The sequence below is a fragment of the Chiloscyllium punctatum genome, chromosome 46 (assembly GCF_047496795.1).
Source record: "Chiloscyllium punctatum isolate Juve2018m chromosome 46, sChiPun1.3, whole genome shotgun sequence".
Taxonomy (NCBI): Eukaryota; Metazoa; Chordata; class Chondrichthyes; order Orectolobiformes; family Hemiscylliidae; genus Chiloscyllium; species Chiloscyllium punctatum.
Genome location: NC_092784.1, coordinates 39205984 through 39277127, shown reverse-complemented (window position 1 = coordinate 39277127; position 71144 = coordinate 39205984). Strand labels below are relative to the sequence as shown.

General features: G+C 49.3%; 2 protein-coding genes across 2 annotated transcripts; both read right to left on the bottom strand.

Annotated features, from left to right (window-relative positions):
• Nucleotides 1-19758: 19758 nt before the first annotated feature.
• Nucleotides 19759-40903, bottom strand: LOC140468088 (zona pellucida sperm-binding protein 3-like). Its single transcript, XM_072564272.1, has 11 exons — nucleotides 40756-40903; nucleotides 33157-33334; nucleotides 33004-33073; nucleotides 22267-22537; nucleotides 21805-22151; nucleotides 20873-20988; nucleotides 20681-20784; nucleotides 20414-20591; nucleotides 20204-20330; nucleotides 20035-20123; nucleotides 19759-19948 (listed from the first exon to the last, which is right to left on the bottom strand). Exons 1-11 carry the CDS (start codon nucleotides 40901-40903, stop codon nucleotides 19759-19761), a joined length of 1818 nt encoding a protein of 605 aa, XP_072420373.1.
• Nucleotides 40904-41162: 259 nt separating this feature from the next.
• Nucleotides 41163-63259, bottom strand: LOC140468087 (zona pellucida sperm-binding protein 3-like). The gene is made up of 9 exons (XM_072564271.1): nucleotides 63214-63259; nucleotides 54848-54960; nucleotides 43107-43298; nucleotides 42396-42464; nucleotides 42006-42112; nucleotides 41815-41918; nucleotides 41546-41723; nucleotides 41336-41462; nucleotides 41163-41255 (listed from the first exon to the last, which is right to left on the bottom strand). The coding sequence occupies exons 1-9, from the start codon at nucleotides 63257-63259 to the stop codon at nucleotides 41163-41165; spliced, it is 1029 nt and encodes a 342-aa protein (XP_072420372.1).
• Between the last annotated feature and the right edge of the window lie 7885 nt (nucleotides 63260-71144).

Here is a 71144-nt window from a genome sequence, read left to right as displayed (position 1 = left end):
ATTTCCAAAAGGCCTTCAACAAGGTGCCACACAAGAGGCTGATGCATAAGATAAAGATGCATGGCATTATGGGTAAAGTATTAATATGGATACAGGATTGGTTGACTAATAGGATTCAAAGCGTGGGAATGAGTGTGTGCGACTCTGGTTAGCAAACAATAACTAGCGCTGTGCCTTAGGGATCGTTGTTGGGGCTGCAATTATTAACAATTTACACAGATGATTTGGAATTGGGATCGAGGTGCAGTGTGTCAACGTTTGCAAATGACACAAAGATGCAAAGTGTGTGGAGGACTGTGAACTTTACAGAGGATCCTAGATACTTTCAGTGAGGGGCAAAGGTCAGGCAAATGGAATATAATGTTAATAAGTGTGAAGTCATCCATTTTGAGAGGAGTAACAGTAAAATGGACGAATACTTGAATGGTAAAAAGTTGCAGCATGCTGCCATTACAGAGGGACCTGGGTGTCCTTGAGCATGAATCCAAGTTGGTCTGTAGGTACAGCAGGTCATTAAGAAGGCAAATGGAAAATTGTCCTTTTATTGCTAAAGGGATTGAGTTTAAAAGCCGGGAGATTATATTGTGGCAGCACAGGGTGCTGGTGGGGCCATACCTGGAGTATCGCATGCAGTTTTGGTCTTCCTTGAGAAAGGATGTACCGACACGAGAGAGGACGCAGAGGTGGTTCACTGGGTGGGTTCCAGCGTTGAGAGAGATGGGTTATGAGGAGAGATTGAGTAGACTGCGATTATGTTCATTGGAATTCAGAAGAATGAGGGATGATCATAGAGAAACATATAAAATGTTTCATATAACATATAACATATAGGAATAGATGTGATCGACATAGTGAGGATGTTTCCACTTGCAGGTGAAACTAGGACTGGTGGATATAGCTCAATTAGAAGGAACAGATTTCAGACTGAATTGAGAAGGAACATCTTCACACAGAGGGTTGTGAATCTATAGAATTCCCTGCCCCAATGAAGTTAGTTGATGTTACTTCAGTAAATGGTTCGAAGGCTAAGGTATGTTTTTTTTAATCAATAACAGAATTAATGGTTACAGTGAGAGGGCGGGTAAGTGGGGCTAAGGCCACAAAAAGATCAGCCAGATGGCCGCCTCTTGCTCCTTGTTCTTATTCTGTCCCTGAGAAATGTGAAGGGATGCACTTTCGAGGGAACAAAGAAGGAAAGGAAGTACTCAATGAGGCAGGACACTAGGAAGCTCAGGAACAGAGGGATCTTGGGATACTATTCCACAGACCCCTGAAGAGGGCTGGATAGGTTTATAGAGGAGTTAAAATGACATGTTGATGCTTGCCCTGTGTCAGTTCAAGTATAAACTGTAAGAACAGGGAGGTCATGTTGAAGCTGGACAGATCTTTGATTAGAGGACACAGCTGTAGTACTGTGTGCAGTTGTGGTCACCCCACTACAGGAAGGGTGTGGTTATACTGGAGAGGGTACAGAGGAGATTCACCCGAATGTTGTCTGGGATGGAACATAGCAGCTACGAGGAGACCTTGGATAAGCTCAGAAGGTTGCTCTCTTGGAGCAGAGAGATTGAGAGGAGATTTGGTGGACGTGTATAAGATTAGGGACCAGGTGAATAGAAAGCTGCTGTTCTGCTTAGTTGAAGGATCAATGTCCAAGGGAGAGAATTTTCTAGGGTAATGCAGGAGTTTGTGAGGGATTGTGATGAGAAATGTTTTCACCCAGGTGTCAAGAATACATTGTATGAGAGGGTAATCCAGGTGGGAAACATTCAACCTTTAAAATCAGTCTCTGAAGCTGAGGGGCACCAGTATCCTTTGGGGGAGGTTTGCTAGTGCTCTGGGTGGGGGTGGGGGGGGGGGGGGGGTTAAACTAACTCTGCAGGAGCATGGGAACCTAGACTGTAGCTTTAGGGTGCAGGATCTGGAGAGTAGGGAGGTTAGGAACATGGCATCAATCTCAAAGGAGGGTGCCTGTAAACAGGAAAGTGGCTTGAAGTGTGTATACTTCAATGCACGAAGTGTACGAAATAAGGTAGGTGAACTTGCAGCGTGGGTTGTTTCCTGGGATTTCGATGTTGTAGCTATTACGGAGACATGGGTAGAACAGGGACAGGATTGGCTGTTGCAGGTTCCAGGGTTTAAATGTTTTAGTAGGGTCAGAGGTTGGGGTAAAAGAGGGGGAGGTGTGGCATTGCTTGTCAAAGATCGTATTACAGCAGTAGAAAGGGTGATGGAGGAAGACTCGCCATCTGTGGTAGTTTGGGCTGAGGTTAGGAATAGGAAAGGTGAGGTCACCCTGTTAGGAGTTTTCTACAGGCCTCCTAATAGTCCGAGAGACGTAGAAGAAAGGATTGCGAGGATGATTCAGGAGAAGAGTGAAAGTAATAGGGTGGTTGTTATGGGGGACTTTAACTTTCCTGATATTGACTGGGAAAGCTATAGCTCGAGTACGTTAGATGGGTTGGTGTTTGTCCAATGTGTGCAGGAGGGTTTCCTGACACAATATGTAGACAGGCCAACAAGAGGTGAGGCCATACTGGATTTGGTTTTGGGTAACGAACCAGGCCAGGTGTAGAATTGGAGGTGGGTGAGCACTTTGGCGACAGTGACCACAATTCGGTGACTTTTACTCTAGTGATGGAGAGGGATAAGTGTGCATTGCAGGGCAAGAGTTATAGCTGGGGGCAGGGAAATTATGATGCGGTGAGGCATGACTTCGGATGTGTGGCTTGGAAAAGTAGGCTTCAAGGGAAGGGCGCAATCGATATGTGGAGCGTGTTCAAGGAGCAACTATTGAGTGTCCTTGATAAGTATGTACCTGTCAGGCAGGGAGGAAAGGGTCGTGTGAGGGAGCTGTGGTTTAATAAGGAATTGGAATCCCTCCTTAAAGGGAAGAGGGCGGCCTATGTAAAGATGAGGCGTGAAGGATCAGTTGGGATGATTGAGAGTTATAAGGTAGCCAGGAAGGATCTGAAGAGAGAGCTAAGAGCAGCAAGGAGGGGACATGAAAAGTCCTTAGTTGGTAGGATTAGGGAAAACCCAAAGGCTTTCTATAGGTATGTCAGGAATAAAAGAATGACTAGGGTAGGAATAGGTCCAGTCAAGGATAGTAGTGGGAAGTTGCGTGTGGAGGCTGAAGAGATTGGGGAGACACTGAATGAATACTTTTCGTCAGTATTCACAGGACATTGTTGCCGAGGTGAATGGTGAGTCACAATTCATTAGAATGGACGGCTTTGAGGTATGTAGGGAAGAGGTGTTGGAGATTCTGGAAAGGGTGAAAATAGATAAATCCCCTGGTCCTGATGGCATTTATTCTAGGATTCTCTGGGAAGCAAGGAAGGAGATTGCAGAGCCATTGGCCTTGATTTTTATGTCCTCGTTGTCTACAGGAATAGTGCCAGAAGACTGGAGGATAGCAAATGTGGTTCCCTTGTTCAAGAAGGGGAGTAGGGATAACCCTAGTAACTATAGGCCGGTGAGTCTCACTTCTGTTGTGGGCAAAGTCTTAGAGAGAATTGTAAGGGATAGGATTTATGAACATCTGGATAGGAATAATATGATCAAGGCGAGTCAGCGTGGTTTTGTGAAGGGCAGGTCGTGCCTCACAAACCTTATTGAATTCTTTGAGAAGGTGACCAAGGAGGTGGACGAGGGTAAAGCGGTAGATATGGTGTATATGGATTTTAGTAAGGCGTTTGATAAGGTTCCCCATGGTAGGCTACTGCAAAAAATACGGAGGTATGGCATTGAGGGTGAGTTGGAGGTTTGGATTAGGAATTGGCTGGCTGGAAGGAGACAGATGGTTGTAGTTGATGGTAAAGATTCATCTTGGAGTGCAGTTACTAGCGGTGTTCCGCAAGGATCTGTTTTGGGACCATTGCTGTTTGTCATTTTTATAAATGACCTGGAGGAGGGGCTAGAAGGATGGGTGAGCAAGTTTGCGGATGACACGAAAGTCGGTGGAGTTGTTGACAGTGAGGAAGGATGTATCAGGTTACAGCGGGATATAGATAAGCTGCAGATCTGGGCAGAAAGATGGCAAATGGAGTTCAATGTAGCTAAGTGTGAGGTGATTCACTTTGGTAAGAGTAATAAGAAGATGGGGTACTGGGCTAATGGTAGACTACTTGGTAGTGTGGATGAGCAGAGGGATCTTGGTGTCCATGTACAGATCTCTGAAAGTTGCCACCCAGGTAAATAGTGCTGTGAAGAAGGCATATGGTGGACTGGCTTTTATTGGTAGAGGAATTGAGTTCCGGAGTCCTGAGGTCATGTTGCAGTTGTATAAGACTCAGGTGCGGCCGCATCTGGAGTATTGTGTGCAGTTTTGGTCGCCATACTATAGGAAGGATGTGGAGGCACTGGAACGGGTGCAGAGGAGGTTTACCAGGATGTTGCCTGGTATGGTAGGAAGATCATATGAGGAAAGGCTGAGGCACTTGGGGCTGTTTTCATTGGAGAAAAGAAGGATTAGGGGTGACTTGATAGAGGTGTACAAGATGATTAGGGGTTTAGATAGGGTTGACCATGAGAACCTTTTTCCACGTATGGAGTCAGCTATTACGAGGGGGCATAGATTTAAATTAAGGGGTGGTAGGTATAGGACAGATGTTAGGGGTAGATTCTTTACTCAGCGAGTCGTGATTACATGGAAAGCCCTGCCAGTAGCAGTGGTGGACTCTCCCTCTTTATGGGCATTGGATAGGCATATGGAGGATAGTGGGCTAGTGTAGGTTAGGTGGGCTTGGATCGGCGCCACATCGAGGGCCAAAAGGCCTGTAGTGCGCTGTATATTTTTCTATGTTTTATCACGCAGTGTCAATAACATTCAAGTGTGGGCCCAGAGAGGTAAAGTGGGACAAGTGGTGGTCCATGGGTTTTGTGGTGTATAATCAATGGGCCTCTTCTGTCTTCGGATTCAATGAGCTGTTTGAAATCTATTCCTATTTAGCATGAGGGAGATTACTGTCCACATGGAGGAGCACTGATTCACCAGCAGGCACTTGCCATACCGATGTTTGACCTGGTACCATGGGTTCCAGAGTCAATAGACAATGGGTGCAGGAGTAGGCCATTCTACCCTTCGAGCCTGCACCACCATTCAATATGATCATGGCTGATCATCCTTAATCTGTATCCTGTTCCTGCCTTCTCTCCATAACCCTTGATTCCACAATCCTTGAGAGCTCTATCCAACTCTTTCTTAAATGAATCCAGAGACTGGGCCTCCACTGCTCTTTGGGGAAGAGCATTCCACACAGCCACCACTCTCTGGGTCAAGACGTTTCTCCTCATCTCTGTCCTAAATGGTCTACCCCGTATTTTTAAGCTGTTTCCTCTGGTTTGGCACTCACCCATCAGCGGAAACATGTTTCCTGCCTCCAGAGTGTCCAATCCTTTAATAATCTTATCCGTCTCAATCAGATCCCCTCTCAGTCTTCTGAACTCGAGGGTATACAAGCCCAGTTGCTCCAGTCTTTCAGTGTAAGGTAATCCCGCCATTCCAGGAATTGACCTCGTGAACCTACGCTGTACTCCCTCAATAGCTAGAATGTCTTTCCTCAAATTTGGAGAGCAGAACTGCACACAGTACTCCAGGTGTGGTCTCACCAGGGCCCTGTACAGCTGCAGAAGAACCTATTTGCTTCTATACTCAATCCCTCTTGTTTTAGATTTAGACTTACTTGGCCCTTCAGCCCAACAAGTCCACACCGACCCACCGAAGGGCATCCCACCCATACCCCTACACTTACCCCTTACCTAACACTACGGGCAATTTAGCATGGCCAATTCACCTGACCCTGCACATCTTTGGACTGTGGGAGGAAACCGGAGCACCCGGAGGAAACCCACGCAGACACGGGGAGAATGTGCAAACTCCACACAGTCAGTCACCTGAGGCGGGAACTGAACCCGGGTCTCAGGTCCTGTGAGGCAGCAGTGCTAACCACTGTGCCACCGTGCCGCCCACCGTGTTATGAAGGCAAGCATGCTATTAGCCGCCTTCACTACCTGCTGTACCTGCATGCTTACCTTCATTGACTGGTGTACAAGAACACCCAGATCTCTCTGTACTGCCCCTTTACCTAAATTGTTTCCATTTAGTTGGTAATCTGCCTTCCTGTTCTTGCCACCAAAGTGGATGACCATACACTTATCCACATTAAAGTGCATCTGCCATGCATCTGACCACTCGCCTAACTTGCCCAGGTCACCCTGTAATCTGCTAACATCCTCATCACATTTCACCCTGCCACCAAGCTTAGTATCATCAGCAAATTTGCTAATGTCATTGCTTATACCATCTTCTATATCATTAACAGATTGTAAAAATCTGCAATCCCAGTCCTGATCCCTGCGGTACCCCACTGGTCACTGCCTGCCATACCGAAATGATGCCGTTAATCACTACTCTTTGTTTCCTAACAGCCAACCAACGTTCAATCCAAGTTAGTACAATGTAGACAACTCCTTCCTAACTGTAGCACACTGTGTGCTGCCATCTTTGTATGTTCTGTCTGTGGGACAGGACACACCCAGGGATGGTGATTGTGGTCTTTGGGGCATCCTGTGTCATGTACAATGCTGTAATTATGGCAGGGTCAGCCTGGGCTTGTCTGATAGCACTGGCCCTGAGATGGTGCACAGGAGACCCTTGCAGGGCTGCCTGTACTGTTAGTTTCTGGTTACTGGGGTAAGGCCACGATTCCCAGCCAGTTTTATTCTGGCTTTAAGCTGTTAGATACACCTCAGCTGCAAGCTCACTCATTTCAAGCGGGTTAAATACATCCCCATTGCTGTAGGCCTGGAGTCACATGTAGGCCAGACTCAGCAAGAATGGCAGATTCTGGATTAATGGTGCTGGAAGAGCACAGCAGTTCAGGCAGCATCCAAGGAGCTTTGAAATCGACGTTTCGGGCAAAAGCCCTTCATCAGGAATAAAGGCAGTGAGCCTGAAGCGTGGAGAGATAAGCTGGAGGAGGGTGGGGGTGGGGAGAAAGTAGCATCGAGTACAATGGGTGAGTGGGGGAGGAGATGAAGGTGATAGGTCAGGGAGGAGAGGGTGGAGTGGATAGGTGGAAAAGGAGTTAGACAGGTTGGACATGTCCAGACAAGTCATGGGGACAGTGCTGAGCTGGAAGCTTAGAACTCGGGTGAGGTGGGGGAAGGGGAAATGAGGACTCTGTTGAAGTTCACATTGATACCCTGGGGTTGAAGTGTTCCAAGGCGGAAGATGAGGCGTTCTTCCTCCAGGCGTCTGGTGGTGTGGGAGCAGCGGTGAAGGAGGCCCAGGACCTCCATGTCCTCGGCAGAGTAGGAGGGGGAGTTGAAATGTTGGGCCACGGGGCGGTTTGGTTGATTGGTGCGGGTGTCCCAGAGATGTTCCCTAAAGTGCTCTGCTAGGAGGCGGCCAGTATCCCCAAGGTAGAGGAGACTGCATCGGGAGCAACGGATACAATAAATGGTATTAGTGGATGTGCAGGTAAAACTTTGATGGATGTGGAAGGCTCCTTTTAGGCCCTTGGATAGAGGTGAGGGAGGAGGTGTGGGCACAGGTTTTATAGTTCCTGCAGTGGCAGTGGAAAGTGCCAGGATGGGAGGGTGGACTCCCTCCCATTATGGAGAAGCCAATCAGCAGCTTCCTCTTACCAAGGAATGCTCATCTCCATAGAAACAGGGCATCCAGGTCAAACCTGAGCTTGTCTGGCTCCCGGCAACACAAAGGTTGAAAAGGAGTCCTCAGCTTTGCTGTCCAGGAGGCAACTGTAGATGGACAAAGGGCCGTGAAGTGAATGGAGGGAAGCCATTGAGATGGGAGCAGCTGGAGAGAGCAGAGAGCTCCTTACCCATTGTAGTCAATGATCCTGTATCTCAGGGTGGAGACCTTGTCTGAGCTCAGTGTAGCTACACAGCGATCAATGTACAGCTTCAGGGGCACGTGATTGGCCATTTAAATAGACGCCTCAATGTGAATGAGGTGTCCCAGGGCATAGACAGTGGAAGGGCACTCTGTGAGCCAGTCACCTGAAGTATAGGAGGACAAGAGTTGGAGACAGTGAATGTATCTGCTAGTGAGTGACACCAGGAGATCCCTCCCCAGTCCCCAATTACATCCTATTCATTAGGTGCAGGGAGCTTGCACATTTTCCCTGTGTATGTGTAGGTCCTCTCTGGGTGCTCTGCTTTTCTCCCACAGTCCAAAGATGTGCAAGTCAGGTGCATTGGCCATGCTAAATTTCTTATAATGCTCAGAAATATGGAGGCTAGGTGGGTTAATGATAGGAAATGCTGTGTTACATGGAGAGGGTAGGTTAGCGGGTCACTCTCCCCAGGGTTGGTGTGTACTCAATGAGCCAAAGGGTATGCTTCCAACTATCGGGATTCTATGGTTCTCAGTCAGTTGTCATTGGAATACCTGCTGCTAGAGCCTGGGAATGCTCAGTTCATCAAATATATTGAGGTTTTTTCTGTAAACACAACAGAACAGAATAGGGCCCCTAACAGATCAATAAGGCTGTCCATATGTGAAATCACAGGAGGTGAGTCAGATCCGAAAGCAATATTTTGCTACTGTATTGACTGGGGAGAGACACGTGGAAGAGAGGCAACTTGGTGGTAAACAGGGATGTCTCGGAAACTGTCAACATTGCAGCAGTGATGTCAGAAGTCTCAAAATACAAAGCTAGTCAAATCCATGCGGCCTGATTAGAAGAATGTCAGGACATTATGGGAAGCGAGGGAAGACATTGCAGGGCCTGTAGCACAGATATTTGTATCGTCGATAGCTGTGGGTCACATGCTGGAAAACTGGAGGGTGGCTAATGTTGCAGCATGGAAAAGCCACAACACTACAGGTTGACGTCAGGAATGGGTTTGTTGTTGGAGGAAACTCTGAGAGACAGGATCCAGATGCATTTCCAAAGGCAGGGATTGATTAGGGATAGTCAGCGTGGTTTTGTGCATGGGAAGTCATGTCTGTCAAAATTGTTTGACTGTTTTTTGGAAGAGGTGACCAAAGAGAGAGATGAAGGCTAAGTGATGAAAGTTGTTTGCATGGATTTTAACAAAGCCTTTGACAAGGTTCCACATGGTAGACTAATTTGTAAAGTTAGGTCACATGGGTTTCAGGGTGAGCCTGCCAATTGAATACAAAATTGGCCTCACGACAGGAGACAGTCATGGTAGAGGGTTGCTATTTGGATTGGAGGCCTGTGACCAGCGGTGTTCAGCAGGATTGGTGCTGGGTCCACTGCTGTTTGTCATTCATATAACTGACTTAGCAGAGAATGTAGGAGGCAGGATTAGTAAGGTTGCCGATGACACCAAATTGGTGGTACAGTGGACAGTGAAGAAGGTTATTGAAGAGAAGCAAGTTGGGTGAAGGAATGGCAGATGGAGTTTAATGTCAAGATTAGAATGGTGCTGGAAAAGCACAGCAGGCCAGGCAGCATCCAAGGAGCAAGAAAATCGGCGTTTTGGGTAAAAGCCCTTCATTAGGAATTAAAGATGGCGTTTAATGCAGATAAATGTAAGGTGTTGCATTTTGGGAAGATAAAACAGGGCAGGTCTTACACAGTTAATGGTAGGGCCCTGAGACGTGTAGGTGAACACAGGGAGACCAAAGGGTTCAGGTATCCTGTTCATTGACAGTGGTATCACAGGCAGACAGGGTGGTGAAGGTGGCATTTGACACATTTGCCTTCATTGATCATAACATTCAGTACAGGAGCTTGGGTGTCATGTTGCAACACGACAGGACATTGATAAGGCCACGTTTGGAATACTGTGTACCGTTCTGGTTACCCAATGGGAAGGATGTTGTTAAATTGGAAAGGATGTATAAACGATTTATAAGGATGAGACTAGGACTGGAGGATTTGAGGCATAGGGAGAGGCTGGGACTTGCTTGATCCTGCAGCATAGTAGGTTGAGTGTTGACCTTATCGAGGTCCTTTTCCCCGGGATGGGTCAGGGGAGTCGTAAGCTAGAGGGCTGATCTGGGGGTGTGGGCTTCAAGAGGCAGTTGTGGGGTAGCTGTTTCAGACAGACTGTGGTGCAAATATGGAATAAACTGCCAGCAGAAGTGGTAGTGACAGGTGTGACTGTATGACTTGGACTGAGATGCTCATCAGGAAACATTCAGGGCAGAGGAACATTGAGGTACATGGTGATGGTTTTCATTAACAGGAGAAATGAGGCTGCAAGTAGTTTTTGGCCTCATCATACGAGTGGGAGCAGCGGCCGAGGAAAAGCGAACCCGGGAGACTACAGCTAAGGTAAGACAGTTTGTTTCAAAATTACTTACCTGTCGCGGGCAGCGGAAGTGAGGTTGGAGCGCATAGCTGGGCGGGAAGGCAAGTGATTAGTATTTGAGTGGGTGTGTTCTAGACCCCAGGTCCTACTTTCGTAGGGCCTCCCTCCCACCCTCCTCCTCTAACCTAACTTTAAAGTCCACATGTTATTGACTCAGTGTTCTTGTTTTTGGAGACAGTGTACAGTCATGGCAGCGCAGGCGGTGGAATGTTCCTCCTGCAGGATGTTTGAGGTAGGGGTGACCACCGATACTCCTGCCGACTTCGTCTGCAGGAAATGCAGTCAGATCCTGATCCTCACCGAACGAGTTAGGGAACTGGAACTGGAGCTGGATGAGCGGAGGATTATTTGAGAGGCTGAGAGGGTGATCGATAGAAGCTACAGGGACATAGTTACGCCGGAGAACAGAGGTAGCTGGGTAACAGTTAGAGGTGGGAAAGGGAAGAAGCAGGCAGTGCAGGGTTCCCCTGTGGTCGTTCCCCTAAAAAATAAGTATACAGCTTTGGAAACTGTTGGGGGGGGCAGCCTTGCAGGTGTAAGCTGCAGTGAAGGGGTCTGTGGCTCTGAGACTCAGAAGGGAAAGGGGGAGAAGAGGAGAGCGCTAGTTATCGGGGACTCTCTAGTTAGAGGGACGGACAGGCGGTTCTGTGGACATGGGCGAGACTCTCGGATGGTTTGTTGCCTCCCGGGTGCCAGGGTCCGAGACGTCTCGGACCGTGTCTTCAGAATCCTTAAGGGGGAGGGTGTGCAGCCAGAAGTCGTGGTACACATTGGCACCAACGACATAGGTAGGAAGAGGGGTGGGGAGGTCATTCAAGAGCTCAAGGAGTTAGGCTGGAAGCTAAAAGCTAGGACAGACAGAGTCGTCAGCTCTGGGTTGTTGCCGGTGCCACGCGACAGAGAGGCAAAGAATAGGAAGAGAGTACAGTTGAACACGTGGCTGCAAGGATGGTGTAGGAGGGAGGGCTTCAGATATTTGGACAATTGGACTGCATTCTGGGGAAGGTGGGACCTGTATAAACAGGACGGGTTTCACCTGAACCAGAAGGGCACCAATATCCTGGGGGGTAGGTTTGCTAGTACTCTTCGGGGGGGTTTAAACTAATTTGGCAGGGGGATGGGATCCGGACTTGTAGTCCAGCAAGTAAGCTAGCTGTGTGTCAGGATGCCCAAGACTGTCGGGAGGCTGTGCAGAAGGTAGCACTGACAGGGACTACTTGCGGACACAGAGATGGGCTCAAGTGCGTATACTTCAACGCAAGGAGTATCAGAAATAAGGTGGGTGAACTTAAGGCGTGGATCGGTACCTGGGACTACGATGTTGTGGCCATCACGGAAACATGGATAGATGAGGGACAGGAATGGCTATTGGAGGTTCCTGGTTACAGATGTTTCAGTAAGATTAGGGAGGGTGGTAAAAAAGGAGGGGGGGTGGCATTGCTAATTAGAAATGGTATAACGGCTGCAGAAAGGAAGTTTGAGGGGGATCTGCCTCTGGAGGTAGTATGGGCTGAAGTCAGAAATAGGAAAGGTGCAGTCACCTTGTTGGGTGTTTATTATAGGCCCCCAATAGCAGCAGAGATGTGGAGAAACAGATTGGGAAACAGATTTTGGAAAGGTGCAGAAGCCACAGGGTCATAGTCATGGGCGACTTCAACTTCCCAAATATTGATTGGAAGCTCTTTAGATCAAGTAGATTGGATGGGGCGGTGTTTGTGCAGTGTGTCCAGGAAGCTTTTCTAACGCAGTATGTAGAGTGTCCAACCAGAGGGGAGGCCATATTGGATTTGGTGCTCGGTAATGAACCGGGACAAGTGGTGGGCTTGTTAGTGGGTGAACATTTTGGTGATGGTGACCACAATTCTGTGACTTTCACCTTGGTTATGGAGAGAGATAGGTGCGCACAACAAGGAAGATTTTACAATTGGGGGAAGGGAAATTACGATGCTGTAAGACAGGATTTGAGGAGCATACGTTGGGAGCATAGGCTGTCAGGGAAGGATGTGGTGGAAATGTGGAACTTTTTCAAGGAGCAGATACGACGTGTCCTTGATATGTATGTACCGATCAGGCAGGAAAGAAATGGTCGTGTGAGGGAGCCTTGGTTGACGAGGGAGGTTGAATGTCTAGTAAAGAGGAAGGAGGAGGCTTACATAAGGTTGAGGAAACAGGGTTCAGACAGAGCAGTGGAGGAATACAGGATAGCCAGAAGGGACCTGAAGAAAGGGATTAGGAGAGCTAAGAGAGGGCATGAAAAATCCTTCGCGGATAGGATCAAGGATAACCCCAAGGCATTCTATGCGTATGTGAGAAACCTGAGAATGACGAGAACGAGGGTAGGTCCGATCAAGGACAGTAGTGGGACACTGTGTATTGAGTCGGAAGAGATAGGAGAGGTCTTGAACAAGTACTTCTCTTCAGTATTTACAAATGAGAGGGACCGTATTGTTGAAGAGGAGAGTGTGAAACGGACTGATAAGCTAGAAGAGATACCTGTTAGGAAGGAAGATGTGTTGGACATTTTGAACAACTTGAGGATAGACAAGTCCCCCGGGCCTGACGGGATATATCCGAGGATTATGTGGGAAGCAAGAGAGGAAATTGCAGTACCGTTGGCAATGATCTTCTCGTCTTCACTGGCAATGGGGGTGGTACCAGGGGACTGGAGAGTAGCGAATGTTGTGCCCCTGTTCAAAAAAGGGAATAGGGATAACCCCAGGAATTACAGGCCAGTTAGTCTTACTTCTGTGGTAGGCAAAGTAATGGAAAGGGTACTGAGGGATAGGATTTACGAGTATCTGGAAAGACACTGCTTGATTAGGGACAGCCAGCACGGATTTGTGAAGGGTAGGTCTTGCCTTACAAGTCTTATTGAATTCTTCGAGGAGGTGACCAAGCATGTGAATGAGGGTAGAGCAGTGGATGTCGTGTACATGGATTTTAGTAAGGCATTTGATAAGGTTCCCCATGGTAGGCTTATGCGGAAAGTCAGGAGGCATGGGATAGAGGGAAATTTGGCCAATTGGATAGAAAACTGGCTAACCGGTCGAAGGCAGAGAGTGGTGGTAGATGTAAATATTCAGCCTGGAGCCCAGTTACAAGTGGAGTTCCGCAGGGATCAGTTCTGGGTCCTCTGCTGTTTGTAATTTTTATTAATGACTTAGATGAGGGAGTCGAAGGGTGGGTCAGTAAATTTGCAGATGATACGAAGATAGGTGGAGTTGTGGACAGTGAGGAGGGCTGTTGTCGGCTGCAGAGGGACTTAGATATGATGCAGAGCTGGGCTGAGGAGTGGCAGATGGAGTTCAACCCTGCCAAGTGTGAGGTTGTCCATTTTGGAAGGACAAATAAGAATGCGGAATACAGGGTTAATGGTAGGGTTCTTAGTCAGGTGGAGGAACAGAGGGATCTTGGGGTCTATGTACATAGATCTTTGAAGGTTGCCACTCAGGTGGATAGAGTTTGTAAGAAGGACTATGGAGTATTATCGTTCATTAGCAGAGGGATTGAATTCAAGAGTCGTGAAGTGATGTTGCAGCTGTACAGGACTTTGGTTAGGCCACAGTTGGAGTACTGTGTGCAGTTGTGGTCACCTCACTTTAGGAAAGATGTGGAAGCTTTGGAGAGGGTGCAGAGAAGATTTACCAGGATGTTGCCTGGAATGGAGAATAGGTCGTACGAGGATAGGTTGAGAGTTCTCGGCTTTTTCTCGTTGGAACGGCGAAGGATGAGGGGTGACTTGATAGAGGTTTATAAGATGATCAGAGGAATGGATAGAGTAGACAGTCAGAAACTTTTTCCCCGGATACAACAGAGTGTTACAAGGGGACATAAATTTAAGGTGAAGGGTGGAAGGTATAGGGGAGATGTCAGGGGTGGGTTCTTTACCCAGAGAGTGGTGGGTGCATGGAATGCGCTGCCCGTGGGAGTGGTAGAGTCAGATTCATTGGCGACCTTTAAGCGGCATTTGGATAGGTACATGGATGGGTGCTTAATCTAGGATAGAAGTTCGGCACAACATCGTGGGCCGAAGGGCCTGTTCTGTGCTGTATTGTTCTATGTTCTATGTTCTATGTTAGGACATGCAACCCCCACATTTTAGGAGGAGAGGTTGTTCACACAAGAGCTGGGTTGATTAATCGGAACGTGACTCAAGAAAAGGAGAGCGTCAGGGACCAGGGAAAGGAAGCATTAGTAAGCGAAAATATTGGAACAGAACAGCTTTCATTCAGGAGCCCGGTTATTTCACAGAGAGAATAAGTTGGAAATCTTCCAGCACAAGGCACTTCAACTCGCCCCTCCTGCTTCTTTAAAAAAGAACAACCCATCAGAATGAAGCTGGACAGAGTAACCCCTCCATTCAAATGGATCTGTCCACAGGAAGTGGAGCTGAAGCACTGAAGTACGAAACAAGAAGTTCAGAGGAATCCAAATGTTCCAGACCAATGGGGATGACAACACAAGGGTAGAGACAGAAAGCAGTTGAAGCAAAGTCCAAAAGACAATGTAAAGGTCGTCTGGAGTTTGAGAAAGCTGGAGTCAGACCCTCCCCCAATCAATATTCATGTCCATCCCAGCCAGGGTCACAGTGAGGAACAATCACCAACCCAAGCTGACAGCAAGTGACCAGGACTCCCATTACCTGCAATCTTCTGCCACATTGATCGAGGAGGGTGACTGGTGGGTCTGAACCCAGGAGTGTGACAGTGAGAAATACAGACAGATGGTCATAGGCTGCAGGTTGGAGACAGGGTTTGGGCAGAACAAAGTGCGTGTTCCTCATATTTACATCATACTTCACATCCTCTTGGGAATGTGGGGTTGGGACAGTCTTAGTGAGATATTTGCTGTGTATTTTTTAGAAAGATTAGATTCCCCTACAGTGTGGAAGCAGGCCCTTTGGCCCAACAAACCTGATCTTCCAAAGAGTAATCCACCCAGACACATTTCCCTCTGCCTTATGTGCCTAACACTACAGGCAACTTAGCCTGGACCAATCACCTGACCTGCACATCTTTGGACTGTGGGAGGAAACTGGAGCATCTGAAGGAAATAACCACAGACAGAGCGAGAACGTGCAAACTCCACACAGCCAGTTGCCAGAGGCTGGGAACTAACCGGGGTCTGTGGTGGTGCAAGGCAGCAGTGCTAACCACTACCCCAGACTGTATCTGTCCTGGGAGAGTGTGACAGACAGATTTGGAAGGATATTGACATTGAATTTAGGGCTAGTGTCAACTTTACTGTCCTCTAAAGTATGGAGAAGACTTCACTGTATCTAACTCCATGCCGTCCTCCTTCTGGGAGTGTTTGATGGAGAGACTGTGAAGGTAACTTTACTCTGGATCTAATCTCATTCTCTCCCTGTTTGGGAATGTTTTATGGTGACAATGTGTAGAGGGCACTTTGCTTTCAGTTAACCTTTAGCTCAAAGCAGTAGAGCAGGTTTAAATCTGGACTAAACCATGTGCTGTCACTATCTGGGAGTATTTTATGGGGAGACACTGTCAAGGGAATCTGTAACCATGGTTACTGTGACATTCCAAGTGTCGAGCTTGGAGGGAAGGTGTGAACTTTCTGGCTGATGTTGGAGGAGTCTTGGTGAATTGTTGCAGTGTATCTTGTAGACAACACAGGTAATGGATGTAGGAAACCTCACACTTGGATAAGTGTGTATGAACACAAAGCTTCAGAATAGTGGAAACCCTGGGCCTATAAGTGGGAATGAGAGATGAGTGGAGATAGAAGTGTGTTATATGGTGGTACAGACTCAATGGGTCTCTTTTGTATTCTGCCTGGATGACCTGTTTGAAGTCTATCCCATTTAGCATGATGGAGATCAATGTGAAGACAGGACTAAGGTGTACACAGAAACAGTCCCTTTAGTCCAACTTATACATGACCAGATATCCTAATCTAGGCCCAGGTACTAGCACCTGGCCCATATCCCATTTAAACCCTTCCTATTAAAGGCTGTAATTGTACCATCCTCCACTTTCTCCAGCAGCCCATTCCATACATGGATCACCCTCTACATCAGAGCATTGCCCCTTGGGTCCCCTGTTTAGATCTTTCCACAACTAGAGGGCATAGGTTTCGGGTGAGAGGGGGTTCCCCACCCCATAGAAAGACCTTGTCCATTTGTTATCTATGCCCCTCATGATTTTATAAACCTTTAATGTCTCCCCTCATCCTCCAACACTCCAGGGAAAACAGCCTGAGTCTATTCAGCCTCTCCCCATAGCTCAATTTCCCCCGACCCTGGCAACATCCTTCAAAGGGTTCAGAAAAGATTTACAAGTTTCACAACAGCATCATGAGGAAGGAGACCAGAATTGCCCATAATATACCAACATTGACCTAACCATGTACTGTACAGCTGTTCCATGACCTCCCAACTCTACTCAGCAGTAACAAGGAACACTTCCCAAACAGCTTGTTCACTATCCTCTCTACCTGTGACTCTACTTTCAAGGAACCATGAACCTGCACTGCAAGGTTTTGGTTCAGCAACTCTCCCCAGGGCATTACCAGTTCAGTGTACAACTCCTGCTCGGATTTGATTTTCCAAAATGCAGCACCTTGCTTTTATCTAAATTAAATGCCCATCTGATCAAGATCCTGTTGTAACCTTCACTGTCCTCTAGACCTTCAAATCTAGAGTCCTCTGCCATTTCACTCTGTTCACATCCAAATCATTTATCCCAATGACACAAAGTAACCAACCCAGCATCAATCCATGTGGCACTCCATTGGTCACAGGCCTCCAGTCTGAAAAGCAACCCTCCACCACCCTCTTCTGTCCTCTACCTTCAGGCCCAGTTCTGTCTCCAAATGGCTAGTTCTGTATTCCATGAGATATACCTTTGCTAACCAGTGTCCCAGGAGGAACCTTGTCAAATGCCTTCCTGAAATCCATAATTGATCACATCTACCACTACCTCCAATCCTGATATTTCTTCTGAAGAATAAAAAAGCAGTTGGTGAGGATGGGGTCCAGCTGTTTTTCAATCCTGTTGAATCCCTCCATCTGTTGAGGTAGCCACTTTCAAAGCAATGCCCTTGAGGAGCTGGTCAGCTCAGTCAGTAATGAGGCGGCTGGGCCACAGGGCTGGCCATTCCCCTCTCCACCCAGAATACATTCTGCCCCTTCACCCCCATCTGCTTCCTCTCAATGGGGGTTCACACTGGAGGAACACTGATCCATCAGCTGGCACAGTGTCATATGTATCCAGCAGTTTGACCTGTGTCATGTGACTCTGGACCCCATGAGATCCATGGGGAGAACTCCCTGTTTACCACATGGTGTTGCTACCCTGTTGGTAGAGAGAACAGTGGTAGCAGTGTATACCATGCTGTGTTTTATAGAACACAAGTACAGTACAGGCCCTTCAGCCCGACAGTTCCATTCTCATCCATGTGCCTATCCAATGACCATTGAAATGGCCTTCACATTAATGAGGCTACTACTGTTGGGGCATAGAATGCCCTGCCTTCTACTGAAGTAAACTACCTTTGACCTCTGTCCTGTTATGATCACCTATCAGTTTAAAGCAAATGGCCCCTCATGCTAACGATCACCATTGGAGGAACGACATGCTGGTCTACCCTATCTAACCTGGATTCTCAGGTCTCAATTCAATGCCTCTACCCTCTCATGAACACAGCCTCAAGTCCCTCAGCCTTCTCTCCATTCCAGGAAACATCTTAGTTCATCTCCTCCAGCCTTTCCCAAGCTTCCACATCCTTCCTATAATTCCATCAAGAGAAGTGTTTAATAGTCCTAATGCAGCATATTCTACAGCTGTGACAAGCTCATTGTTCCAAAACTCAATCCCTTGAATAAATCCTACCACCATATACCTTTTTAACAAGGCTACCAGCCTGGGTGGGAACTCTCAGGGGTCAATGCACATGGACGCCAAGATCATTGCTCATCTGCACGACCAAGATTCTTACCATTAACCTAGTACTCTGCATTCCTGTTACTCCTTCCAAAGTGAACCACCTCACCTTTCCATATTGAACTCCATTTGCCCCGCCTCAGCCGAGCTCTGCAGCTTATGTCCCTCACTAACCCATACCAATCTTAGTCCATCCAGTTTTTGGAGCTGCTGGCTCACTCATTAGAGGGTAAAGTGAGCTTCGTGCTCAGGGTCTAGAGTCACATTAGGCCAGTCAATTTCCTTCCCTTCTCAAGGGAATTAGAGAATTTTACAACCAATCCATTTCCATGACCCTTCTCCCATGAAAGGAGTTGGAAGTCCAGTTTCCATTTTAGGGAAATGAAAACCACCCATTTTCTATCCCCCGTCTGGTCATAGCCTCAGGCACACATAACTCATTGCCCAATCAGCATTGGGGTATGCCATTCCCCGAATCTCCTTCCCCACCACCAGTCATTGCCCTGTGGATAGGACTAACCTCATCTGGATCCAAGGGCTGACTGGGGCAGTCACAGCCTGAGAATCCACTAAAATTGATTCTCAGCCCATTACAGCACCATTCTCTGGGCTGCTTCAGCCTGCACTGACCCTACAGCCACCCACAGCACCACAAAAGCAACCTTCAAAACCCTGGAGGATACCCCACAGCCAGGTCTCACCCCACTGGCTCCCAAATCAGGTTCTGTATCTGACACCCTGAGGCCAACCCTATATGGAGAAAGCTGCAGGCATTTCTCCCAGACCCTGCAGATAGTCATTCCCCAATGGATGCCTCACTCTGGCTGACTGAACTATGGAGACAGTCACAGTGGGAATCCACTTGGACACTTCTGAAGAGAATCAGAACAGACTGGAAACACCAGCTGTTTCACCCTCAGATGCTGCATCATCTGAGCAGTTCCTCCAACATGTTCTCCAAACAGTGATTTAATCAAATTCAGAAACCCCTTTCCAGTGAGGTCTACAGCCCCCTGTACTCACTGGATAAAGCAAACTGCAAACAATATCTTCAATAACCCAATCAATCATCCTGGAAGCTCAATGCATGGATTGGACAGGCAAAGCCCAGAGATTGTCCCCAGGAATATTTTAACAAGAGGATGCAGAAAAACCAGCTCCAGACAGAAGACACCATGAATCACTGCTTTATTGACCATGTCATCACAGGTTGGTGGGTGTTTGCTTGTGTTTCCTGGACAGGACCAAGGCCAGCAACGAAGCAGAGATCAGACAGACCACTGTCACAGTCAGGGTCACCATCACAACCAACTCCAGACCTACAGAACAAGGAGAAACCAATGGTTACGAGAGAAACAGGGACAGAAAGGGAAACTAGCGGGTAGGCAGCTCCCCACCTGGAGACCTCTCCTGTATCCTTCCTTCAACCTCAGGCAGGGGCTCAGTTGCCAGGTTGGTCAGCCCAGTATCCAGGATGATCAGGGGGCCAAGTGAGGCCTCCCCTTCCCACTTCAATCCAGCTTCACTCTCTGCAAGATCAAACATTCCAGTCAGGGAGAGATGGAGATGGGAGGATCCCCAACATCAAGATGGTCAATGTCCTACCAGCTTCAGGACCATGGTCTCTCTTTCCTCTGGAGGGGAACAGGATCTCCCTTGTGCTCCCACAGTTCCCCACATGGCAACAGGCACAAATGTCACTGTCAGATTCCTCCAATGGGGTCCAGCTAAACAAAGAAACAGCCCATCAACCACATGGTGCATCACCTCTCCCAACAACAACATCCCTGAGGGACAGAGAGAGGGAACCTACATATTCTGCAGCTTCTGGAAAGTACAAGCTTTGTTCCTGGAATCTCCCTGATCCACTGCAGCAACCTTCAGGTGACAGGTGATGAAAATCTGAGGGACACATTCAGAACAAGTCAGTATTTAGTGACTCCCTCCCACTATGGAGAAGCCAATCAGCAGCTTCCTCTTACCAAAGAATTCTCATCTCCATAGAAACGAAAGGCATCCAGATCAAACCTGAGCTTGTCTGGCTCCTGCCCGTCTCCCGGCAACACAAAGGTTGTAAAGGAGTCCTCAGCTTTGCTGTCCAGGAGGCAACTGTAGATGGACAAAGGGCAGTGAAGTGAATGGAGGGAAGCCATTGAGATGGGAGCAGCTGGAGACAGCAGAGAGCTCCTTACCCATTGTAGTCAATGATCCTGTATCTCGGGGTGGAGTCCTTGTCTGGGCTCAGCGTAGCTACACAGCGATCAATGTACAGCTTCAGGGGCATGTGATTGGCCATTGAAACAGACGCCTCAATGTGAATGAGGTCTCCCAGTGAGTAGACAGTGGAAGGGCGCTCTGTAAGCCAGTCACCTGAAGTACAGAAGGACAAGGGTTGGAGAGTGAACGTAAGTCACAGTGAGTGATACCAGGAGATCCCTCCCCAATCACCCATCACGTACCATTCATTAGACGCAGGGAGAATGACAGATGGCCTTCTCCAGACCTGGTGGAGCTGAATGGGATCCAGGTGGGATTGATGGGGTTACTGCTCACGTTGCCCTTCCTGGGGAAAGAGACAGGGCAGCCATTTTAGGCCAGGGTCAGACAACAGCAGCAGGGGATCATATTGACAATCAAGTAAAGATTCTCACCTCAAATAACGACACTCAATGGGAACAACAGCCCCATTGGTTCTCACAATGACAGATCCAGGATAGTTTGGGATGTGGGTCAGGTGGGTGGTGTAGATCAGGAAATCCCCAGTGATCTGGAAGACAGCAGGTTAAGGAATGAGAAACTGATTCTTCATGAGAAGGATCTACACAGAGTTCACAACAACAGCATCACATTAAATGAATTCTTTACAGAAGGCGACAATCTCTTCACCTGAGGGCTGGAGGGACCATTACTGGAGTGCAATAGGTCACAGGTCAGGGGTTAGTCAAGGTAAAACAGGAAGTCTTCAGATTATGGGAAGGGATTACAGTCAAAGTTAGTGAAACATCAACTTCAGGTGAGAAACAGAAACAAGTTCAAAAACAATTCACCAGAATGGAACCCAAACAGTTTTACCAACAGGTCAGATATGGAGCTCAAGGACCAGACAAGTCAATTTATTCACAACAGGCCCATAATTGGGATGGAACTAGACAGTGAGTCAAAAACCAATCTGATTGAGGATAATACACTGCTCACCACAAAACTAAGCACATCATTCTGCTATAACATGACAGCTGTGTTCTTGTGTGACTTCACTGTAGGGAAGAGTTATGCTGGAAGGCACTGATAGAAAGTGTAGTGTTCTATTCACATTCAGGTGAAAGATCAAACCAGTCACACTTCACCACAATTACAGCTAATGCACAGACAAAAACAGAACAGAACCACCTGTATAATCAGAAGCTTCCAAACCAATGAGAACAGCAGCACAAGTTTTGAGACAGAGACCAATTAAGGTCTAGTCTAATCCAGCATAGGAAACTAGCAGGAGACAGACCCTCAATAAGTCAATGTTCCTCAATGTAACCCTCACTGGAACCATCTACGACCCAAACTTCCTGCAAGTGGAGAGAACTCCCATTACCTGCAATCTGCTGCCACACTCATGCAGCCCATAGTCAAAGAGGACAGTGTGGTTCTCAGGGTAGACCCTGGTTGGCTGACAGCCTACTGTCCCCAGGGTCAGGTCAGCAGCTTTAATCAGGTGCCCAGTTCCAAATAAATCCAGTTGGGCCCTGACCAGCAGGTTGTGCTCTCCACACTGCACCATCACAGTCTGTAGTGGGGACACACTCACAACCTCAGACACTGGGAAACTGAAACCCCCAGGAGAAGGGACTCGCTCAGGAACAGGGCTGGCTCTCACAATTCCCCATGGAAACCTCTGGTTCAAAAACTGCTGCCATGTGTCAGAGCAACAGACAGCTCCAACTAACATTAGCACAGGGAACAAACCCCTCATTACAAAATCACCCATGATCCCAAACAACTCAACCATCCCCACATTCCCCAACCAGCTCCTTTTATACACACAACCCACACTCACCTGATACCAATGTGACTAGGAGCAGCAACATTGAACCAATCAACCAGCCCCAATCTCTACAATCTCCACCAATGACTGAACTCATGGGTTTATTCTCAGGAGGATCCATTTCATTTGGACCAATAGGAGTAGCTGTGAGTTCCTGTGCTGTCACCTGACTGGATTCAGCTCCACACGATCTCGTGGAAGGCTCCATGACTACAATCATCAAAGGTAACCCGTTGAACTTGGAGAGGGTCTGCTGTATTGTGCCCATCTTGATCTGGGGAGTCTGATAGTGAGAACCATGGAGAGATTGTATGGGAATAGGAATTGGAAACAGGGTTTGAGCAGAATGAAGGGATTTCCCTTGGACTGTACTATCCTTGGGAGTATATGTTGGAAGAAGCTTTATTCTGTATCTAAACCTGTCCTTGGCTGGGGCACTGTAGGGAGAATGTAACTTTCAGTTCATTTTTAATTCATAGAGTAGAGGTAGTTTTACTCTGTATTTCACGTTGTGCTGTCTCTGTCCTGGGGACAACTTTCCTTCCAGTTTTCAAGAATGGAGGAAGCTTTTGTTTCAGTTGTAAAGAGTAGGGTCACTTACTTTGTTTCTAACTCTGTGATGTTTCTGCATTGTTCGTGTTTGCTGTAAACGGTGTAGCTTTACATTTAGTTTACAAGTGTAGAAGCAGCTTTACTTTCAGTGTAAATGTGCAGGGGAAGTTGTATTCTGTATCTAATCCCACGCTGACCTTGCTTTTGGGAGAGATTGATTGGTTGGGATGATATTGAGGGTGAAAGTGAGGACTGAAGAGGCTGGAGATGAAAGTCGTAAAGTGTGGTAAAGCACAGCAGGTTCTGCAAAATCCAAGGAGCAAGTGAGTCAGTGTTTCAGGCATCAGCCTGTCATCAGGAATGTGGGTTGGGAAAGGGGGCTGTGAGATTAATAGGAGGATGGGTGTCGGGGTGTGGTGAGCGAAGGTAGGTGGGACGACAGTAGGTTTGGGGTGTTGAGGGAGCTTTATGTTCAATTTAAAAAGGAAGATTGAGCTTTACTTTCAGTTTCAAAGTGTAGATAGTGTTTTATTTGTAAGAATCTCATTGCATCATGTCCCTGTTCTGGGAGTGTTTGATATGAATAGTGTTGAGGCAGGTTCACTTTCAGCTTAAAAGAGAACAGGGAGCTTTATACATTATCAATCTGTACGCTGTCCCTGTTTGATGGGGACAGGGTAGGGGGAGTTTTTGCTTCAGTGTAAAATTGTAGAGGGACCATTCCTTTCAGTATAAAGGAGCCTCAGTCTGTATCTGAGCCTGATCTGTACCTTCCTGTGGGAGTGTTGATGGGGACAGGATTGAGGCCTATGGCCTCCAGCTGTGCTGGGATAAAGCTCAGTGTAAACACGAGGAAAAGCACCTCCTCTTTCACTGAGTCACTTTGCAGCTTTTCACACAACATGGTGTTCAACAAATCCAGGACATCTCCTCAGCCCCGTTTTGCTTAATTTCTTTCTGTATGTTTTGGTTCAAACTCCTTTTCCTCTGGATGTTGTTGTGCTCATTGTCCTTCCATTCACACCCCCCTGGGGGCTCCTCTCTTGGTTGGTTACTGCCTGCTTATTTTTATTGGTTACTGGGCGGATGTGGGCAGTGCTGGCCATGCCAACATTTCCTGACCAACCCCCAGCTCTCCTTGAGAAGGTGTTAGGGAGTGTGGTACAGGAACGTGTGAACCCAGTTTCAGTGACGTTCCAACTGTGTAACATGGGAGGAAGGTGTGAACTTGCTGGGTGCGAGAGGTCACAGGTTTGGAAGTTCCTGTTGGAGGAGCCTTGGTATATTGCTGCAGTGTATTTTGTAGACCGCACACAATCCGTCAGTGTCGACCAATGTTGGAGTGAGGGAATGTTGATGGTGGTGAAGTAGACAATGCAGTTTCTATAGATTTCAGTAAGGCCTGAGACAAGGTCCCACACGAGAAGTTAATAAAGATAAAATCTCATTGGATCCAGGGTACGTTTGGAAGTTCGATCCAGAACTGTCTTTGAGCAGGAGACAGAGGGTGGTGGTTGAAGTTTATCTGTGAGACTGGAGCAGGGGTGTACCGCTTGGATTGGTGCTGGGTCCCACGCTGTTTGTCATATCCATAAATGATGTCCGAGAGTGCAGGCGAGGATGATAAGTTAATTTGTGGGTGACACAATGATTGGCCGGGTGGTTGACAATGCAGAGGGATGTGTTAGGTTGGAGGAGGATACAAATGGATTGGTCCAATGGCCGCATTAGTGAGAGGTACAAATTGGCTTAGGGATGAGGAAATTAGAGAAGGGAAAATGTGGTCAGGAGTGGTGTGGGAAGGGAAGGAGGGGTTCCATTTCATGGGGTATTGGCATCAGTTTTAGAACAGGAGGGATCTGTGTAGAAGGGATGGTCTCCACCTAAACTGATGAAGTTCATCATTCCTGATGAAGAGCTTGATGATGATGAACGTCGACTCTTCTGCTCCTTGGATGCTGCCTCCTGTGCTTTTCCAGCACCACACTGTTTGACTCTGTTTTCCAGCATCTGCTGTCTTCTCCTTCTCCCCCTTTAACTACAAGGCAGACCATGAAAGAAGGAAAAAGGAAGGATAACTCTGGAGACGTTATCAGAGATGTTGGGAATCACGAAGGTATGAAAACGAGCATAAGGACAATTTTTAGCTGAACGCTCGTAGCATTTGTAACAAGATCGATCAGTTAATGGTACAAATCGTCACAAATGAAATGATTTAGTAGCCATTATGGAGACACGGTTACAGGGTGGTCACGACTGGGAGTTAAATATCCAGGGGTATCAGGTATTCGGAAGGACAGACAGACAGACAGGAAGGTAAGGGAGGTAATGCCGCTTCTGATATCCAAGGATGACATCTGGGTGTTGCTGAGAGATGATATTGGTTCCATGGAGAATTCAAGGAAGGAAAAAGTCACTGATAGGTGTCATCTATAGGCTACCAAATTGTACATCACATTGTAATGGGAATGAGGAGGGAGCAAGCTATCCTCGATCAGGTCCTGTGTAATGAGACAGGAATAATTAAAGACTTCATATTTCGGAATCTTCTTGGAAGGAGCAATCACAGTTTGGTTGAATTTAGAATAAAGCTGGAGAGCGTGAAGGTAAAATCCGATACCAGAGCCCTGTGATTAAACAAGGGAGACCTCAATAGGATGAGGGAGGATTTGGCTAAAGTAGACTGGATTCAAAGACTTTATGGTGGGACAGTTGACGAGCAATGGAGGACTTTCAAAGTAATTTTACAACATGCTCAGCAAAAGTATATTCCAGTGAAACGATTGTAAGAAAAGGGATAATCTGCTAAGGGAGGCTATTGAATCAAATGAGAAGTCATGGGAAAGCACAACATTGGGAAAGTTGGGAAATAGAGCTCTAAAGAAAAGAAAGATCGTCTATGAGAGGAATAAGAACTAGCCCAGAATATAAAGACAGATTGCAAAGGTTTCTATAAATGTTTGGAATGAAAAAGAATGGCTAAAGTAAACATTGGTGTCCTAGAGGATGAGAAGGGGCATTTAGTCATGGGATATGATGAAATGGCCGAGGCATTGAACAGGGTATTGGGTGTCAGCCTTCACAGTGAAGGACATGAATAATGTGCCAGTAATTGACAAAGAGACAAAGGTAGGGGAGGACCTGGAAACAATCACGATCAGGGAAGAGGTATCTTTGGGCAAGCTCATGGAGCTAAGATGACAAGTCTCTTGGCCCTGATGGAAGGCATCGCAGGGGGCTAAAAGAGATGGCAGGAGGAAGAGCAAGTGCACTTGTGGGAATGTTCCAAAACTTGCTGTTCTCTGGGGCAGTTCCAGCAGATTGGAAAACAGCAAATGTTTAAAAAGGACAGTAGACAAAAGATGGGGAATTGTAGACCGGTTGGCTTAACCTCTGTAGTGGGGAAGATGCTTGAGTCTGTGATCAAGGAAGGAATAGTAAGGTGTCAAGATAGAAATTGTCCCATTGGGCAGATGCAGCGTGAGTTCATGAAGGGCAGCTCACTCTTAACTCATCTGTTGGAATTCTATGAAACCATGATGAGCACGGTGGAGCACAGGGAGCCAGTGGATTTCCAAAAGGCCTTCAACAAGGTGCCACACAAGAGGCTGCTGCATAAGGTAAAGATGCATGGCATTATGGGTAAAGTATTAATATGGATACAGGATTGGTTGACTAATAGGAAGCAAAGCCTGGGGAGGAGTGTGTGCGACTCTGGTTAGCAAACAATAACTAGCGCTGTGCCTTCGGGATCGTTGTTGGGGCTGCAATTATTCACAATTTACACAGATGATTTGGAATTGGGATCGAGGAGCAGTGTGTCAACGTTTGCAAATGCCACAAAGATGCAAAGTGTTTGAAGGACTGTGAACTTTACAGAGGAACCTAGATACTTTCAGTGAGGGGCAAAGGTCAGGCAAATGGAATATAATGTTAATAAGTGTGAAGTCATCCATTTTGAGAGGAGTAACAGTAAAAAGGACGAATACTTGAATGGTAAAAAGTTGCAGCATGCTGCCATTGCAGAGGGACCTGGGTGTCCTTGAGCATGAATCCCAAGTTGGTCTGCAGGTACAGCAGGTAATTAAGATGGCAAATGGAAAATTGTCCTTTTATTGCTAAAGGGATTGTGTTGAAAAGCAGGGAGATTATATTGTGGCAGCACAGGCTGCTGGTGGGGCCATACCTGGAGTATCGCGTGCAGTTTTGGTCTTCCTGGAGAAAGGATGTACCGACACGAGAGAGGACGCAGAGGTGGTTCACTGGGTGGGTTCCAGCGTTGAGAGAGATGGGTTATGAGGAGAGATGGAGTAGACTGGGATTATGTTCATTGGAATTCAGAAGAATGAGGGATGATCTTAGAGAAACATATAAAATGATGACAGGAATAGATGTGATAGACATAGAGAGGATGTTTCCACTGGCAGGTGAAACTAGGACAGGTGGATATAGCTCAATTAGAAGGAACCGATTTCAGACTGAATTGAGAAGGAACATCTTCACACAGAGGGTTGTGAATCTATGGAATTCCCTGCCCCAATGAAGTTAGTTGATGTTACTTCAGTCAATGGTTCGAAGGCGAACAATAGAAGAATTAACGGTTACAGTGAGAGGGCGGGTAAGTGGGGCTAAGGCCACAAAAAGATCAGCCAGATGGCCGCCTACTGCTCCTTGTTCTTATTCTGTCCCTGAGAAATGTGAAGGGATGCACTTTCGAGGGAACAAAGAAGGAAAGGTAGTACTCAATGAGGCAGGACACTAGGAAGCTCAGGAACAGAGGGATCTTGGGATACTATTCCACAGACCCCTGAAGGGGGCTGGATAGGTTTATAGCGGAGTTAAAATGACATGTTGATGCTTGCCCTGTGTCAGTTCAAGTATAAACTGTAAGAACAGGGAGGTCATGTTGAAGCTGGACAGATCTTTGATTAGAGGACACAGCTGTAGTACTGTGTGCAGTTCTGGTCACCCCACTACAGGAAGGGTGTGGTTATACTGGAGAGGGTACAGAGGAGATTCACCCGAATGTTGTCTGGGATGGAACATAGCAGCTACGAGGAGACCTTGGATAAGCTCAGAAGGTTGCTCTCTTGGAGCAGAGAGGTTGAGAGGAGATTTGGTGGAGGGGTATAAGATTAGGGACCAGGTGAATAGAAAGCTGCTGTTCTGCTTAGTTGAAGGATCAATGTCCAAGGGAGATAATTTTCTAGGGTAATGCAGGAGTTTGTGAGGGATTGTGATGAGAAATGTTTTCACCCAGGTGTCAGGAATACACTGCGAGAGAGGGTAATCCAGGTGGGAAACCTTCAACCTTTAAAATCACGCAGTGTCAATAACATTCAAGTGTGGGCCCAGAGAAGTAAAGTGGGACAAGTGGTGGTCCATGGGTTTTGTGGTGTATAATCAATGGGCCTCTTCTGTCTTTGGATTCAATGAGCTGTTTGAAATCTATTCCTATTTAGGATGAGGGAGATTACTGTCCACATGGAGGAGCACTGATTCACCAGCAGGCACTTGCCATACCTATGTTTGACCTGGTACCATGAGCCTCCATGGGTTCCAGAGTCAATAGACAATAGGTGCAGGAGTAGGCCCTTCTGCCCTTCGAGCCTCCACCACCATTCAATGTGATCATGGCTGATCATCCTTAATCAGTATCCTGTTCCTGCCTTATCTCCATAACCCTTGATTCCACAATCCTTGAGAGCTCTATCCAGCTCTTTCTTAAATGAATCCAGAGACTGGGCCTCCACTGCCCTCTGGGGAAGAGTATTCCACAAGCCACCACTCTCTGGGTGAAGACGTTTCTCCTCATCTCTGTCCTAAATGGTCTACCCCGTATTTTTAAGCTGTATCCTCTGGTTTGGCACTCACCCATCAACGGAAACATGTTTCCTGCCTCCAGTGTGTCCAATCCTTTAATAATCTTATCCGTCCCAATCAGATCCCCTCTCAGTCTTCTAAACCCAAGGGTATACAAGCCCAGTTGCTCCAGTCTCAGTATAAGGTAATCCCACCATTCCAGGAATTGACCTCGTGAACCTACGCTGTACTCCCTCAATAGCTAGAATGTCTTTCCTCAAATTTGGAGACCAGAACTTCACACAGTACTCCAGGTGTGGTCTCACCAGGGCCCTGTACAGCTGCAGAAGAACCTCTTTGCTTCTATACTCAATCCCTCTTGTTCTGAAGGCCAGCATGCTATTAGCCTTCTTCACTACCTGCTGTACCTGCATGCTTACCTTCATTGACTGGTGTACAAGAACACCCAGATCTCTCTGCACTGCCCCTTTACCTAAATTGTTTCCATTTAGGTAGTAATCTGCCTTCCTGTTCTTGCCACCAAAGTGGATGACCATACATTTATCCACATTAAACTGCATCTGCCATGCATCTGATCACTCACCTAACTTGCCCAGGTCCCCCTGTAATCTGCTAACATCCTCATCACATTTCACCCTGCCACCAAGCTTAGTATCATCAGCAAATTTGCTAATGTCATTGCTAATACCATCTTCTATATCATTAACAGATTGTAAAAATCTGCGATCCCAGTCCTGATCCCTGCGGTACCCCACTGGTCACTGCCTTCCATTCCGAAATGGTGCCGTTTATCACTACTCTTTGTTTCCTATCAGCCAACCAACGTTCAATCCAAGTTAATACAATGTAGACAACTGCTTCCTGTCGCACACTGTGTGCTGCCATCTTTGGATGTCCTGTCTGTGGGACAGGACACACCCAGGGATGGTGATTGTGGTCTTTGGGGCATCCTGTGTCATGTACAATGCTGTAATTATGGCAGGGTCAGCCTGGGCTTGTCTGATAGCACTGGCCCTGAGATGGTGCAAAGGAGACCCTTGCAGGGCTGCCTGTCCTGTTAGTTTCTGGTTACTGGGGTAAGGCCACGTTTCCCAGCCAGTTTTATTCAAGGCTTTAAACTGTGGGATACACCTCAGCTGCAAGCTCACTCATTTCAGTGGGTTAAATACAACCCCATTGCTGTAGGCCTGGAGTCACATGTTGGCCAGACTCAGCAAGAATGGCAGATTTCCTGTCCCAAAGTACATTAATGATCCAAATACATTTTAAACTACCAAAACATCACATTGGCCCCAAGGTCCCGTACTTTCCGCGGGAGCCTGTGCCCCACAACCTGAGCCGCCTCCGGAATTTTAATCTTGTTCCCTTCCAGGGGGTAAAAAGGAGGGCCCTGTATAGACTACTGCTGCACACCGTCCACCTCTTCTCCCTCATCCACCATCCGGACACTCCTTGGCGTGCCCATTTGCCACCGGGCGGTGGAGATCCCCAGTGGAGGGCTCTCTACGCGGGAGTCCTCCCCCTTTCTCTCGGGGATCTGGGGTGGAGGGTGCTGCACGCAGCAGTCCCCTGCAACCGCAGATTGCGGTGGTTCACGGACTCCCAGCCCAACTGCTTGTTCTGTGGCGCTGTGGAGTCCGTGGACCATGTATATATTGGGTGTGGGCGTTTGCACTCCCTTTTTGATTTTCTTAAAAACCTTGTCCTCTGTTTCTGGCTGCACTTCAGTCCCACGCTCCTGATCTTCGGGCACCCGGTACAGAGGAGGGAGGGCAGGTCCGAGGACCTCCTCGTGGGTCTGCTCCTGGGCCTGGCCAAACTGGCCATCAACAGGTCCAGGCAGCGGGCCGTGGAGGGGGTCGTTAGGGCCGACTGCCTGCCCCTCTTCCGGGGTTACGTTAGAGCCCGGGTGTCCTTGGCGAAGGAGCACACGGTGTCCACCAACACCCTGGAGTTGTTCAGGGAGAGGTGGGCGCCGCAGGGAGTGGAGTGTATTATTTCTCCCTCCAACTCTATTTTGAGTTAGTCCCTACCCTCCCCTTCACTGTTTTGATGACAAAGCCCTTTGATATGAAGGGCAGTGCTTGTCACGGGCCACCTGGGTGTTTTCCTATCTCCCTGGTGGTGGAAATTGACTAAAGATTTGTGCACCTTGTGTCTTTCACTCTGTCTCACACCTGCGCACGCACGCACGTGCACACACACACACACACCATGGGTGCTGGGGAAAAAATAAGCACTACCGCAGTTAGGTGGTACTATGGGGATAAAAGGAAAAAAACTCCCAAAACAGATCCTGTTCCCATTAGACTGATGGCTACTGGAGTTCCCCTTCCACCTTCATTGGTGCTAATACTAATCAGTTTCTCTCCAAGTCTGATAACAAACTCCTTCAAATCAGGTTGCCATCCCTGCCAATGAGCAACACACCAATGGCCTTCAGTGTGATTGGCCTAACCCAGTGCCCATCCTCTGAAGGCTGTAGACAGTTTCTGTGCAATTGACCACAGCTTGCTCCATCACCTGGCATGGCCTTGGTGATGGCACTAACCTCCTCTGGTTCCCAGCCTTACCAAGCCAGTCATCGGTTGAGAACCCATTGCAGCACCACTCCTTGTAAGTCATCACTGGTTAGGCCAGTATTTATTGCCCATCCCGACTTATCCAGAGGGTAGTCAAGGTTCAGCTTCGTTTCAGTGAGTCTCATATAGGCTGGACCAGTTAAGGACAGTCATTACTTTCCCTAAAAAAGGATCATTAGTGAGTCAGATGGGGATCTTCAACAATCAATGTGTTCAGACTCATCATTAGGCTCATAATTCCCGATTGTTTTAATGTATTCAGATTGCATCATCTGCTGTGTGGCAGGAATCAAACTGCGGTCCACAGAAAGTTACCCAGGGCTCTGGATTCACAGGCCAGCAATAATATTGCTGGGTCCTCACCTCACCCATGGTCTGCTCCATTCTCCACTGATTCCACAACCACTTTAACCACAAACCATTCCGTCCTAATGCTTCTGACACTCTCTGATCACACCCAGCTCGCTTACCATCCCTCAGCAATCAGGCTGTGTATCTGACACCCAGCACCAAGGACAAATGAGTGTCTGAAACCTTCTCCATATTGAATTCAATCCCGACAACAATCCATTTTCCCCCCAGTGGATGAATACACTCCCTCAATAAACTCCAAGTTGAAATAACCCACCAGAAAACAGCTTGTTCAAGAGGGGTCAGGACAGTCGGAAATTCACTTGGGGAATACAAGACTGGTCCACCCGTCCTGCAGTATTTAACATGTTTGATCTTTGGACTGTACGCGAAAGGTTTCAGAATGCACTGAGACACAGCATTGTGGTTTATGGGCATGAAGGGACCATTTGGCCCCTCATACCTGTTTAACTAGCCCCTCAGTTTCAAAATCCCAATATGGCTGTCTGAGATCTGAAGCTCGCAAACTGCTGGAAAAACTCAGTTCTGGCAGCAGCTGAGGAGAGAGAAACCGTTCATGTTGCAAACCCAATTGGACACTTCTGAAGAGAGTCTCAGAAGACACTTGAAACATCATGTCTTTCTCCCACAGATGCTGTGAGGTTGACTGAGTTTCTCCAGCGTGTTCTGCTTGCTTCACTGAGATTGATGGCTATGGTTCCAATTGACACCATGTCCAGAGCCTGGTCAAAGAGGCAGGGATACAGAGTGAACCACCATACTGATCAAATGCTCTCAGCCTGAAACCAGCAGGTAGGCATCTCCCCACCTGGAGACCTCTCCTGTATCCTTCCTTCAACCTCAGGCAGGGGCTCAGTTGCCAGGTTGGTCAGCCCAGTATCCAGGATGATCAGGGGGCCAAGTGAGGCCTCCCCTTCCCACTTCAATCCAGCTTCACTCTCTGCAAGATCAAACACTCCAGTCAGGGAGAGATGGAGAGGGGAGGATCCCCAACATCAAGATGGTCAATGTCCTACCAGCTACAGGACCAAGGTCTCTCCTTCCTCTGGAGGGGAACAGGATCTCCCTTGTGCTCCCACAGTTCCCCCATGTCACTGTCAGATTCCTCCAATGGGGTCCAGCTAAACAAAGAAACAGCCCATCAACCACATGGTGCATCACCTCTCCCAACAACAACATCCCTGAGGGACAGAGAGAGGGAACCTACATATTCTGCAGCTTCTGGAAAGTACAAGCTTTGTTCCTGGAATCTCCCTGATCCACTGCAGCAACTTTCAGGTGACAGGTGATGAAAATCTGAGGGACACATTCAGAACAAGTCAGTATTTAGTGACTCCCTCCCACTATGGAGAAGCCAATCAGCAGCTTCCTCTTACCAAGGAATGCTCATCCCCATAGAAACAGGGCATCCAGGTCAAACCTGAGCTTGTCTGGCTCCCGGCAACACAAAGGTTGAAAAGGAGTCCTCAGCTTTGCTGTCCAGGAGGCAACTGTAGATGGACAAAGGGCCGTGAAGTGAATGGAGGGAAGCCATTGAGATGGGAGCAGCTGGAGAGAGCAGAGAGCTCCTTACCCAATGTAGTCAATGATCCTGTATCTCGGGGTGGGGTCCTTGTCTGGGCTCAGTGTAGCTACACAACGATCAATGTACAGCTTCAGGGGCATGTGATTGGCCATTGGAACAGACGCCTCAATGTGAATGAGGTCTCCCAGGGCGTAGACAGTGGAAGGGCACTCTGTGAGCCAGTCACCTGAAGTACAGGAGGACAAGAGTTGGAGACAGTGAATGTATCTGCTTGTGAGTGACACCATGAGATCCCTCCCCAGTCCCCCCATTACATCCTATTCATTAGGTGCAGCGAGCTTGCACATTTTCCCTGTGTATGTGTAGGTCCTCTCTGGGTGCTCTGCTTTTCTTCCACAGTCCAAAGATGTGCAAGTCAGGGAATTGGCCATGCTAAATTTCTATTAATGCTCAGAAATATGGAGGCTAGGTGGGTTAATGATAGGAAATGCTGTGTTACATGGAGAGGGTAGGTGAGCGGGTCACTCTCCCCAGGGTTGGGGTGTACTCAATGAGCCAAAGGGTATGCTTCCAACTATCGGGATTCTATGGTTCGCAGTCAGTTGTCATTGGAATACCGGCTGCTCGAGCCTGGGAATGCTCAGTTCATCAAATGGATTGAGGTTTTTTCTGTAAACTCAACAGAACAGAATAGGGCCCCTAACAGATCAATAAGGCTGTCCATATGTGGAATCACTGGAGGTGAGTCAGATCTGAAAGCAATATTTTGCTTCTGTATTTACTGGGGAGAGACACGTGGAAGAGAGGCAACTTGGAGGTAAACAGGGATGTCTCGGAAACTGTCAACATTGCAGCAGTGATGCCAGAAGTCTCAAAATACAAAGCTAGATAAATCCATGCGGCCTGATTAGATGAATGTCAGGACATTATGGGAAGCGAGGGAAGAAATTGCAGGGCCTGTAGCACAGATATTTGTATCGTCGATAGCTGTGGGTCACATGCTGGAAAACTGAAGGGTAGCTTATGTTGCAGCATGGAAAAACCACAACACTACAGGTTGACGTCAGGAATGGGTTTGTTGTTGGAGGAAACTCCTGAGAGACAGGATCCAGATGCATTTCCAAAGGCAGGGATTGATTAGGGATAGTCAGTGTGGTTTTGTGCATGGGAAGCCACGTCTGTCAAAATTGTTTGACTGTTTTTTGGAAGAGGTGACCAAAGAGAGAGATGAAGGCTAAGTGATGAAAGTTGTTTGCATGGATTTTAGCAAAGCCTTTGACAAGGTTCCACATGGTAGACTAATTTGTAAAGTTAGGTCACATGGGTTTCAGGGTGAGCCTGCCAATTGAATACAAAATTGGCCTCACGACAGGAGACAGTCATGGTAGAGGGTTGCTATTTGGATTGGAGGCCTGTGACCAGCGGTGTTCAGCAGGATTGGTGCTGGGTCCACTGCTGTTTGTCATTCATATAACTGACTTCACAGAGAATGTAGGAGGCAGGATTAGTAAGGTTGCCGATGACACCAAATTGGTGGTACAGTGGACAGTGAAGAAGGTTAACGAAGAGAAGCAAGTTGGGCCAAGGAATGGCAGATGGAGTTTAATGTCAAGATTAGAATGGTGCTGGAAAAGCACAGCAGGCCAGGCAGCATCCAAGGAGCAAGAAAATCAGCGTTTTGGGCAAAAGCCCTTCATGAGAAATTAAAGATGGCGTTTAATGCAGATAAATGTAAGGTGTTGCATTTTGGGGAAGATAAAACAGGGCAGGTCTTACACAGTTAATGGTAGGGCCCTGAGAAGTGGAGGTGAACACAGGGAGACCAAAGGGTTCAGGTATCCTGTTCATTGACAGTGATATCACAGGCAGACAGGGTGGTGAAGGTGGCATTTGACACATTTGCCTTCATTGATCATAACATTCAGTACAGGAGCTTGGGTGTCATGTTGCAACACGACAGAACATTGATGAGGCCACTTTTGGAAAACTGTGTACCGTTCTGGTTACCCAATGGGAAGGATGTTGTTAAATTGGAAAGGATGAATAAACGATTTATAAGGATGAGACTAGGACTGGAGAATTTGAGGCATAGGGAGAGGCTGGGACTTGCTTGATCCTGCAGCATAGGAGGTTGAGTGTTGACCTTATCGAGGTCCTTTTCCCCAGGAGGGATCATGGGAGTCGTAAGCTCGAGGGCTGATCTGGGGGTGTGGGCTTCAAGAGGCAGTTGTGGGGTAGCTGTTTCAGACAGACTGTGGTGCAAATATGGAATAAACTGCCAGCAGAAGTGGTAGTGACAGGTGTGACTGTATGACTTGGACTAAGATGCTCATCAGGAAACATTCAGGGCAGAGGAACATTGAGGCACATGGTGATGGTTTTCATTAACAGGAGAAATGAGGCTGCAAGTAGTTTTTGGCCTCATCATATTAGGACAGGCAACCCCACATTTTAGGAGGAGAGGTTGTTCACACAAGAGCTGGGTTGATTAATCGGAACGTGACTCAAGAAAAGGAGAGCGTCAGGGACCAGGGAAAGGAAGCAGTAGTTAGCAAAAATATTGGAACAGAACAGCTTTCATTCAGGAGCCCGGTTATTTCACAGAGAGAATAAGTTGGAAATCTTCCAGCACAAGGCACTTCAACTCGCCCCTTCTGCTTATTTAACAAAGAACAACCCATCAGAATGAAGCTGGACAGAGTGACCCCTCCATTCAAATGGATCTGTCCACGGGAAGTGGAGCTGAAGCAGTGAAGAACTATACAAGTAGTTCAGAGGAATCCAAATGTTCCAGACCAATGGGGATGACAACACAAGGGTAGAGACAGAAAAGCAGTTGAAGCAAGGTCCAAAAGACAATGTAAAGGTCGTCTGGAGTTTGAGAAAGCTGGGGTCAGACCCTCCCCCAATCAATATTCATGTCCATCCCAGCCAGGGTCACAGTGAGGAACAATCACCAACCCAAGCTGACAGCAAGTGACCAGGACTCCCATTACCTGCAATATTCTGTCACATTGATCGAGGAGGGTGACTGGTGGGTCTGAACCCAGGAGTGTGACAGTGAGAAATACAGACAGATGGTCATAGGCTGCAGGTTGGAGACAGGGTTTGGGCAGAACAAAGTGCGTGTTCCTCATATTTACATCATACTTCACATCCTCTTGGGTATGTTTGGTTGGGACAGTCTTAGCGAGATATTTGCTGTGTATTTTGTAGAAAGATTAGATTCCCCTACAGTGTGGAAGCAGGCCCATTGGCTCAACAAACCTGATCTTCCAAAGAGTAATCCACCCAGACCCATTTCCCTCTGCCTTATGTGCCTAACACTACAGGCCAATCATGGACCAATCACCTGATCTGCACATCTTTGGACTGTGGGAGGAAACTGGAGCATCCGGAGGAAATCACCACAGACAGAGCAAGAACGTGCAAACTCCACACAGCCAGTTGCCAGAGTCTGGGAATGAGCCTGGGTCTGTGGTGGTGCAAGGCAGCAGTGCTAACCACTACCCCATACTGTATCTGTCCTGGGAGAGTGTGACAGAGATGTGGAAGGATGTTGACATTCAATTTAGGGCTAGTGTCAACTTTACTGTCCACTGAATTCTGGAGAAGACTTCACTGTGTATCTAACTCCATGCTGTCCTCCTTCTGGGAGTGTTTGATGGAGAGACTGTGAAGGTAACTTTACTCTGGATCTAATCTTATTCTCTCCCTGTTTGGGAATGTTTTATGGTGACAATGTGTAAAGGGCACTTTGCTTTCAGTTAATCTTTAGCTCAAAGCAGCAGAGCAGGTTTAAATCTGTACTAAACGATGTGCTGTCACTATCTGGGAGTATTTTATGCAGGGATACTGTCAAGGGAATCTGTAACCATGGTTACTGTGACATTCCAAGTGTCGAGCTTGGAGGGAAGGTGTGAACTTTCTGGCTGACGTTGGAGGAGTCTTGGTGAATTGGTACAGTGTATCTTGTAGACAGCACAGGTAATGGATGTAGGAAACCTCACACTTGGATAAGTGTGTGTATGAACACACAGCTTCAGAACACTGCAAACCCAGGGCCTATAAGTGGGAAAGAGAGATGAGTGGAGATAGAAGTGTGTTCTATGGTGGTACAGACTCAATTGGTCTCCTTTGTATTCTGCCTGGATGACCGGTTTGAAGTCTGTCCCATTTAGCATGATGGAGATCAATGTGAAGACAGGACTGAGGTGTACACAGAAACAGTCCCTTTGGTCCAACTTATACATGACCAGATATCCTAATCTAGGCCCAGGTACTAGCACCTGGCCCATATCCCATTTAAACCCTTCCTATTAAAGGCTGTAATTGTACCATCCTCCACTTTCTCCAGCAGCCCATTCCATACATGGATCACCCTCTACATCAGAGCATTGCCCCTTGGGTCCCCTGTTTAGATCTTTCCACAACTGGAGGGCATAGGTTTCGGGTGAGAGGGGGTTCCCCACCCCATAGAAAGACCTTGTCCATTTGTTATCTATGCCCCTCATGATTTTATAAACCTTTAATGTCTCCCCTCATCCTCCAACACTCCAGGGAAAACAGCCCGAGTCTATTCAGCCTTTCCCCATAGCTCAATTTCCCCGACCCTGGCAACATCCTTGAAAGGGTTCAGAAAAGATTTACAAGTTTCACAACAGCATCATGAGGAAGGAGACCAGAATTGCCCATAATATACCAACATTGACCTAACCATGTACTGTACAGCTGCTCCATGACCTCCCAACTCTACTCAGCAGTAACAAGGAACACTTCCCAAACAGCTTGTTCACTATCCTCTCTACCTGTGACTCTACTTTCAAGGAACCATGAACCTGCACTGCAAGGTTTTGGTTCAGCAACTCTCCCCAGGGCATTACCAGTTCAGTGTACAACTCCTGCTCAGATTTGATTTTCTGGAAATGCAGCACCTTGCTTTTATCTAAATTAAATGCCCATCTGATTACGATCCTGTTGTAACCGTCACTGTCCTCTAGACCTTCAAATCTGGAGTCCTCTGCCATTTCACTGTTCACATCCAAATCATTTATCCCAATGGCACAAAGTAACCAACCCAGCATCAATCCATGTGGCACTCCATTGGTCACAGGCCTCCAGTCTGAAAAGCAACCCTCCACCACCACCTTCTGTCCTCTACCTTCAGGCCCTGTTCTGTCTCCAAATGGCTAGTTCTGTATTCGATGAGATATACCTTTGCTAACCAGTGTCCCAGGAGGAACCTTGTCAAATGCCTTCCTGAAATCCATAATTGATCACATCTACCACTACCTCCAATCCTGATATTTCTTCAGAAGAATAAAAAAGCAGTTGGTGAGGATGGGGTCCAGCTGTTTTTCAATCCTGTTGAATCCCTCCATCTGTTGAGGTAGCCACTTTCAAAGCAATGCCCTTGAGGAGCTGGTCAGCTCAGTCAGTAATGAGGCGGCTGGGTCACAGGGCTGGCCATTCCCCTCTCCACCCAGAATACATTCTGCCCCTTCACCCCCATCTGCTTCCTCTCAATGGGGTTCACACTGGAGGAACACTGATCCATCAGCTGGCACAGTGTCATATGTATCCAGCAGTTTGACCTGTGTTATGTGACTCTGGACACCATGAGATCCATGGGGACAACTCCCTGTTTACCACATGGTGTTGCTACCCTGTTGGTAGAGAGAACAGTGGTAGCAGTGTATACCATGCTGTGTTTTATACAACACAAGCACAGCACAGGCCCTTCAGCCCGACAGTTCCATTCTCATCCATGTGCCTATCCAATGACCATTGAAATGGCCTTCACATTAATGAGGCTACTACTGTTGGGGCATAGAATGCCCTGCCTTCTACTGAAGTAAACTACCTTTGACCTCTGTCCTGTTATGATCACCTATCAGTTGAAAGCAAATGGCCCCCTCATGCTAACTATCACCATTGGAGCAAAGACTTGCTGGTCTACCCTATAACCTGGATTCTCAGGTCTCAATTCAATGCCTCTACCCTCTCATGAACACAGCCTCAAGTCCCTCAGCCTTCTCTCCATTCCAGGCAACATCTTAGTTCATCTCCAGCCTTTCCAAAGCTTCCACATCCTTCCTATAATTCCATCAAGAGAAGTGTTTAATTGTCCAAATGCAGCATATCCTTCAGCTGTGACAAGCTGAAACTCAATCCCTTGAATAAATCCGAACACCACATGCCTTTTTAACAAGGCTACCAGCCTGGGTGGGAACACTCAGGGGTCAATGCACATGAACACCAAGATCATTGCTCATCTGCACGACCAAGATTCTTACCATTAACCAGTACTCTGCATTCCTGTTACCCCTTCCAAAGTGAATCACCTCACCTTTCCATATTGAACTCCATTTGCCCCGCCTCAGCCGAGCTCTGCAGCTTATGTCCCTCACTAACCCACACCAATCTTAGTCCATCCTGTTTTTGGAAGGCTTAAGCTGTTGGATACAGCAGAGCTGCTGGCTCACTCATTAGAGGGAAAAATGAGCTTAGTGCTCAGGGTCTAGAGTTACATTAGGCCAGTCAATTTCCTTCCCTTCTCAAGGAAAGGAGAGAATTTTACAACCAATCCATTTCCATGACCCTTCTCCCATGAAAGCAATTGGAAGTCCAGTTTCCACTTTAGGGGAATGAAAACCACCATTTTCTATCCCCCGTCTGGTCATTGCCTCAGGCACACATAACCCATTGCCCAATCAGCATTGGTGCGCGCTATTCCTCAAAAACACCCTCCCCACAACAAGTCATTGCCCTGTGCATAGGACTAACCTCATCTGGATCCAAGGGCTTACTGGGGCAGTCACAACCTGAGAATCCACTACAACTGATTCTCAGCCCATTACAGCACCATTCTCTGGGCTGCTTCAGCCAACCACAGCACCACAAAAGCAACCTTCAAAACCCTGGAGTATACCCCACAGCCAGGTCCTCACCCCACTGGCACCCAAATCAGGTGCTGTATCTGACACCCTGAGGCCAACCCTATATGGAGAAAGCTGCAGGCATTTCTCCCAGACCCTGCAGAGACTCATTCCCCAATGGATGCCTCACTCTGGCTGACTGAACTATGGAGACAGTCACAGTGGGAATCCACTTGGACACTTCTGAAGAGAATCAGAACAGACTGGAAACACCAGCTGTTTCACCCTCAGATGCTGCATCATCTGAGCAGTTCCTCCAACATGTTCTGCAATCAGTGATTTCATCAAATTCAGAAACCCCTTTCCAGCGAGGTCTACAGCCCCCTGTACTCACTGGATAAAGAAAACTGCAAACAATATCTTCAATAACCCAATCAATCATCCTGGAAGCTCAATGCATGGATTGGACAGGCAAAGCCCAGAGATTGTCCCCAGGAATATTTTAACAAGAGGATGCAGAAAAACCAGCTCCAGACAGAAGACACCATGAATCACTGCTTTATTGACCATGTCATCACAGGTTGGTGGGTGTTTGCTTGTGTTTCCTGGACAGGACCAAGGCCAGCAATGAAGCAGAGATCAGACAGACCACTGTCACAGTCAGGGTCACCATCACAACCAACTCCACACCGACAGAACAAGGAGAAACCAATGGTTACTGAGAGAAACAGGGACAGAAAGGGAAACTAGCAGGTAGGCAGCTCCCCACCTGGAGACCTCTCCTGTATCCTTCCTTCAACCTCAGGCAGGGGCTCAGTTGCCAGGTTGGTCAGCCCAGTATCCAGGATGATCAGGGGGCCAAGTGAGGCCTCCCCTTCCCACTTCAATCCAGCTTCACTCTCTGCAAGATCAAACATTCCAGTCAGGGAGAGATGGAGAGGGGAGGATCCCCAACATCAAGATGGTCAATGTCCTACCAGCTTCCAAGGTCTCTCCTTCCTCTGGAGGGAGACAGGATCTCCCTTGTGCTCCCACAGTTCCCCACATGGCAACAGGCACAAATGTCACTGTCAGATTCCTCCAATGGGGTCCAGCTAAACAAAGAAACAGCCCATCAACCACATGGTGCATCACCTCTCCCAAAAACAACATCCCTGAGGGACAGAGAGAGGGAACTTACATATTCTGCAGCTTCTGGAAAGTACAAGCTTTGTTCCTGGAATCTCCCTGATCCACTGCAGCAACTTTCAGGCGACAGGTGATGAAAATCTGAGGGACACATTAAGAACAAGTCAGTATTTAATGACTCCCTCCCATCAGGGAGAAGCCAATCACCAGCTTCCTCTTACCAAAGAATTCTCATCTCCATAGAAACGAAAGGCATCCAGGTCAAACCTGAGCTTGTCTAGCTCCCGCCCGTCTCCCGGCAACACAAAGGTTGAAAAGGAGTCCTCAGCTTTGCTGTCCAGGAGGCAACTGTAGATGGACAAAGGGCCGTGAAGTGAATGGAGGGAAGCCATTGAGATGGGAGCAGCTGGAGAGAGCAGAGAGCTCCTTACCCATTGTAGTCAATGATCCTGTATCTCGCGGTGGGGTCCTTGTCTGGGCTCAGCGTAGCTACACAGCGATCAATGTACAGCTTCAGGGGCATGTGATTGGCCATTGAAACAGACGCCTCAATGTGAATGAGGTCTCCCAGTGAGTAGACAGTGGAAGGGCGCTCTGTAAGCCAGTCACCTGAAGTACAGGAGGACAAGGGTTGGAGAGAGTGAATGTAAGTCACAGTGAGTGATACCAGGAGATCCCTCCCCAGTCACCCATCACGTACCATTCATTAGACGCAGGGAGAATGACAGATGCCCTTCTCCAGACCTGGTGGAGCTGAATGGGATCCAGGTGGGATTGATGGGGTTACTGCTCACATTGCCCTTCCTGGGGAAGAGATAGGGCTGCCATTTTAGGACAGGGTCAGACAACAGCAGCAGGGGATCATATTGACAATCAAGTAAAGATTCTCACCTCAAATAACGACACTCAATGGGAACTACAGCCCCATTGGTTCTCACAATGACAGATCCAGGATAGTTTGGGATGTGGGTGGTGTAGATCAGGAAATCCCCAGTGATCTGAAAGACACCAGGTTAAGGAATGAGAAACTGATTCTTCATGAGAAGGATCTACACAGGGTTCACAACAACAGCATCACATTAAATGAATTCTTTACAGAAGGCGACAGCCTCCAGGCCCTGAGCCCGTCTCTTCACCAGAGAGCTGGAGGGACCATTACTGGAGTGCAATAGGTCACAGGTCAGGGGTTAGTCTATTAAGATCAATTTAAATATGGTATTGCATCATTCCAAAGATGAGAAATTATTGCAATTCCATATCCAAAGGCCAGGGAATGCTCACTTGGTCAACAGATTTGAAGATCACAGCAGAATTACAGATAGATGGAACAGGAACATGGCGATCCTTTATCTACAAGGTAAAACAGGAAGTCTTCAGATTATGGGAAGGGATTACAGACAAAGTTAGTGAAACACCAACTTCAGGTGAGAAACAGAAACAAGTTCAAAAACAATTCACCAGAATGGAACCCAAACAGTTTTACCAACAGGTCAGATATGGAGCTCAAGGACCAGAGAAGTCAATTTATTCACAACAGGCCCATAATTGGGATGGAACTAGACTGAGTGAGTCAAAAACCAATCTGAGGATAATAGACTGCTCACCACAAAACTAAGCACATCATTCTGCTATAACATGACAGCTGTGTTCTTGTGTGACTTCACTATAGAGAAGGATCATGCTGGAAGGCACTGATAGAAAGTGTAGTGTTCTGTTCACATTCAGGTGAAAGATCAAACCATTCACACTTCACCACAATTACAGCTGATGCACAGACAAAAACATAACAGAACCACCTGTATAATCAGAAGCTTCCAAACCAATAAGAACAGCAGCACAAGATTTGAGACAGAGACCAATTAAGGTGTAGTCTAATCCAGCATAGGAAACTAGCAGGAGACAGACCCTCAATAAGTCAATGTTCCTCAATGTAACCCTCACTGGAACCATCTACGACCCAAGCTTCCTGAAAGTGGGGAGAACTCCCATTACCTGCAATCTGCTGCCACACTCATGCAGCCCATAGTCAAAGAGGACAGTGTGGTTCTCAGGGTAGACCCTGGTTGGCTGACAGCCTACTGTCCCCAGGGTCAGGTCAGCAGCTTTAATCAGGTGCCCAGTTCCAAATAAATCCAGTTGGGCCCTGACCAGCAGGTTGTGCTCTCCACACTGCACCATCACAGTCTGTAATGGGGACACACTCACAACCTCAGACACTGGGAAACTGAAACCCCCAGGAGAAGGGACTCGCTCAGGAACAGGGCTGGCTCTCACAATTCCCCATGGAAACCTCTGGTTCAAAAACTGCTGCCATGTGTCAGAACAACAGACAGCTCCAACTAACATTAGCACAGGGAACAAACCCCTCATTACAAAATCACCCATGATCCCAAACAACTCAACCACCCCCACATTCCCCAACCAGCTCCTTTTATACACACAACCCACACTCACCTGATACCAATGTGACGAGGAGCAGCAACATTGAACCAATCAACCAGCCCCAATCTCTACAATCTCCACCAATGACTGAACTCATGGGTTTATTCTCAGGAGGATCCATTTCATTTGGACCAATAGGAGTGGCTGTGAGTTGCTGTGCTGTCACCTGACTGGATTCAGCTCCACACGATCTCGTGGGAGGCCCCAGGACTACAATCATCAAAGGTAACCTGTTGAACTTGGAGAGGGTCTGCTGTATTGTGCCCATCTTGATCTGGGGAGTCTGATACTGAGAGCCATGGAGAGATTGTATGGGAATAGGAATTGGAAACAGGGTTTGAGAAAAACGAAGGGATTTCTCTTGTACTGTACTATCCTTGGGAGTATATGTTGGAAGAAGCTTTATTCTGTATCTAAATCTGTGCTTGGCTGAGGCACTGTAGGGAGAATGTAACTTTCAGTTCACTTTTAATTTCTAGAGTAGAGGCAGTTTTACTCTGTATTTCACGTTGTGCTGTCTCGGTCCTGGGGACAACATTCCTTCCAGTTTTCAAGAATGGAGGAAGCTTTTGTTTCAGTTGTAAAGAGTAGGGTCACTTACTTTGTTTCTAACTCTGTGATGTTTCTGCATTGTTCGTGTTTGCTGTAAACAGTGTAGCTTTACATTTAGTTTACAAGTGTAGAAGCAGCTTTATGTTCAGTATAAATGTGCAGGGGAAGTTGTATTCTGTATCTAATCCCACGCTGACCTTGCTTTTGGGAGAGATTGATTGGTTGGGATGATATTGAGGGTGAAAGTGAGGACTGAAGATGCTGGAGATGAAAGTCGTAAAGTGTGGTGAAGCACAGCAGGTTCTGCAAAATCCAAGGAGCAAGTGAGTCAGTGTTTCAGGCATCAGCCTGTCATCAGGAATGTGGGTTGGGAAAGGGGGCTGAGAGATTTATAGGAGGATGGGTGTCGGGGTGTGGTGAGCGAAGGTAGGTGGGATGGCAGAAGGTTAGGGGTGTTGAGGGAGCTTTACATTCATTTTAAAAAGGAAGATTGAGCTTTACTTTCAGTTTCAAAGAGTAGATAGTGTTTTATTTGTAAGAATCTCATTGCATCATGTCCCTGTTCTGAGAGTGTTTGATATGAATAGTGTTGAGGCAGGTTCACTTTCAGCTTAAAAGAGAACAGGGAGCTTTATACATTATCAATCTGTACGCTGTCCCTGTTTGATGGGGACAGGGTAGGGGGAGTTTTTGCTTCAGTGTAAAATTGTAGAGGGACCATTCCTTTCAGTATAAAGGAGACCTCAGTCTGTATCGGAGCCTGATCTGTACCTTCCTGTGGGAGTGTTGATGGGGACAGGATTGAGGCCTATGGCCTCCAGCTGTGCTGGGATAAAGCTCAGTGTAAACACGAGGAAAAGCATCTCCTGTTTCACTGAGTCATTTTGCAGCTTTTCACACAACATGGTGTTCAACAAATCCCGGACATCTCCTCAGCCCCGTTTTGCTTACTTTCTTTCTGTAAATTTTGGTTCAAACTCCTTTTCCTCTGGATGTTGTTGTGCTCATTGTCCTTCCATTCACACCCCCCTGGGGGCTCCTCTTTTGGTTGGTTACTGCCTGCTTATTTTTATTGGTTACTGGGTGGATGTGGGCAGTGCTGGCCATGCCAACATTTCCTGACCAATCCCCAGCTCTCCTTGAGAAGGTGTTAGGGAGAGTGGTACAGGAATGTGTGAACCCAGTTTCAGTGACGTTCCAACTGTGTCACATGGGAGGAAGGTGTGAACTTTCTGGGTGGGAGAGGTCACAGGTTTGGAAGTTCCTGTTGGAGGAGCCTTGGTAAATTGCTGCAGTGTATTTTGTAGACCGCACACAATCCGTCAGTGTCGACCAATGTTGGAGTGAGGGAATGTTGATGGTGGCGAAGTAGACAATGTAGTTTCTATAGATTTCAGTAAGGCCTGAGACAAGGTCCCACACGGGAAGCTAATAAAGATAAAATCTCATTGGATCCAGGGTACGTTTGGAAGTTCGATCCAGAACTGTCTTTGAGCAGGAGACAGAGGGTGGTGGTTGAAGTTTATCTGTGAGACTGGAGTAGGGGTGTACCGCTTGGATTGGTGCTGGGTCCCACGCTGTTTGTCATATCCATAAATGATGTCCGAGAGTGCGGGCGAGGATGATAAGTTAATTTGTGGGTGACACAATGATTGGCCGGGTGGTTGACAATGCAGAGGGATGTGTTAGGTTGGAGGAGGATACAAATGGATTGGTCCAATGGCCGCATTAGTGAGAGGTGCAAATTGGCTTAGGGATGAGGAAATTAGAGAAGGGAAAGTGTGGTCAAGAGTGGTGTGGGAAGGGAAGGAGGGGTTCCATTTCATGGGGTATTGGCATCAGTTTTAGAAGAGGAGGGATCTGTGTAGAAGGGATGGTCTCCACCTAAACTGATGAAGTTTATCATTCCTGATGAAGAGCTTATGCTCAAAACGTCGACTCTTCTGGTCCTTGGATGCTGCCTGCTGTGCTTTTCCAGCACCACACTGTTTGACTCTGCTTTCCAGCATCTGCTGTCTTCTCCATTTCCCCCTTTAACTACAAGGCAGACCATGAAAGAAGGAAAAAGGAAGGATAACTCGGGAGCCGTTATCAGAGATGTTGGGAATCATGAAGGTATGAAAACCTACATAAGGAAAATTTTAGCTGAACGCTCGTAGCATTTGTCACAAGGCCGATCAGTTAATGGTACAAATCGTTACAAATGAACATGATTTAGTAGCCATTATGGAGACACGGTTACAGGATGGTCATGACTGGGAGTTAAATATCCAGGGGTATCAGGTATTCGGAAGGACAGACAGACAGTAAAGTAAGGGAGGTGATGCCGCTCCTGATATCCAAGGACGACATCTGGGTGTTGCTGAGAGATGATATTGGTTCCATGGAGAATTCAATGAAGGAAAATGTCACTGATAGGTATAGTCTATAGGCTACCAAATTGTACATCACATTGTAATGGGAATGAGGAGGGAGCAAGCTATCCTCGATCAGGTCCTGTGTAATGAGACAGGAATAATTAAAGACTTCATATTTCGGAATCTTCTTGGAAGGAGCAATCACAGTTTGGTTGAATTTAGAATAAAGCTGGAGAGCGTGAAGGTAAAATCCGATACCAGAGCCCTGTGATTAAACAAGGGAGACCTCAATAGGATGAGGGAGGATTTGGCTAAAGTAGACTAGATTCAAAGACTTTATGGTGGGACAGTTGATGAGCAATGGAGGACATTCAAAGTAATTTTACAACATGCTCAGCAAAAGTATATTCCAGTGAAACAAAAGGATTGTAAGAAAAGGGATAATCTGCTAAGGGAGGCTATCGAATCAAATGAGAAGTCATGGGAAAGCACAACATTGGGAAAGTTTTAAAGGTCAACAGAAAGCCACAAATAGAGCTATAAAGAAAAGTAAGATCGTCTATGAGAGGAAAAAGAACTAGCCCAGATTATAAAGACAGATTGCAAAGATTTCTATGAATGCATGGAATGAAAAAAAATGGCTAAAGTAAACATTGGTGTCCTAGAGGATGAGAAGGGGCATTTAGTCATGGGATATGATGAAATTGCTGAGGCATTGAACAGGGTATTGGGTGTCAGCCTTCACAGTGAAGGACATGAATAATGTGCCAGTAATTGACAAAGAGACAAAGGTAGGGGAGGACCTGGAAACAATCACGATCAGGGAAGAGGTATCTTTGGGCTAGCTCATGGAGCTAAGATGACAAGTCTCCTGGCCCTGATGGAAGGCATCATAGGGGGCTAAAAGAGATGGCAGGAGGAAGAGCAAGTGCACTTGTGGGAATGTTCCAAAACTTGCTGTACTCTGGGGCAGTTCCAGCAGATTGGAAAACAGCAAATATTTAAACAGGACAGTAGACAAAAGATGGGGAATTGTAGACCGATTGGCTTAACCTCTGTAGTGGGGGACGATGCTTGAGTCTGTGATCAAGGAAGGAATAGTAAGGCGTCAAGATAGAAATTGTCCAATTGGGCAGATGCAGCGTGAGTTCATGAAGGGCAGGTCACTCTTAACTCATCTGTTGGAATTCTATGAAACCATGATGAGCACGGTAGAGCACAGGGAGCCAGTGGATTTCCAAAAGGCCTTCAACAAGGTGCCACACAAGAGGCTGCTGCATAAGATAAAGATGCATGGCATTATGGGTAAAGTATTAATATGGATACAGGATTGGTTGACTAATAGGAATCAGAACGTGGGGATGGGTGTGTGCTACTCTGGTTAGCAAACAATAACGAGCGCTGTGCCTTAGGGATCGTTGTTGGGGTTGCAAGTATTCAGAATTTACACAGATGATTTGGAATTGGGATCGAGGTGCAGTGTGTCAACGTTTGCAAATGCCACAAAGATGCCAAATGTGTGGAGGACTGTGAACTTTACAGAGGATCCTAGATGCTTTCAGTGAGGGGCAAAGGTCAGGCAAATGGAATATAATGTTAATAAGTGTGAAGTCATCCATTTTGAGAGGAGTAACAGTAAAAAGGACGAATACGTGAATGGTAAAAAGTTGCAGTGTGCTGCCATTGCAGAGGGACCTGGGTGTCCTTGAGCATGAATCCCAAGTTGGTCTGTAGGTACAGCAGGTCATTAAGATGGCAAATGGAAAATTGTCCTTTTATTGCTAAAGGGATTGTGTTGAAAAGCCGGGAGATTATATTGTGGCAGCACAGGGTGCTGGTGGGGCCACACCTGGAGTATCGCGTGCAGTTTTGGTCTTCCTGGAGAAAGGATGTACCGACACGAGAGAGGACGCAGGGGTGGTTCACTGGGTGGGTTCCAGCGTTGAGAGAGATGGGTTATGAGGAGAGATGGAGTAGACTGGGATTATGTTCATTGGAATTCAGAAGAATGAGGGATGATCTTAGAGAAACATATAAAATGATGACAGGAATAGATGTGACAGACATAGAGAGGATGTTTCCACTGGCAGGTGAAACTAGGACAGGTGGATATAGCTCAATTAGAAGGAACCGATTTCAGACTGAATTGAGAAGGAACATCTTCACACAGAGGGTTGTGAATCTATGAAATTCCCTGCCCCAATGAAGTTAGTTGATGTTACTTCAGTCAATGGTTCGAAGGCTAAGGTATGTTTTTTGAACAATAAAAGAATTAACGGTTACAGTGAGAGGGCGGGTAAGTGGGGCTAAGGCCACAAAAAGATCAGCCAGATGGCCACCTACTGCTCCTTGTTCTTATTCTGTCCCTGAGAAATGTGAAGGGATGCACTTTCGAGGGAACAAAGAAGGAAAGGAAGTACTCAATGAGGCAGGACACTCGGAAGCTCAGGATCAGAGGGATTTTGGGATACTATTCCACACACCCCTGAAGGGGGCTGGATAGGTTTATAGAAGAGTTAAAATGACATGTTGATGCTTGCCCTGTGTCAGTTCAAGTATAAACTGTAAGAACAGGGAGGTCATGTTGAAGCTGGACAGATCTTTGATTAGAGGACACAGCTGTAGTACTGTGTGCAGTTGTGGTCACCCCACTACAGGAAGGGTGTGGTTATACTGGAGAGGGTACAGAGGAGATTCACCCGAATATTGTCTGGGATGGAACATTGCAGCTACGAGGAGACCTTGGATAAGCTCAGTAGGTTGTTCTCTTGGAGCAGAGAGATTGAGAGGAGAGTTTGGTGGAGGGGTATAAGATTAGGGACCAGGTGCATAGAAAGCAGCCGTTTCCCTTAGTTGAAGGATCAATGTCCAAGGGAGATAATTTTCTAGGGTAATGCAGGAGTTTGTGAGGGATTGTGATGAGAAATGTTTTCACCCAGGTGTCAGGAATACACTGCGTGAGAGAGTAATCCAGGTGGGAAACCTTCAACCTTTAAAATCACGCAGTGTCAATAACATTCAAGTGTGGACCCAGAGAGGTAAAGTGGGACAAGTGGTGGTCCATGGGTTTTGTGGTGTATAATCAATGGGCCTCTTCTGTCTTTGGATTCAATGAGCTGTTTGAAATCTATTCCTATTTAGCATGAGGGAGATTACTGTCCACATGGAGGAGCACTGATTCACCAGCAGGCACTTGCCATACCTATCTTTGACCTGGTACCATGAGCCTCCATGGGTTCCAGAGTCAATAGACAATAGGTGCAGGAGTAGGCCATTCTGCCCTTCGAGCCTGCACCACCATGTAATATGATCATGGCTGATCATCCTTAATCAGTATCCTGTTCCTGCCTTATCTCCATAACCCTTGATTCCACAATTCCTGAGAGCTCTATCTAACTCTTTCTTAAATGAATCCAGAGACTGGGCCTCCACTGCCCTTTGGGGAAGAGCATTCCACACAGCCACCACTCTCTGGGTGAAGACGTTTCTCCTCATCTCTGTCCTAAATGGTCTACCCCGTATTTTTAAGCTGTTTCCACTGGTTTGGCACTCACCCATCAGCGGAAACATGTTTCCTGCCTCCAGAGTGTCCAATCCTTGAATAATCTTATCCGTCCCAATCAGATCCCCTCTCAGTCTTCTAAACTCGAGGGTATACAAGCCCAGTTGCTCCAGTCTTTCAGTGTAAGGTAATCCCGCCATTCCAGGAATTGACCTCGTGAACCTACGCTGTACTCCCTCAATAGCTAGAATGTCTTTCCTCAAATTTGGAGACTAGAACTGCACACAGTACTCCAGGTGTGGTCTCACCAGGGCCCTGTACAGCTGCAGAAGAACCTCTTTGCTTCTATACTCAATCCCTCTTGTTATGAAGGCCAGCATGCTATTCGCCGCCTTCACTACCTGCTGTGCCTGCATGCTTACCTTCATTGACTGGTGTACAAGAACTCCCAGATCTCTCTGCTGTCCCTTTACCTAAATTGATTCCATTTAGTTGGTAATCTGCCTTCCTTTTCTTGCCACCAAAGTGGATGACCATACACTTATCCACATTAAATTGCATCTGCCATGCATCTGACCACTCACCTAACTTGCCCAGGTCACCCTGTAATCTGCTAACATCCTCATCACATTTCACCCTGCCACCAAGCTTAGTATCATCAGCAAATTTGCTAATGTCATTGCTAATACCATCTTCTATATCATTAACAGATTGTAAAAATCTGCGATCCCAGTCCTGATCCCTGCGGTACCCCACTGGTCACTGCCTTCCATTCCGAAATGGTGCCGTTTATCACTACTCTTTGTTTCCTATCAGCCAACCAACGTTCAATCCAAGTTAGTACAATGTAGACAACTCCTTCCTAACTGTAGCACACTGTGTGCTGCCATATTTGTGTGTCCTGTCTGTGGGACATGACAGACCCAGGGATGGTGATTGTGGTCTTTGGGGCATCCTGTGTCATGTACAATGCTGTAATTATGGCAGGGTCAGCCTGGGCTTGTCTGATAGCACTGGCCCTGAGATGGTGCAAAGGAGACCCTTGCAGGGCTGCCTGTCCTGTTAGTTTCTGGTTACTGGGGTAAGGCCACGATTCCCAGCCAGTTTTATTCAAGGCTTTAAGCTGTTGGATACACCTCAGCTGCAAGCTCACTCATTTCATTGGGTTAAATACAACCCCATTGCTGTAGGCCTGGAGTCACATGTAGGCCAGACTCAGCAAGAATGGCAGATTCTGGATTAGTGGTGCTGGAAGAGCACAGCAGTTCAGGCAGCATCCAAGGAGCTTCGAAATCGACTTTCAGGCAAAAGCCCTTCAGGATTAAAGGCAGTGAGCCTGAAGCGTGGAGAGATAAACTAGAGGAGGGTGGGGGTGGGGAGAGAGGAGCATAGAGTACAATGGGCGAGTGGGGGAGGGGATGAAGGTGATAAGTCAGGGAGAGGAGGGTGGAGTGGATAGGTGGAAAAAGAGATAGGCAGGTCGGACAAGTCCGGACAAGTCAAGGAGACAGTGCTCAGCTGGAAGTTTGAAACTAGGATGAGGTGGGGGAAGGGGAAATGAGGAAGCTGTTGAAGTCCACATTGATGCCCTGGGGTTGAAGTGTTCCGAGGCGCAAGATGAGGCGTTCTTCCTCGAGGCGTCTGGTGGTGAGGGAGCGGCGGTGAAGGAGGCCCAGGACCTCCATATCCTCGGCAGAGTAGGAGGGGGAGTTGAAATGTTGGGCCACGGGGCGGTGTGGTTGATTGGTGCGGGTGTCCCGGAGATGTTCCCTAAAGTGCTCTGCTAGGAGGCGGCCAGTCTCCCCAATGTAGAGGAGACGGCATCGGGAGCAACGGATACAAGAAATGATATTGGTGGATGTGCAGGTAAAACTTTGATGGATGTGGAAGGCTCCTTTAGGCCCTTGGATAGAGGTGAGGGAGGAGGTGTGGGCACAGGTTTTACAGTTCCTGCGGTGGCAGGGGAAAGTGCCAGAATGGGAGGGTGGGTCGTTAGGGGGGCGTGGAGAATGGCAGATTTCCTGTCCCAAAGTACATTAATGATCCAAATACATTTTAAACTAACAAAACATCACATTGACCCCAAGGTCCCGTACTTCCCGCGGGAGCCTGTGCCCCACAACCTGAGCCGCTTCCGGAATTTTAATTTTGTTGCTTTTAGGGACATAAAAAGGAGGGCCCTGTATCGACTGCTGCTGCACACCGTCCACCTCTTCTCCCTCATCCACCGTCCGGACACACCTTGGCGTGCCCATTTGCCACCGGGCGGTGGGGATCCCCAGTGGAGGGCTCTCTACGCAGGAGTCCTCCCCCTTTCTCTCGGGGATCTGGGGTGGAGGGTGCTGCACGCAGCAGTCCCCTGCAACCGCAGATTGCGGTGGTTCACGGACTCCCAGCCCAACTGCTTGTTCTGTGGCGCTGTGGAGTCCGTGGACCATGTATATATTGGGTGTGGGCGTTTGCACTCCCTTTTTGATTTTCTTAAAAACCTCCTCCTCTGTTTCTGGCTGCACTTCAGTCCCACGCTCCTGATCTTCGGGCACCCGGTACGGAGGAGGGAGGGCAGGTCCGAGGACCTCCTCGTGGGTCTGCTCCTGGGCCTGGCCAAACTGGCCATCAACAGGTCCAGGCAGCGGGCCGTGGAGGGGGTCGTTAGGGCCGACTGCCTGCCCCTCTTCCGGGGTTACGTTAGAGCCCGGGTGTCCTTGGAGAAGGAGCACGTGGTGTCCACCAACACCCTGGAGTCGTTCAGGGAGAGGTGGGCGCCGCAGGCAGTGGAGTGCATTATTTCTCCCTCCAACTCTATTTTGATTTGATCCCTACCCTCCCCTTCACTGTTTTGATCACACAGCATTGCCCTGTGGTTTGAAGGGCAGTGCTTGTCACTGGCCACTCGGGTGTCTTTCCTATCTTCCTGGTGGTGGAAATTGAATAAAGATTCGTGCACTTTGTGTCTTTTCACTGTGTCTCACACCTGCACACACACACCATGGGTGCTGGGGAAAAAAAATAAGCACTACCGCACTTAGGCGGTAGTGTGGGGGTTAAATGTAAAAAAAAAAGTGTCGAGAGGCCCGGGTGTCCTTGGAGAAGGAGCACGCGGTGTCCACCAACACCCTGGAGTTGTGACTGGCCACTCGAGTGTTTCCTTCCTTTGGGAGATTTGGCTCAGTTTGTGACTGTGACCGTGCAAGGACTCTCCCTGTTGCTGCCCGTGGCCTGCCTCACTGCTGCTGCCTGGGACTTGCCTTGGGGCCCCTCCCCAGGACCTCCACCACTGCTGCTGCTGTTGCCTGAGGAGAGGCCTGCCTCCACTGCTGCTGCTGCCCGAGGCCTGCCTCCACCATCGCTTCCTGGGACTCGCCCTGGGGCCCCTCCCCAGGAACTCCACCACTGCTGCTGCTGTTGCCTGAGGCCTGTCTCCACCACCGCTGCCTTGGACTCAATTTTGGGGCTGCCTGGGACTCGCTTTGGGGACCCTCCCCAACAGGCCTGCCCCCCACTGCTACAATCAAGGAACTGCCCAGGACTTGCCAGAGGCCCGCCTCCGCTGCTGCTGCCTGAGGCCTGCCTCCACCACCACTGCCTGGGACTTGCCTTGGGCCCCTCCCCACAACCTCCACCACTACTGCCGCTGCCGACTGGGACTCAATTTCGGGGCTGCCTGGGACTTGCCTTGGGGACCCTCCCCAACAGGTCTTCCCCCACCGCTGCAACCGAGGGCCTACGTGGGACTCGTCCGAGGCCTGCTTCCATCGCTGCGGTTGCCTGAGGCCAGTCCCCACCGTCGCTGCCTGGGGCCTAACGTTAAGCAGCGGAGTATGGCGAGCCCGAAGGTCGCGGGGCCCAGCCGCACCTACGCCGGGGTAGCCGCTGCCTTAGGCTCGGCTGTCCCAGCCCCGGCCGCAAACCAAACCCCCTTCAGGCACCTTACCAAACGCCTGGGGGTCAAGGCCTATCCCCACCCGAACATGACCATCGAGGCCTGCAGCAAGGCCATGGCTAGTGTGGTCAGCCCACTGGCCATCGTCGCTGCGGCCCGAATGTATGGGAAGGCCGTATTTTTCCTGAAGACCGAGCAGGCGGTCCACCTGGCCGTGGAGAGGGGGCTCACTGTGGGCGGGACACATTTGCCCGTCGACCCTCTGGAGGTTACGGCCCAGAGGGTCATGATCTCCAACGTCCCGCCCTTCATTGCCAGCGAGCTCCTTCTCCCCCACCTCACCACCTTGGGGGACATTCGGTCAGGGATCCAACCGCTCCTGCTCGGTCTGAAGGACCCCGCCCTCCGGCACATCTACTCCTTCCGACGCCAGGTGTTTATTTGCCTGGCCAGGGAGGAGGTCACCGAGGGCTCGTTTACCCTCCTCCACGAGGGCGCGGCCTACCGCACCTTCTGGATGGTGGACGGCGTGCGATGCCACCTGTGCCGCGAGGTGGGGCACATTAGAAAAAACTGCCCCACCCAGAAGACCGCCCAGCCCGCGCCGACGGCTGACGGTGGTGCCGCCGCACCCACTCCCCCTCCCCCGAAGTCAACACCACAAGCCCCGGTGCCGGAGCCTAAGCCGGAGGCTTCCAATCCTCCAGCCTCCGGCAGGGAGGGGGATGAGCATCCAGCCGGCCGGAAGGCACTGAAGAAGACGCGACGCGTCAGTCCCGCCCATGGGGAGACCACCCTATCCCCTTCCCCGACACCCAGCCCACGACCTGCCCCGCCCCAGCACGACAATGCCCCTGCGGCCGTGCCAGCGTCGCCCCAGCACGGGAACCCTGACCCCCAAACCCGTACCTGACCCTGACCCCACATCTACCCCCGACCCCCGTAGAGAAACCCCTGGGGCTTCGACGCCCGCCCCGAGCCACACCCTGGCACTAACCTCGGGGGGACCACCGCTGCCCAAACTCCCGCAGCGGCCATGTCTCCGGGCCCCGGAGAGGGAACTGGGAACTGGACCCTTGCCTTGCCTGGCCTGGCCTGGCCTGCCGTCACCTGATAAACCAGGGGCAGGGCAGGAAGTGACACAACCGACCCTCCCCAACCTGGCCATGCCCCCTGCCTTCCCCCAGCCGATCTTATTCCAGGAAAGACTGGGGGGGAGGGGCCTCCGGCCCCATGACCACCAAGGCGGGCGGGGAGGGAAAGGCCCATAAATCCCCCCCCTGTCTCTCTGGGGATGAGGGGCTGGCCCTTGGAGGGGAGAGACAGTCCTGCAGAGCGCCGGTGGTGCTGCCCCTCTCCAGGGGACGGGCCCACGGTACCCCCCAACGATCCCGCACCGCGGCCTGATCTGCCCAATAACAATGACGAGGGCCGCGGTGCGGGCGTCGACAAAGGACCCTTTACTGGGTCGCCGAGCGGCGGAGGGGAGGTAGGTGTTATCCTCGCTCCTCCCTCCCAGACTGTTTTTCTGGGGGCCTTGGCCCTGGGGGATGACCTTTTCCTGGGGGATGACCTTTTCCCCGAGGAGCGGGGTCCTGGTGTCGGTCCACGCTGCTCGCCAGGCGCCTGGGCTCGACGTCAACGTGCGAAAGCGAGTCAGGAACTTCCTGGGGGCACTCCTGGTGAGGGTGAGGGACTTCTGTGCCCCTCCCTCGTCCTCCCAGTAATTGTATTTGGTTTTAACTGTACTGGTGGTGGTTGCACAACGCTTCCGACATGGAGACGACTATAGCCAGCCTCAACATCAACGGCAGCAGGGAGTCACAGCGCAGATTCCAGACCCCCTCGGTCCTTCGGGACGGGAGGTATGCGGTGTGCTTCCTGCAAGAAACCCACACTACCCCGGGAGACGAAGCCACCTGGCTCCTGGAGTGGCGAGGGAGGGGTCTACATGAGTCACCTCACCCGCAGATCTGGCGGGGTGGCTATCCTGTTGGCCCCGCATTTTCAGCCGGAGATCTTAGGGGTCAGGGAGCCAGTGCCAGGCCATTTGCTTCACCTGACGGTTCGGCTGGGGGGGCGCGGTGCTTCACTTGGTGAACGTCTACGCTCCCCTGGCCGGGCCGAGGCAAGCGAGCTTCTTCGGAGAACTGTCCGCTCATCTCGCTTCCATCGACGAGAACCAGTGCGTTGTCCTCGGGGGAGATTTTAACTGCGTCCTCGAGGGCAGGGACCACGGCGGTGCCCGCACTGGCTGTGCGTCGGGGAAGAGGTTGGGGGACTTGGTCAAGTCCTTCGACCTGGTGGACGTCTGGCGGACTCTCCATCCCGACTCCATCGCCTTCACCTTCGTGAGGCCTGGGGTCGGAGCGTCCAGAATCGACCGCCTGTACGTTTCGCGGGCGTACGCCTCCTGTTTTCCGAAGGCCTCCACGCAGCAGGTGTCGTGCACAAACCATCACCTGGTGTGGGCGAAACACCTTCCGTTCGGCGCCAGGCTCGGCTCCGCGTACTGGCACTTTAACAACCTGCTGCTGGAGGACGAGCGGTTCCGGGACTCGTTTCGTCGTTTCTGGGCCGGCTGGAGAAGGAAGCGGGGAAGCTTCCCCTCCCTGAGGCTATGGTGGGACGTGGGCAAGGCTCACGTCCGCGTCTTCTGTCAGGAGTACGCGAGGGGGTCGACCAAGAGGCGGAAATCCAGGATCGTGGAGTTGGAGAGGGAGATGCTCGACCTGGAGTCACGCCTCGGTCAGCCCGACGCGGACCCGGCCCTGCGCGGGGTGTACGAAGAGAAGAAGGCCGCACTCCGGGACCTGCAGCTCGTCGGGGCTCGGGGCGCGTACGTGAGGTCGCGGATCCAGCTCCTGCAGGACCTGGACCGCGGCTCCCCCTTCTTCTACTCGCTGGAAAAAAGGCCCGGCACCCGTCAGCAGCTCCTTGTGCTGCTGGCCGACGACAGGTCCCTCGTCTCAGATCCGGAGGGCGTCAGGGCCCACGTCCGAAACTATTACACGGCTCTGTTCTCTCCGGATCCGTCCAGCGAGGATGCTCGCAGAGTTCTGTGGGAGGACCTGCCGCAGCTCGGCCCGGAGGACGCCGGAAGGCTCGACGCTCCCGTCACTTTAGAGGAGCTGACCGGCGCCCTCGACCGGCTCTCGAGGGGCAAAACCCCGGGGCTGGACGGGCTGACTGTGGAGTTCTTCAGGGCGTTCTGGGACGTCCTGGGGAACGACTACGCACAGGTCCTGGGGGAGTGTCTAAATGCCGGACAGCTGCCCCTTTCTTGGCGCAGGGCGGTCATCGTCCTGCTGCCAAAGAAGGGGGACCTTCGTTCCTTAAAGAACTGGCGTCCGGTCGCCCTCCTCAGCACGGACTACAAAATCTTCGCCAGGGTGTTGTCTTCTCGCCTGGCTTCCGTGCTGGCCTACATGATTCACCCGGACCAGTCCTACACGGTCCCGGGCCGGAGGACACACGACAACGTCCACCTGGTCCGGGACCTGATCCATTTCTGTCGACGGGCTGGTCTGCCGAGCGCCTTCCTGTCTCTCGACCAGGAGAAGGCGTTCGACAGGGTCGATCACGAGTACCTGCTCGGGACTCTGCGGGCGTTCGGGTTCGGGACGCGGTTCGTCGCCCGGATCCGACTTTTGTACGCCGCCGCAGAGTGTCTGGTTAAAGTTAACGGGTCCCTGACGGCGCCCCTTCGCTTCGGGAGAGGAGTGCGTCAAGGCTGCCCCCTGTCCGGCCAGCTGTATTCCCTGTGCGTGAAGCCTTTCCTGCGCCTCTTGCGGAGGAGGTTGCCGGGGCTGGTTCTGCGCAGCGCGGGCACGGGGGTGGTCCTCTCGGCCTACGCCGACGACGTGCTCCTCACTTTCACCAACCCGGCTGACCTGGGGAGGATGCGCGAGTGCCAGGCCGTGTACTCTGCGGCGTCTTCCGCCAGGATCAACTGGGCCAAATGTTCCGGACTACTGGTCGGTCCGTGGCGGGTGGACTCTCTGCCGGAGGAGTTACGGGGGTTCAGCTGGAGTACCACCCATCTCCTCTACCTGGGGGTCTACCTCAGCCCGGCTGAGGAATCCTGGCCGGCCAACTGGCAGGAGCTGGAGGCCAAAGTCTCGGCTCGCCTAGGCCGCTGGACAGGACTGGTCCGAGTGCTATCTTACAGGAGTCGAGTGCTGGTCATAAACCAGCTGGTGGCCGCCATGCTGTGGTACCGGCTGGTCACTTTGGTCCCTCCTCCTGGCTTTGTCGCTGACATCCAGAGAACGTTGGTCGACTTCTTCTGGGACAAAAAGATGCACTGGGTCGCCGCGCAGGTTCTGAGTCTCCCTATCGAGGAGGGCGGTCAGTCGCTGGTGTGCGTCCGCACCCAGGTCGCGACGTTCCGCCTTCAGACCTTGCAGCGATACCTTTACGTCGAGCCTCCTCCTAGGTGGTGCGCCCTGGCGACGTATTTTTTCTGCCAGGTGCGTAACCTCAACTACGACACGCAGCTCCTGTTCGTCGACCGTGACGGTTTGGAGGTCGCCCTCAAGGTGCTGCCTGTCTTTTACCAGGACCTGATCACTGTCTGGAACATGGTCGAATCGCGTCGCACCTACCCTCCGGCTGGAGTAGCGGCTGTCGTCAGGGAGCCGTTGCTCAGGAATCCGCACCTCCGTACTCGCGGGTTCGAGTGGCTGTCGGAGGGGAGGGCCGTGGCGGCGAGGGCGACCAGGGTCGGGGACGTGCTGGGTGCCGGGGGCCTGGGCTGGACGCTGCCGCAGGACATAGCTAGCAGGGAAGCGGTAGACGTCCGGTACGTGGCCACCGCCATCCGACGCCTTAAAACGGCGGTGCTCGGACCCGACGTAGTGCACCAGTTGGAGGACGCTCAGGTGTGCGGTGGGATCCCGTCCGCGCTCACCCCGGCCCGGACGGAATTTCACATTGGCCCCAAGGTCCCGTACTTCCCGCGGGAGCCTGTGCCCCACAACCTGAGCCGCCTCCGGAATTTTAATTTTGTCTCATTCAAGGATATTAAAAGGAAGGCCCTGTATCGACTGCTGCTGCACACCGTCCACCTCTTCTCCCTCATCCACCGTCCGGACACGCCTTGGCGTGCCCATTTGCCACCGGGCGGTGGAGATCCCCAGTGGAGGGCTCTCTACGCGGGAGTCCTCCCCCTTTCTCTCGGGGATCTGGGGTGGAGGGTGCTGCACGCAGCAGTCCCCTGCAACCGCAGATTGCGGTGGTTCACGGACTCCCAGCCCAACTGCTTGTTCTGTGGCGCTGTGGAGTCCGTGGACCATGTCTATATTGGGTGTGCGTGTTTGCACTCCCTTTTTGATTTCCTCAAAAACCTCCTCCTCTGTTTCTGGCTGCACTTCAGTCCCACGCTCCTGATCTTCGGGCACCCGGTACGGAGGAGGGAGGGCAGGTCCGAAGACCTCCTCGTGGGTCTGCTCCTGGGCCTGGCCAAACTGGCCATCAACAGGTCCAGGCAGCGGGCCGTGGAGGGGGTTGTTAGGGCCGACTGCCTGCCCCTCTTCCAGGGTTACGTTAGGGCCCGGGTGTCCTTGGAGAAGGAGCATGCCATGTCCACCAACACCCTGGAGTTGTTCAGGAAGTGGAGTGTATTATTTCTCCCTCCAACTCTATTTTAATTTAGTCCTTACCCTCCCCTTCACTGTTTTGCTCACACAGCATTGCCCTTTGATGTGAAGGGCAGTGCTTGTCACTGGCCACGCGGGTGTTTTCCTATTTTCCTGGTGGTGACAGTTGAATAAAGATTCGTGCACTTTGTGTCCTTCACTGTGTTTTACACCTGCACACACACCATGGGGGCTGGGGAAAAAGAAAGAAAAAAGAAATGCTCATCTCCATAGAAACGAAAGACATCCAGGTCAAACCTGAGCTTGTCTGGCTCTTGCCTGTCTCCCACCAATACAAAGGTGGAAAAGGAGTCCTCAACTTTGCTGTCCAGGAGGCAACTGTAGATGGTCAAATGGCCGTGAAGTGAATGGAGGGAAGCCATTGAGATGGGAGCAGCTGGAGAGAGCAGAGAGCTCCTTACCCATTGTAGTCAATGATCCTGTATCTCGGGGTGGGGTCCTTGTCTGGGCTCAGCGTAGCTACACAGCGAGGTAAAAACAATAACTGCAGATGCTGGAAACCAGATTCTGGATTAGTGGTGCTGGAAGAGCACAGCAGTTCAGGCAGTATCCAAGGAGCAGCAAAATCAATGTTTTGGGCAAAAGCCCTTCATCAGGATTAAAGGCAGTGAGCCTGAAGCGTGGAGAGATAAGCTAGAGGATGGTAGGGGTGGGGAGAGAGGAGCATAGAGTACAATGGGTGAGTGGGGGAGGGGATGAAGGTGATAGGTCAGGGAGGAGAGGGTGGAGTGGATCGGTGGAAAAGGAGCTTGGCAGGTCGGACAAGTCCGGACAAGTCAAGGAGACAGTGCTCAGCTGGAAGTTAGAAACTAGGATGAGGTGGGGGAAGGGGAAATGAGGAAGCTGTTGAAGTCCACATTGATGCCCTGAGGTTGAAGTGTTCCGAGGCGGAAGATGAGGCATTCTTCCTCCAGGCGTCTGGTGGTGAGGGAGCAGCGGTGAAGGAGGCCCAGGACCTCCATGTCCTCAGCAGAGTGGGAGGGGGAGTTGAAATGTTGGGCCACGGGGCGGTGTGGTTGATTGGAACGGGTGTCTCGGAGATGTTCCCTAAAGCACTCTGCTAGGAGGCGCCCAGTCTCCCCAATGTAGAGGAGACTGCATCGGGAGCAACGGATACAATAAATGATATTAGTGGATGTGCAGGTAAAACTTTGATAGATGTGGAAGGCTCCTTTAGGGCTTTGGATAGAGGTGAGGGAGGAGGTGTGGCCGCAAGTTTTACAGTTCCTGCGGTGGCAGGGGAAAGTGCCAGGATGGGAGGGTAGGTCGTCGGGGGGCGTGGACCTGAGACCATGTCCTGAAACAAACTTGCTACCACAGCCGCATTTGCTTCCTCAGTGCATGCCTCCGTAACCAACTCATCCCACACGGACTCCGGACCACCTTTAAACCAGCAGAGTTCGGACCCGAACAGGACAAACAGTACAGACTACAGATTCAAAAACACCAGCAACAGTTCTCCTTCAAGATCCTCCGCTCCACGCTTGCAGCAATGCGCCGGCACCTAACCTCTCTCCAGTCAGTCCTGCCTCAGCTGAGGGCCACACTCTCTCAGAATTGCAAAGGACCCACTCTGTACGACATCCTCAGGAGAATTCATACTCTCAACAATCAGTATATCAATTCCATCTCAAACATCAAAAACTGTAAGTACAACAAACTTTTATCCACCCACCTCCATAATCAGCGCTCCTCAAACATTCCAGAAGATTCCCCTGGCCTCGGAAACGCCATTAGCCAGGCGGCTGATGCAGCTACCACCCCCACGCTGAGTGATGATGTCACTTCCGCCCCCATCATGGCCACTCCCACAGCCACTTCCGGCCCTCACATCATCGTTGATGCCACATGCTCAGTGACCTCCACCACCCGTACTGCATGATCACCACCACTTCCACCCCCACCAGCAAGCGCCACTCACCTGCATTCTGCTGACACGCCCCCCACAGACCCCACTGTCACTATCCCCACCCCCCAGAACCCCGAGGGGAACATTACCCCTGCTCATGCCTCCATCCCCATTCCCCCCACCATCACACCCACTCCAGGTACTGGCTCCGACCCCACTCCCAGCTCCACACCCACACCAGATCCCAGCTCCCGGCCCTGCCGAGTTTTCACCATCCCCCCAGACCTCCCACTCACTGAGGATGAACGATCAGTCCTAAGCAAAGGACTCCCCTTCATTCCCCCTCCGACAACGCATCAATGAATTTAGTACACGCCGTGACATCGAACACTTCTTCCATCGCCTCCGCCTCCGAGCTTACTTTCACAATCAGGACTCCCGCCCACCTTCCAAAGAACCCTTCACCCACTTCCAACACACTGCATCCACCTGGACACCCCACGCTGGCCTATTACCTGCCCTCAACCTCTTCATTTCCAACTGCCGCCGGGACATTAACCGCCTCAACCTGTCGACACCCCTCCCCCACTCCAACCTCTCAACCTCACAACGCGAAGCCCTCCAATCCCTCTGCTCTAATCCCAACCTCACCATTAAGCCAGTGGAAAAAGGGGGCGCAGTGGTAGTCTGGCGCACTGACCTCTACACTGCTGAAGCCAAACGCCAACTTGAGGACACCGCTTCCTACTGTCCCCTCAACCATGACCCCACCCCCATCACCAAACCATCATCTCCCAGACCATACAGAACCTCATCACCTCAGGAGATCTCCCACCCACAGCTTCCAACCTCATAGTCCGGGAACCCCGCACTGCCCGGTTCTACCTCCTTCCCACGATCCACAAGCCTGACCACCCTGGCCGACCCATTGTCTCACCATGCTCCTGCCCCACTGAACTCAGGTCTACCTACCTCGACACTGTCCTATCCCCCCTAGTCCAGAAACTCCCCACATACGTTCGAGACACCACCCACGCCCTCCACCTCTTCCAAGACTTCCGTTTCCCCGGCCCCCAACGCTTCATCTTCACCATGGATATCCAATCCCTCTACACCTCCATTCGCCATGACCAGGGCCTCCAAGCCCTCTATTTTTTTTCTCTCCAGACGTCCCCAACAGTACCATTCCACTGATACTGTCATTCGTTTGGCCGAACTGGTCCTCACACTTAACAATTTCTCCTTTGAATCCTCCCACTTCCTCCAGACCAAAGGGGTAGCCATGGGCACACGTATGGGCCCCAGCTATGCCTGTCTCTTTGTTGGCTACATAGAACAGTTGATCTTCCGTAATTACACCGGCACCACTCCCCACCTCTTCCTCCGCTACATTGATGACTGCATTGGCGCCACCTCGTGCTCCCGCGAGGAGGTTGACCAATTCATCAACTTCACCAACACATTCCGCCCTGACCTTAAATTTACCTGGACTATTTCTGACACCTCCCTCCCCTTCCTGGACTTCTCCATCTCCATTAGTGATGACCGACGTGACAATGACATTTTTTACAAGCCCACCGACTCCCACAGCTACCTGGATTACACCTCTTCCCACCCTATCTCTTGCAAAAATGCCATCCCGTATTCCCAATTCCTCTGCCTCCGCCGTATCTGATCCCAGGAGGCCCAGTTCCACCATAGAACACACCAGATGGCCTCCTTCTTTAGAGACCGCAATTTCCCTTCCCACGTGGTTAAAGATGCGCTCCAACGCATCTCGTCCACATCCCGCACTTCCACCCTCAGACCCCACCTCTCCAACCGTAACAAGGACAGAAGGTCCCTGGTGCTCACCTTCCAACTTCCAAACCTTCGCATGAACCAAATCATCCGCCGACATTTCCGCCACCACCAAAAAGACCCCACCTCCAGGGATATATTTCCCTCCCCACCCTTTTCCGCCTTCCGCAAAGACCGTTCCCTCCGTGACTACCTGGTCAGGTCCACACCCCCCTACCACCCACCCTCCCATTCTGACACTTTCCCCTTCCACCGCAGGAACTGTAAAACCTGTGCCCACACCTCCTCCCTCACCTCCATCCAAGGCCCTAAAAGGAGCTTTCCATATCCATCAAAGTTTTACCTGCACATCCACTAATATCATTTATTGTATCCGTTGCTCCCGATGCAGTCTCCTCTACATTGGGGAGGCTGGGCGCTTCCGAGCAGAGCGCTTTAGGGAACATCTCCGAGACACCCACACCAATCAACCACACCGCCCCGTGGCCCAACATTTCAACTCCCCCTCCCACTCTGCTGAGGACATGGAGGTCCTGGGCCTCCTTCACCACCGCTCCCTCACCACCAGACGCCTGGAGGAAGAACGCCTCATCTTCCACCTCAGAACATTTCAACCTCAGGGCATCAATGTGGACTTCAACAGCTTCCTTATTTCCCCTTCTCCCACCTCATCCTAGTTTCAAACTTTCAGCTGAGCACTGTCTCCTTGACTTGTCCGGACTTGTCCGACCTGCCTAGCTCCTTTTCCACCTATCCACTCCACCCTCTCCTCCTTGACCTATCACCTTCATCTCCTCCCCCACTCACCCATTGTACTCTATGCTCCTCTTTCCCCACCCCTACCCTCCTCTAGCTTATCACTCCACGCTTCAGGCTCACTGCCTTTATTCCTGATGAAGGGCTTTTGCCCGAAACGTTGATTTTGCTGCTCCTTGGATGCTGCCTGAACTGCTGTGCTCTTCCAGCACCACTAATCCAGAAAATAGCTACACAGGGATCAATGTACAGCTTCAGGGTCATGTGATTGGCCATTGAAACAGACGCCTCAATGTGAATGAGGCCTCCCAGTGAGTAGACAGTGGAAGGGCGCTCTGTGAACCAGTCACCTGAAGTACAGGAGGACAAGGGTTGGAGAGAGTGAATGTAACTCGCAGTGAGCGATACCAGGAGATCCCTCCCCAGTCATCCATCACGTACCATTCATTAGACGCAGGGAGAATAACAGATGGCCTTCTCCAGACCTGGTGGATGAATGGGATCCAGGTGGGATTGATGGGGTTACTGCTCACATTGCCCATCCTGGGGAAGAGACAGGGCAGCCATTTCAGGCCAGGGTCAAACAACAGCAGCTGGGTATCATATTGACAAGTGAAGATGCTCACCTCAAATAATGACACTCAATGGGAACAACAGCCCCATTGGTTCTCACAATGACAGATCCAGGATAGTTTGGGATGTGGGTCAGGTGGGTGGTGTAGATCAGGAAATCCCCAGTGATCTGAAAGACACCAGATTAAGGAATGGGGAACTGATCTGAAATGAGAAGGATCTACATGGGGTTCACAATGACATCATCCCATTACAACAATTCTACAGGGAGCGTGGCCGGCTCTGAGCCAGGAGACTTCTTCCTCCCAGAGCTGAGGGGTGTAGTATTAGAGGCAATAATCTCACGGTCAGGGGTTAGTCATTTACCTCAGCAAGGTGGTTCAATGCCTCACAGTGTAAGGGATCTAGGTTCAATTTCACCCTCACTCAACTGCCTGTGTGGAGCTTGCACATTTACTGTGTATGTGTAGGTCCTCTCTGGGTGCTCTGCTTTTCTCCCACAGTCCAAAGATGTGCAAGTCAGTGAATTGGCCATGCTAAATTTCTATTAATGCTCAGAAATATGGAGTCTAGGTGGGTTAATGATAGGAAATGCTGTGTTACATGGAGAGGGTAGGTGAGCAGGTCACTCTCCCCAGGGTTGGTGTGTACTCAATGAGCCAAAGGGCCTGTTTCCAACTATCGGAATTCTATGGTTCTCGATCAGTTGTCATTGGAATACCGGCTGCTCGAGCCTGGGAAAACTCAGTTCATCAAATATATTGAGGTTTTTTCTGTAAACTCAACAGAACAGAATAGGGCCCCTAACTGATCAATAAGGCTGTCCATATGTGAAATGACTGGAGGTGAGTCAGATCCAAAAGCAATATTTTGCTTCTGTATTGACTGGGGAGAGACACGTGGAAGAGAGGCAACTTGGTGGTAAACAGGGATGTCTCGGAAACGGTCAACATTGCAGCAGTGATGCCAGAAGTCTCAAAATACAAAGCTAGATAAATCCATGCGACTTGATCAGATGAATGTCAGGACATTATGGGAAGTTGGGAAGAAATTGCAGGGCCTGTAGCACAGATATTTGTATTGTCGATAGCTGTGGGTCACGTGCTGGAAAACTGGAGGGTGGCTAATGTTGCAGCATGGAAAAGCCACAACACTACAGATTGACGTCAGGAATGGGTTTGTTGTTGGAGGAAACTCCTGAGAGACAGGATCCAGATGCATTTCCAAAGGCAGGGATTGATTAGGGATAGTCAGTGTGGTTTTGTGCATGGGAAGCCATGTCTGTCAAAGTTGTTTGACTGTTTTTTGGAAGAGGTGACCAAAGAGAGAGATGAAGGTTAAGTGATGAAAGTTGTTTGCATGGATTTTAGCAAAGCCTTTGACAAGGTTCCACATGGTAGACTAATTTGTAAAGTTAGGTCACATGGGTTTCAGGGTGAGCCTGCCAATTGAATACAAAATTGGCCTCACGACAGGAGACAGTCATGGTAGAGGGTTGCTATTTGGATTGGAGGCCTGTGACCAGCGGTGTTCGGCAGGATTGGTGCTGGGTCCACTGCTGTTTGTCATTCATATAACTGACTAAGCAGAGAATGTAGGAGGCAGGATTAGTAAGGTTGCCGATGACACCAAATTGGTGGTACAGTGGACAGTGAAGAAGGTTATCGAAGAGAAGCAAGTTGGGTGAAGGAATGGCAGATGGAGTTTAATGTCAAGATTAGAATGGTGCTGGAAAAGCACAGCAGGCCAGGCAGCATCCAAGGAGCAAGAAAATCAGCGTTTTGGGCAAAAGCCCTTCATTAGGAATTAAAGATGGCGTTTAATGCAGATAAATGTAAGGTGTTGCATTTTGGGAAGATAAAACAGGGCAGGTCTTACACAGTTAATGGTAGGGCCCTGACAAGGGGAGGTGAACACAGGGAGACCAAAGGGTTCAAGTATCCTGTTCATTGACAGTGGTATCACAGGCAGACAGGGTGGTGAGGGTGGCATTTGACACATTTGCCTTCATTGATCATAACATTCAGTACAGGAGCTTGGGTGTCATGTTGCAACAGGACAGAACATTGATGAGGCCATGTTTGGAATACTGTGTACCATTCTGGTTACCCAATGGGAAGGATGTTGTTAAATTGGAAAGGATGTATAAACGATTTATCAGGATGAGACTAGGACTGGAGGATTTGAGGCATAGGGACAGGCTGGCACTTGCTTGATCCTGCAGCATAGGAGGTTGAGTGTTGACCTTATTGAGGTCCTTTTCCCCAGGAGGGGTCATGGGAGTCGTAAGCTAGAGGGCTGATCTGGGGGTGTGGGCTTCAAGAGGCAGTTGTGGGGTAGCTGTTTCAGACAGACTGTGGTGCAAATATGGAATGAACTGCCAGCAGAAGTGGTAGTGACAGGTGTGACTGTATGACTTGGACTAAGATGCTCATCAGGAAACGTTCAGGGCAGAGGAACATTGAGGCAGATGGTGATGGTTTTCATTAACAGGAGAAATGAGGCTGCAAGTAGTTTTTGGCCTCATCATATTAGGACATGCAACCTCCACATTTTAGGAGGAGAAGTTGTTCACACAAGAGCTGGGTTGATTAATCGGAACGTGACTCAAGAAAAGGAGAGCGTTAGGGACCAGGGAAAGGAAGCATTAGTAAGCGAAAATATTGGAACAGAACAGCTTTCATTCAGGAGCCGTTATTTCACAGAGAGAATAAGTTGGAAATCTTCCAGCACAAGGCACTTCAACTCACCCCTTCTGCTTATTTAACAAAGAACAACCCATCAGAATGAAGCTGGACGGAGTGACCCCTCCATTCAAATGGAACTGTCCACGGGAAGTGGAGCTGAAGCACTGAAGAACTATACAAGAAGTTCAGAGGAATCCAAATGTTCCAGACCAATGGGGATGACAACACAAGGGTAGAGACAGAAAGCAGTTGAAGCAAGGTCCAAAAGACAATGTAAAGGTCGTCTGGAGTTTGAGAAAGCTGGGGTCAGACCCTCCCCCAATCAATATTCATGTCCATCCCAACCAGGGTCACATTGAGGAACAATCACCAACCCAAGTTGACAGCAAGTGACCAGGACTCCCATTACCTGCAATCTTCTGCCACATTGATCGAGGAGGGTGACTGGTGGGTCTGAACCCAGGAGTGTGACAGTGAGAAATACAGACAGATGGTCATAGGCTGCAGGTTGGAGACAGGGTTTGGGCAGAATAAAGTGCGTGTTCCTCATATTTACATCATACTTCACGTCCTCTTTGGAATGTGTGGTTGGGACAGTCTTAGTGAGATATTTGGTGTATTTTTTAGAAAGATTAGATACCCCTTGAGTGTAGAAGCAGGCCCTTTGTCCCAACAAACCTCATCTTCCAAAGAGTAATCCACCCAGACCCATTTCCCTCTGCCTTATGTGCCTAACACTACAGGCAACTTGACATGGACCAATCACCTGACCTGCACATCTTTGGACTGTGGGAGGAAACTGGAGCATCTGGAGGAAATCACCACAGACAGAGCGAGAATGTGCAAACTCCACAAAGCCAGTTGCCAGAGGCTAGGAACTAGCCTGGGTCTGTGGTGGTGCAAGGCAACAGTGCTAACCACTACCCCGTATTGTATCTGTCCTGGGAAGTGTGACAGACAGATTTGGAAGGATGTTGACATTCAATTTAAGGCTCGTGGCAACTTTACTGTCCACTGAAGTGTGGCGAGGACTTCACTGTGAATCTAACTCCATGCTGTCCTCCTCCTGGGAGTGTTTGATGGAGAGACTGAAGGTAACTTTACTCCGTATCTAATCTTATTCACTCCCTGTTTGGGAATGTTTTATGGTGACAATGTGTAGAGGGCACTTTGCTTTCAGTTAACCTTTAGCTCAAAGCAGCAGAGCAGGTTTAAATCTGTACTAAACCATGTGCTGTCACTATCTGGGAGTATTTTATGGGGAGATACTGTCAAGGGAATCGGTAACCATGGTTACTGTGACATTCCAAGGGTTGAGCTTGGAGGGAAGGTGTGAACTTTCTGGGTGCTGTTGGAGGAGCTTTGGTGAAATGGTGCAGTGTATCTTGTAGACAGCACAGGTAATGGACGGAGGAAACCTCACACTTGGATAAGTGTGTGTATGAACACACAGCTTCAGAACAGTGGAAACCCTGGGCCGAAAAGTGGGAAAGAGATGAGTGGAGATAGAAGTGTGTTATATGGTGGTACAGACTCAATGGGTCTCTTTTGTATTCTGCCTGGATGACCTGTTTGAAGTCTATCCCATTTAGCATGGGGGAGATCAGTGTGAAGACAGGACTGAGGTGTACACAGAAACAGTCCCTTTGGTCCAACTCATACATGACCAGATATCCTAATCTAGGCCCAGGTACTAGCACCTGGCCCATATCCCATTTAAACCCTTCCTATTAAAGGCTGTAATTGTACCATCCTCCACTTTCTCCAGCAGCCCATTCCATACATGGATCACCCTCTACATCAGAGCATTGCCCCTTGGGTCCCCTTTTAGATCTTTCCACAACTAGAGGGCATAGGTTTAGGGTGAGAGGGGGGTTCTCCCACCCCACAGAAAGACCTTGTCCATTTGTTATCTATGCCCCTCATGATTTTATAAACCTTTAATGTCACCCCTCATCCTCCAACACTCCAGGGAAAACAGCCCTAGTCTATTCAGCCTCTCCCCATAGCTCAAATTCCCCCACCCTGGCAACATCCTTCAAAGGGTTCAGAAAAGATTTACAAGTTTCACAACAGCATCATGAGGAAGGAGACCAGAATTGCCCATAATATACCAACATTGACCTAACCATGTACTGTACAGCTGCTCCTTGACCTCCCAACTCCACTCAGCAGTAACAAGGAACACTTCCCAAACAGCTTGTTCACTATCCTCTACCTGTGACTCTACTTTCAAGGAACCATGAACCTGCACTGCAAGGTTTTGGTTCAGCAACTCTCCCCAGGGCATTACCAGTTCAGTGTACAACTCCTGCTCGGATTTGATTTTCTGGAAATGCAGCACCTTGCTTTTATCTAAATTAAATGCCCATCTGATTGCGATCCTGTTGTAACCTTCACTGTCCTCTAGACCTTCAAATCTAGAGTCCTCTGCCATTTCACTGTTCACATCCAAATCATTTTTCCCAATGGCACAAAGTAACCAACCCAGCATCAATCCATGTGGCACTCCATTGGTCACAGGCCTCCAGTCTGAAAAGCAACCCTCCACCACCCTCTTCTGTCCTCTACCTTCAGGCCCAGTTCTGTCTCCAAATGGCTAGTTGGGTATTCCATGAGATATACCTTTGCGAACCAGTCTCCCAGGAGGAACCTTGTCAAATGCCTTCCTGAAATCCATAATTGATCACATCTACCACTACCTCCAATCCTGTTATTTCTTCAGAAGAATAAAAAAGCAGTTGGTGAGGATGGGGTCCAGCTGTTTTTCAATCCTGTTGAATCCCTCCATCTGTTGAGGTAGCCACTTTCAAAGCAATGCCCTTGAGGAGCTGGTCAGCTCAGTCAGTAATGAGGCGGCTGGGCCACAGGGCTGGCCATTCCCCTCTCCACCCAGAATACATTCTGCCCCTTCACCCCCATCTGCTTCCTCTCAATGGGGTTCACACTGGAGGAACACTGATCCATCAGCTGGCACAGTGTCATATGTATCCAGCAGTTTGACCTGTGTCATGTGACTCTGGACCCCATGAGATCCATGGGGACAACTCCCTGTTTACCACATGGTGTTGCTACCCTGTTGGTAGAGAGAACAGTGGTAGCAGTGTATACCATGCTGTGTTTTATAGAACACAAGCACAGTACAGGCCCTTCAGCCCTACACAGTTCCATTCTCATCCATGTGCCTATCCAATGACCATTGAAATGCCCGTCACATTAATGAGTCTGCTACTGTTGGGGCATAGAATGCCCTGCCTTCTACTGAAGTAAACTACCTTTGACCTCTGTCCTGTTATGATCACTTATCAGTTTAAAGTAAAAGGCAGGTGGACTGGGTAAATAATGTTGCTAGTGGATCTAAAGAAAGGGAATTCATGGAATGCTTACAGGATGGCTTTTTGGAACAGCTTGTCATGGAGCCCACAAGAGAGCAGGCTATTCTGGACCTAGTGCTTTGCAATGAACCAGACTCTATAAAAGATCTTAAAGTAAGGGAACCCTTAGGAAGTAGCGACCATAATATGGTAGAGTTCAGTCTGGAGTTTGAAAGGGAGAAGGCAAAATCGGATGTAATGGTGTTACAGTTGAATAAAGGTAATTATGAGGGCATGAGAGAGGAACTGACTAAAATAGACTGGAAGCAGAGGCTAACCGGGAAGACAGTAGAGCAAAAATGGCAGGAGTTTGTAGGTATAATTGAGGACACTGTACAGAGGTTCATTCCCAAGAAAAGAAAGATTAACCGGGGAGGGATTAGACAACCTTGGCTGACAAAGGAAGCCAGGAAATCTATTAAAGAAAAAGAGAGATCCTATAAAGTGGCTAAGAACAGTGGGAAATCAGAAGATTGGGAAGGATACAAAAGCAAACAGAGGATAACAAAGAGTGTAATAAGAAATGAGAGGATCAAGTATGAAGGTAGGCTAGCCAGTAATATTAGAAATAATAGTAAAAGTTTCTTTCAGTACA

What these genes read in the sequence shown, in the direction of transcription:
- LOC140468087 (XM_072564271.1), bottom strand. Translation starts at nt 63,259, where the DNA reads ATGTCGGCGGATGATTTGGTTCATGCGAAGGTTTGGAAGTTGGAAG. An exon ending in AGGATCATTGACTACAATGG is followed by an intron (nt 41,463 to 41,545) that starts GTAAGGAGCTCT and finishes GTCCATCTACAG; the next exon opens with TTGCCTCCTGGACAGCAAAG. An exon ending in ATGGAGATGAGAATTCTTTG is followed by an intron (nt 41,256 to 41,335) that starts GTAAGAGGAAGC and finishes TGTGTCCCTCAG; the next exon opens with ATTTTCATCACCTGTCGCCT.
- LOC140468088 (XM_072564272.1), bottom strand. Translation starts at nt 40,903, where the DNA reads ATGTTTGATCTTGCAGAGAGTGAAGCTGGATTGAAGTGGGAAGGGGAG. An exon ending in CGGGAGCCAGACAAGCTCAG is followed by an intron (nt 22,538 to 33,003) that starts GTTTGACCTGGA and finishes TCTCACTATCAG; the next exon opens with ACTCCCCAGATCAAGATGGG. An exon ending in AGTGTGGCAGCAGATTGCAG is followed by an intron (nt 20,989 to 21,804) that starts GTAATGGGAGTT and finishes GCTGTCTTCCAG; the next exon opens with ATCACTGGGGATTTCCTGAT.